At 41.9% G+C, this 72,089-nt stretch overlaps 1 protein-coding gene across 1 annotated transcript; it reads right to left on the bottom strand.

Annotated features, from left to right (window-relative positions):
• Positions 1-41,606: 41,606 nt before the first annotated feature.
• LOC120023444 (RAS guanyl-releasing protein 1-like) lies at positions 41,607-65,492 on the bottom strand. Its single transcript, XM_038967465.1, has 17 exons — positions 65,333-65,492; positions 64,417-64,583; positions 55,471-55,576; positions 53,795-53,857; positions 52,613-52,744; positions 52,292-52,445; positions 51,945-52,118; positions 46,928-47,044; positions 46,551-46,826; positions 46,378-46,458; positions 45,956-46,060; positions 45,590-45,699; positions 45,009-45,153; positions 44,718-44,754; positions 44,050-44,184; positions 42,681-43,060; positions 41,607-42,538 (listed from the first exon to the last, which is right to left on the bottom strand). Exons 1-17 carry the CDS (start codon positions 65,473-65,475, stop codon positions 42,398-42,400), a joined length of 2,466 nt encoding a protein of 821 aa, XP_038823393.1. The 5' UTR covers positions 65,476-65,492; the 3' UTR covers positions 41,607-42,397.
• Positions 65,493-72,089: the final 6,597 nt, after the last annotated feature.

The raw sequence follows: 72,089 nt of genomic DNA, 5'->3' as shown, positions 1-72,089 counted from the left end.
GTGTATGAAGTGTATGTAGACTCTTACGTATCATGCCCATGTATAGGCAGGAAGTTGAACAGAGCATCGATTTCTGACATTCCACTTCCTGGTCAGGAAGTGTGCTGCAGAATGACTTCTGTTTCACTCAGAGAAATAATTCAAACGGTTTTAGAAACTAGAGAGTGTTTTCTATCCAATAGTAATAATAATATGCATATTGTATGAGCAAGAATTGAGTACGAGGCCATTTGAAATGGGCACGATTTAACTGGCTACTCAATACTGCCCCTTGCAGCCATAACAGGTTTAAGATAGGAGACGGTGCCAGACACATACAGGAACCAACCTTATTTAACTTGTCCGTGTAATCAATATATAAGAGATCTAACGGGACTGCCCCGAGAGAGCTCACTTCAGACCGGTACTTTATGCATCTAAGTTTGACAGTGACCTCTCAAGCTTACTGACAATAAAGAGTGATTAATTTAATATTGACTTAGAGTGTCCCTGTGTTGAATTTCCACTACCATTTGACGTCAACGAACAGGATGATTGATTCTACCTGCGGAGCTTTCCAGTGTTGGTCTGCGAGGAAAACCGGTGGCACATTTTATGAAGTGTGAGTGAGGGAAATTCCCATCTGACCAAAAGATGACAAGGACCTGCCCAGACCCTTAATGTGAGCTGCCCAGGAGGAGACACAACATCCGTAAATAATTGAGGTACACGACAAACTGAATTTCAGTAAGTCAATTTAAATGCATCTGTATAAAAATAAATAATAAAACCAATAAAACTGAACAATAAAAAGGTACCCATAGTCTTATGAGAAGGCTATTCACTAGTCTTATGTGAGAAGACTAGAGCGAGGGCGAGTAACGGTACCATGGAAAGCCCCGCTGACAGCTGTTTGTAGGCATTTATTGAAGAAGGGTCTACGTGGTCTGCAGTCACTACTAATAGCATGTGGTGTTATTATATATGTATAGGAAGTAACGACAACAAAATTGTTGAAGATGCACAGCGAGAGTAATAAGGGAAGTTACTGAGAGTTTTTGGGAATAGTACTAAGTGAATGTGGATGTGAGAGTTGTGTGAGTGTAAAAGAGGTGCGTGTCTGAATGCATAACCAAACCAGTTCTGTGAGCTGAGTTTTTCGATCTTTACCGTTATCTAGGGGTTCCGTCCACCACCGCCCATCATAGTCGGGGACTACTAGCACGAGGTGTTATTGAGCACGGGGTGTTTTATTTGTATAGGAAGTAGCGCCAAGAACCGTTGAAGATACATATGGTGCATAGGATGTAATGATAGAAAAGTTTACATGGTCTGAGAACCACTGATAATAGCATGAGGTGTTATTGTAGGCATTTAGGAATCGTTGAAGATACACACAAAAAATATATATATACAACTTACACACCAACACGTAGACGCACGTAAGTGGTGTAAAAACTATTAAGATAAATTAATAGTAGAATGGGTTACTAGATTTGATAAAGTAACAATGTATAATTGGTAACTTTTTAAAATGTTATTTATTTATTTATTTGATATATATATTTTACCTTTAACGAGTCCGACGAGCCCGACGTGAATGATATACTGCTTCTCCGGAAACAGGCCCAGATCCCCGTCATTTGCGTGAAGAGAAGGCGGAGAAAAAGGGGCCAGAGGGCGGGCTGCCTTCTGAGAATTTGTAGGCGATCGAATAAACCCCCACTCCTCCCAGTCTGCTAGAATACATGCAAACTTTGGAAAATATAATTGATGACCTACGCGGAAGATTAAACTACCAACGGGACATTCAAAACTGTAATATCTTATGCTTCACGGAGTCGTGGCTGAACGACAACATGATCAACATACAGTTGGCTGGTTATACGCTGTATCGGCAAGACAGAACAGCGGCTTCTGGTAAGACAAGGGGCGGACTACGTATTTTTGTAAATAACAGCTGGTGCACGATATCTAAGGAAGTCTCAAGGTTTTGCTCGCCTGAGGTAGAGTATCTCATGATAAGCTGTAGACAACACTATCTACCTAGAGAGTTTTCATCTGTATTTTTTCGTAGCTGTCTACATACCAGTACAGACTTATGCTGGCACTAAGACTGCACTGAATGACCTGTATTCCGCCATAAGCAAACAGGAAAACGCTCACCCAGAGGCGGCACTCCTAGTAGACAGGGACTAATGCAGGGAAACTTAAATCCGTCTTAGCAAATTTCTATCAGCAGGTTAAATGTGCAACCAGAGGGAAAAACTCTGGACCACATTTACTCCACACACAGAGATGCATACAAAGCTCTCCCTCTCCCATTTGGCAAATTTGACCATAATTCTATCCACCTGATTCCTGCTTGCAAACAAAAATTAAAGCAGGAAGCACCAGTGACTCGATCAATAAAAAAGTGGTCAGATGAAGCAGATGCTAAGCTACAGGACTGTTTTGCTAGCACAGATTGGAATATGTTCCGGGATTCCTCCGATGGCATTGAGGAGTACACCACATCAGTCATTGGCCTCATCAATAAGTGCATCGATGACATTGTCATGATGTTGCCTGCTTGGGTACTTCAAACCCCATCCCCCTCTCTGCCTCTCCCTTTCCTACCACAACCCATGCGGTGATCACAGAGAGATGTCGTAAATTCCTGAGAATCTCCTCATGGAGATCTCCTCATATTATAGACAGAGGGTAAACTTTCAGGACAAAGGAATTCTCTTCCACCTCACAGAACTTGGGGTACGAACATATTTCATATTCCTGCAAAAGTATGAAATATCGGTGGACAGTCCAGCTATGAACCGGTCCATTTGTCACCACGTGGGAAACTCATGTGAGACTGTGGGACCACATTACCATACCGCTGTTTATATAATAACCTCAGATATGAGGTTTACATCTGTGTGTTGTATAAAATGAACGAGTGAGTATGATACTGTTTGTATAATTGTGTAATATGATTTTGAACTGTTTAATTAAGAAAAATACAACTCCCTGTTGTATTTGAACTAAATCCAAGGACCGCCCCTGAGCCAGTTGGGTCAGAGACCATGGAACCACCCCTCTCTGCTATCTGAATAAAAGCCAACTTTAAGAAATTACCATTTAGACCATGTTTATCCTCAATGGGGAGAACGAAGGTTGAATGTAACATTGCTGAAGTTTTAACCATACCACGTGGTTAAAACTCTTATACTAATAAGGACAAGTTTTGATATTGACTACTAGTCTGCAGCTAGGAATTCGGTATCATTGAACGCGAAGAAAGACAACCGCCGAAACAAGAATTCTATAACGAATGTCACTCTGAACAATCCACAATAACTACGACAGAAGGAGCTCCAACAAAACGAACTTCTCTCCGACGATCAAGACGACACAAACAATGAGCGTAAATATATATATATTGATTGCAATTGTTCCCGAATGAGTGAGCGTTCATGTGTAAGGATTAGCATGTCAATTGTTATAAAGAGTATACTCTGTAGTGACTTCTGAATCGACCCCCCATCCATCCCTTTTGTCTAACAAGCCGCCATGCCGGTTCAGCCCACTAGGGCATATTGCTCCCATCATTTCATGTAACTATTTTAAGTTTGTTTGTTTGTTTATGCATTTCTGTGAATTAATTAGTTAGTAATAAATAAAGGATCTAAGACAATTGATGTATGGATGACTCATAGTGAAGACTGGGTTCGTGCAGATAATCAACGATTTACGACGTTTGGAATGAGACTGACGAGGTAGAGTAAATAAATCATTAATTAGAAGACTATTGATCAGATATGAAAATATCTGAAAGGTTATATTGGGAAATTATAACTTTGTAATCTAATAACTTTCCCTGGTGCCCTCGAATTCATAGTTAATTAGTTACGTTATTACTCAAGTGATAGCGTAATCCCTAATTACAGGAATCTATGATAAAAACTATAAATCTTCAATTTAACGATAGCAAAGACACGACATATATGACGCCCCCTGGGAGGAATCTAAGATAGAATTAGACTCTGCTGTGTAATTCCAAATATCAATTGTGCAAACAGAAATTGTACAAACAGACTGCTTTCTATAAAAATTGGTTGCGTGTGTGTATTCCTATTTGAAGAGGCTACATTGCGCCTCCGGTAGCGGTCTTTTAGCGTCAGAGCAGTGAGTGGTAAATTCCAGACTTAGTCCTTAGGCCAAACGGTACTATGTCTGTCGGTCAATATTAACTTCTAGAGCCAATAAGGTTAGAAATTAGAAGATATTCGTTCGGTGACCGAGCCGAAGTATTTGTCTGCCTACCACACTAAACCAGTGTGGACTGACTACAGGCATAGCTATATTTATGTACCGTGTCGCTCCGGTCAACATAACGCTAGCAAAATAGGCCGAAGGGTTTAAGGTGAGACGTCACTAGTAAACCTACCCTCTCCATGGCGAGAGGGACCCTATTTTTGCTTAGAACGTGATATTTCTGAACAATGTAAGCTAGCACGAGGTGGGAAATCCACGAGATGCATGCTAGCATAGAGGGAATTATTTTTTCACGTTCTGTGTGCTGTTTAAATTCCTCAGCCTCGCGCGACGGAAGTCCCGCCCTTTGTACTTCCGTTTGATTTCAGCATTTCGCATCCTGGTGGTAAAGAACCGCAAGTACATCCCTTAAAAGAGGTGGCGAAACCCAAACGTGGATCACGTTTAAATAATCCAGCAATCAATTGTTTGGGTCTCATTCAATTTATTTATTTAAATTGTCGGACATACCTTTCTAGGTTCTTCCAATTAAATGAGACATCTTAAACTTCTCATATTAACCTAGATTAAGCACTTCTCAGGTTAATTAAAGTTTAATTCACAAATTGCCTATACAGGTTTGATTTATCATTAAATTGATCAATCAGTAAAATTTGGGTTTTTCAAAACCCATTCAGTAATCCAGTACTGACAGAAGCCAGCGGGAATCCCATGTGGTTTCGGCCTTAGGGAGAAGTGCCACAGTGTTGAATGTGCCCAACATTTGGTCTACTGTTTTAATTTATGATATCCAATCAACAGAGATTTTATGGATTATCGTCTCATTCAATTTAATAAGTTAAATTGTTGAACATAATTTAATGTTCTTCCAATCAAATGAGACACTTTTAAACTTCTCATATTAACCTAGATGAAGCCACATCTCATGTTAATTAAAGTTTAATACCCAGATAGCCTACACAGGTAGGATTAATCATTGGCATTGATTAATTAATTCAATTTGCTTTTGCAAATTCATTCACGTCCAACTTCCACAGTACTGTCCAGTACTGATAGCTCGTTAACGTCTATAAATAGATTAAAACTTGTCTTTGCAGCTTCCAATATATTCCAAAACCAAATTTAGGAAAATTAGGAAAAACATTTTTCCTTTCAAAATGTTCTAATAATGTGCAAGCAATCAGAAGGGGTAGTCCCCACCCGCCCGCTAATTAGTGAACCTCCACCCGCAAATGTATTGATCTCTGACCTCAGCAGCGATACCAACACTAATTATGCCCTTAGTGGAAAAGCAGACAACAGCGCTTTCCAAAATCAACCATCAGGCGCAGGCCTCGTAAATGTTCTCTCCAGTCTAGCCCTGATGTCTTGCCACCCGAGATTGGCATCTGTCCAATACCGCAGTGCACAGCTGAAGCACGAGCAGGTGATGGTAGACATGGAGGGACAGGTGGAGAGAACCGGGAAACTAATGACAAATGCAGAAAATGGAAAAATTCTGCTAGCTATGGAACTGCGCTTGAAAACTGAACAATTAAATAAAATTGCAAAAACGTATGACGATGAACAAGCACAAGCTCTTCAACAAAATCGTTTTCTACAGGAACAAAATCAAATGTTACTGGAACAACTCGATTTATACAAAACTAAATACGATGATGTCCACGCCAAACTAGATAAATCTGAAGAGTTATCTACAAACAGGAGCGCTCAACTTGATAACATGCATGCAGTTATGTTGAACGTTACTCAAAATAACACGGTTCTACTCAAAACGCTGCAGACCAAAGACGATCAGTTAATGAACATAATGACAAAGTTGGATGACAAGTCAGCAGAACTCATTGAAGTCGCTGACCAAATGAATGATGAGAGAACTCAGGTGATGAAGATGGAAATATTGATTTCTAAGCAAGCAGCGGAAATCTCATCACTGAATATCTCGCTCCGTACTCAAGACCTCTATCTGGAAACCATGACAGATAAGTTTGAGACCGAAAGGAGCAAGTGTGACACTCACGTGTCCAAAATCAGTACTCTAAGCGCTCAAGTGGACTCTGCAATGCAGCAGAATACTACCCTTAGGTACCATCTGGATGAAGTCCAGAATGGTCACGCTCTACAGCGCGACTACCAATCCAAGCAACCGGAGCCCTGTACTCACAGGAGTAAAGACGATAGGTTTCAGACCTTGCCTCCCTCATGTGTCCCTCAGTCTTCTCCTCTGGGCCATTCGGCACTGAGTAATATTGCACCTCTTGGCCAACAACAACAAGGCTTGGCTTCTTCTCTTGGCCTTTCGGCCCCAATCTCTCCACAGGATGAAGCCAACCCTCTCCGCCCGCTTGGCGCGGAATACCTTGACAAACTCGTCAAGTATTTCCCCACCTTTGACCCCGTTCCAGGTCAGCCAAACGATACTGAGACGTTCCTAACTGACATAGAGGACGCGTTGGATGGCTACCCGAACGCTACGGGTTCTGACAGGGTTTACCTGTTGAAGCGAACGTCAAATAGACACGTGACAAGGTTCATTCGTCTACAACAGCAACACGTGCTAAATGACTACGCTAAACTTGCCACAGCTTTGAAAGTATAATTCAGTGGTTCTGCGACTCGCAAACACGATAGCTCACTGGCTAACACCGTTAAACAAGCTCGGAACGAACACCCACAAGCTTACTATCATAGGCTTCGTTCAGCTTACTTTGGCCTACTCACTGAAACAGGCATGGAAGACCTGTTACCTTTTAAACAAATGTTCCTGTCGAACATGTATCCTACCTTCATTACCTACTTGGGCCCTGCCGCCCACGTTGGCTTGCCTATCTTACAACTCAGAGAGCTTGCAAGCACAGCTTTTGAGGCATCAAAAGTTCACAACGCTAAGAGCCCTGACCACTCGGTTTTGAAGTTTGACCAGGAGCACTCACTCCAGCTAGAGGGTGCATTATCAGGTATTGGAGCGTTGAGAGATGACGCACAACAACAGTTTCTACCACGAAACCATGATTCCAATAACCTCCGCGGTCGAAATAACTGTAAAGTACGTCGCAATCAACATGACTACCGCTACAATCGACCTGTTCGCTACGTTCCTGCACCCAACCCACACAAAGTGTCAGAGCACAAGGGTAACAAAGGGTTGAAGGACAATCAAAACGTAGACCAATGTTCTCCAGCAGTTCCACTACGGGAAGAACTAAAGCGAGAACAATTTGAGAAAAGGGTAAAAGATAAGTCACAAGGACTAGACGGGGAATTACCGGACACCAGGTACGCAGGAATTAACACCCATAGCAAGGACGTTAAAGTTCAAATTTCTCCCGCTCTCATTCAAGACCCTATCCAGGGCCCGCTTGATCAAGAAATTAGACCCCGGGCTTTGTCTATAGACTCTGATACAAAGGTTGCGAAGAAAAAGGTCAAACGCTTCGTTAAAAATAAGCCCACTCAAAATCTGAAAAGTCGATTTGCTTCCACCTTGAACAGAATTGACACTTCACGTGGTTGCGAACAACCACTCCACTTTGTGGGGAATATGTCCACTAACCACGAATCTAAACGCCCGTACATGGAAACAGTCCTGGAGGACTGCTTAACTTGTCATGCGCTAATTGATTCGGGTGCGACAATATCACTCATCTCTCAAACATTGTTTGATGATCTCAAAAAGGCTTTGAAGCCAACTAAACGTTGGTTAAAAGTGGAACGATGCGACACCACACTTCGAGGGGTCACTCAGACTACCTCGCCTCTCACATTGAGAGTCATGCTAAAACTACACTTCAAGGACGTATCGCTCATTCACCCTGTGTACGTTACCAGCCTCGAAACTGTACCCCTGCTACTTGGAGCAGACTTGATGGATCGGTTACTCCCATTGATGGATTGGAAAACCAACCAGGTATGGTCACAGGCCACCCTGCCTTCTCCACTGACCACACTGTCTCCCCCTAACGCTAGCTGCAACGCAGTCAGTCACGAGGGATATCTGTCAAAAGCACCCCTTGGGAAAAAGACGTTTAAAAACCTCTTGAGGCAGAATCCGATCCAAGGAGATATTACAATATCTCGACACATTCCATCAGCCAACCTGATTGACCATTCTTTTCATGATTTCGAGCCAGCTGTCTCTGTTAATAAGCAACTTCCCTCCTCCGTGCAGTCATGCAATACGGTAGTTGAGATGAACTCCTCTTGCCCTTCAGACATTTCCGCAAGCACTGCGGCCGTCTCAGCAAGAAAAACATCGATGCGCAGAGTATACTCTGCTTCCGATGATACACCTTCCGCTTTGTTGGGGACTGTCAACCCTTACAATGACACTAATGGCGTCAGTCCAGCAACTGACCCGATGATTCCCACTGGTGAAACACTTTGCGATATCACAGACCGATATCCTCGTCTCAGTTCGCAGGTAGTGAAGAGGTTGCCACACGCGGTGGAGACTGACATGCCTCGACAGCCACTGAGCGTTTTGAAGCACAAACACCAGGAGATTTGGTTGAAAGGTTACAGCCATTCTCATAACAACGCGGCCGCTGACAACTCGTACATCGGGTCCGATCTTTTCATTTGCGCCTCGGACACCAACACCACCCGCTGGTGGGGGGGTCCCGAGACACAAAGGGGGGGGATAGTAGCCCAGACCCATGATGAGCCTCATCGAGGCCGGTGGGGGGGGTCAAGACTACGGACAACACCGTACGAGGCCGCCAGAGCATAAATCAAATCTAGTTGTAAACTCCCCTATGAGAACATTGAGGAGCAGACAGGCCCCTAGACGGGGATTATCTTAGAGCACATCTAAAATAGTACTGAGGTGTACCACACTGGTCGTAAAGGAAGTCCAGTGGACTTGTCCACCTCCAAAACAAATGGCAACAATAATCATTCCTTGCATGTGTAGGTTCAACTACAATACAACTAGTAAAATGCTCCAATCATGTGTTCCGGTAGTATAATATTTCAAAATAAATCGGTAGGATAACTGGTCCCTTTGAGCACCAGTACCAATACCAGCAACAGTCAGTCTAGCTACAATCAGTAAGGAGGTTAGAGACCTAACCAATCAAATTACCCTTGACAATAGCGACATAGGAGTCACTCAGAGTGCAACACAGGGAATGGAATCTCCAGTGCACTCTTCCATACCTTAAGGGAAGTGTGAGACGGGAGCCATATGATCGGTGAAGATTCTCCCATTGCGAATGTACGGTCCCTTACTAGACGTCCGACTTCGTCTCGGAAAATCGCGGACGGCGTCGGGCCGAGGGCGGGGGGGAGCTCTTTCAGGAAGTCATCGAAGAAATCGTCTCGGACGTTCGGTCACCGTTTTATAAAAATAACAAATTTTTGACTTGGACTCTGCATTCTCGAAAATTCCCACAAGGGGGCAAATAAATCACACGAACACGGGGCAAACGAGCGCGGCCTTTTCTCCTAAACGGAAAATATTTCGAAGCCGAAACTCGGCGAGCATAGGTTTGGAGTAAAGGGAAGTTGGCCCCGAACAAGATGGCGTCGAGGCCTCTGCGCTTTTTGAGTTATGGCCATTTTTCTGGGATTAAAGGTCAAAAACGCAAAGTAGGGTGCAATTTGACCGCTTCACGTCAAAGTACATAAGCATACGGTGTCAGGAAAAAAAGAACCAGCCGTTTATCTATCGTAATTTAAGAGAAATCGTACATTGTCCATTTGGTGATGTTCACGAAGAGGAATTTTTTTTTCAAAAAATTCACAGATCCAGTTGCAGTTTGTTCACACAAACATTTTTAAAGTGGGTCTCGAAGCTCTGCGAGAATTCTGTGATTTTATGTGATTTTATGAAGTAACACACACTCATTTAACCCTCTGTTAATAAGTCAGTTCTTAACATAAAGACTTAAAACTCAATATTAAATAAGAGCCTACCCCAAGGAGGGTATGTGTTCACGTTCAGCTTCCTATGTCAACTGGAAGTACCTTAAAATGGTGCATAGGGTCAGGTTTGAAGGGTAATAAAGGTCAGATCTTTTCAAAACTTCACTTGTGTGATTAGACAACCCTCATGAAGTGTAATCAGTCATTTTTCCCAACAGATGTCAAAGAAAAGCTCTCTCACACAAACACACACACACACAAAAAGGAAGGATGGAGTGAAAAAGTACGGTGCTTAAAGACACACAAAGCCTGCAATGGCATGACTATTATCTCCAGGCCGTGCCGAGTTCAACGAGATGCCCCGCTTGACCGTAGCTCGCTCGGTCTGAGCGCAGCGACCGTTACAAGAAAATGGACCCAAATGACCTTTTGACCTCATGTCAATTTTATTTGCTTTTGGGAGACAGAGAGAGAACCGTTAAGGTTAGAAGCACAATTTCACCTCAGGAATGTTCTTAAGGTCCTCCCGATCTGTGCAAGCCTAACCTTGACCTTGTGGCATTAACCCTTAACAGTTAAAAGCTGGTGTTTACATCAAACAATTTACAATGACATGTCGCCCCATAGGAATACATTGACTGCACCTCTCAATTCAACCTGAAGCCTATGTGGGTTATGAATGTCTTATGAACCTGTCTTTGATGTCAGTCCATCAGGCCACCATGAGGTCTACCTGTGTCGATTCTAAGCTTCCTGGAGCAACCGGAAGTGGTTAAATCACCCTAAAAGTGTTTGCCATAGCCAACCTGCAGTTTGAGAGAAATAGTGCATTCAGCCCTATGTAAATCAGTCAATTTTTAACATACAGACTTAAAACTCAGGATTCTGTAACAGCCTACTCCAGTGATGATATGTGTTTATTTATAGCTTCCTGTGACAACCGGAAGTGCCATAACTGGTGTCAAATGGGCTGTTTCGAAGGGTTAAAAATGTCAAATCTTTCCAAAACTTCATATATGTGAATAGACAACCCTCATGAACTGTAAATCAGTCCTTCATCCCATCAGATTTCAAAAATAAAAAATACACACCGACACAGAAATGATGGAGGGACACACTGAGGGGCTAAGAGGCAGACAGTGCCTGCAGTAGTTACTTTTGTTCCAACTTTTAAAGAACCGTCAGACCTAGAGTTCTGAAAATTTACAAACCTGTTCTAGACCTCAGGTCGATTGTGCACGGTGAATTATATGGCTCTAGAAGGTTCTCGGATCGATAAAAAGCATCGTGTATTTGCCATGTTTTCAATTCATTTTGACCTCAACGAAACGGACGACATTTAGAAAAGTCCCAGAGTCTCAAGACTAGGTGCGTTGAAACCGGCTCGGCCCATAGAGACAGACCCCAACGAGCCTGTTTGATTGCTCATTCAAGGACCCCGTAGCAAGGCAATGAAAAAAGTGGCATTTCAGCACCAATTAGGGTTTTGCTCGGGCACCGAATGACCTATCGAGCCGAAACTTGGGATTCGAGGTCGCTTCACATAGGGCTAAACATAATGTGTGAACTGGACCCGCAGCTAGAACATAACTACGTATTATTTGTTTTATTATGGTTTAAATAGAAGGCGCTGTGAATTTTGGGCCTGCTCTGAAATATGTTATAGTTGGCTTCTAAAGGAGTTGGAAAAAGTGAGTTTGGAGTCAGATGGTATCAGTTTGGTGTCTGAAAATATCTATTTGACTGATGGACACTGACTTGCTCGTTGACTTTTGTACATTTGCAATATGTTTCAACGGGGAGGTACCATGAGGAAAAAGCGACATGATGAAATTTCACGAAACGAGCGATGGAGAGGAACCACTATCACTGCCCGGCCATCCTGAGGTCATCAGACCGTTGACTTTTGCATTTCTAAAGTATTTAAGAGAATGTACGTTACATTTGCAATATGATTCAACATCACATCATATTGCAAATGCACGTTACATTTGCAATATGATGTGATGTTGAATCATATTGCAAATGTAACGTGCATTCTTTAAATACTTTAGAAATACAAAAGTCAACGTCCTGATGACCTCAGGATGGCCGGGCAGTGATAGTGGTTCCTCTCCAACGCTCGTTGCGTGAAATTTCATCATGTCGCTTTTTCCTCATGGTACCTCCCCGTTGAAACATATTGCAAATGTACAAAAGTCGACTAGCAAGTCAACTAGCAAGTGTCAACAAAAGTCAACTAGCAAGTGTCCATCAGTCAATTGGATATTTTCAGACACCAAACTGATACCATCTGACTCCAAACTCACTTTTTACAACTCCTTTAGAAGCCAACTATCACATAAATCAGAGCAGGCCCAAAATTCACAGCGCCTTCCATGAATGCACCAAAATAGCATTCTGAAATCACCACTAAAATGACATCGCCATATTCTCCAGGCCGTGCCGAGTTCAACGGGATGCCCCGCTTGACCGTAGCTCGCTCGGTCTGAGCGCAGCGACCGTTACAAGAGAACGGACACAAATGACCTTTTGACCTCAATGTCAATTTCATTTGCTTTTGGGACACAGAGAGAGAACCGTTAAGGTTAGAAGCACAATTTCACCTCAGGAACAATCCTAAGGTCCTCCCGATCTGTGCAAGCCTAACCTTGACCTTGTGGCATTAACCCTTCACAGTTAAAAGAAGGCGTTTACATCAAACATTTTACAATGACATTTCGCCCCATAGGAATACATTGACTGCTCCTCTAAATTCAACCTGAAGCCTATGTGGGTTATGAATGTCTTATGAACCTGTCTTTGATAACAATCCATCAGGCTACTATGAGGTCTACCTGTGTTGATTTTAAGCTACCCGGAGCAACCGGAAGTGGTTAAAATCACCCTAAAAAGTGTCCAGATATACATGACTTGCAATTTTGAAAATCACTGCATTCAACCCTATGTAGATCAGTCAATTCTTAACGTATAGACTTAAAACTCAGGATTCTGTAACAGCATACCCCAGTCAAGATATGTGTTTACCTATAGCTTCCTGTGCCAACCGGAAGTGCCTTAAAATGTTGTCATGGTGCTGTTTCGAAGGGTTAAAAAGGTCAGAACTTTTCAAAACTTCATTTGTGTGATTAGACAAGCCTCATGAACTGTAAATCAGTCATTTCTCTAAGCAGATGTCAAAGGAAAGCTCTCTCTCACACAAAAACACACACACAAAGCAATGATGGAGTGAAAAAGTACGGTGCTTAAAGACACACAAAGCCGGCAATGGCATTCCCATTATCCCTAGGCCATGCCGAGTTCAACGAGATGCCCCGCTTGACCGTAGCTCACTCGGTCTGAGAGCAGCGACCGTTACAAGAGAACGGACACGAATGACCTTTTGACCTCAATGTCAATTTTATTTGCTTTTGGGAGACAGAGAGAGAACCGTTAAGGTTAGAAACACAATTTCACCTCAGGAATGTTCTTAAGGTCCTCCCGATCTGTGCAAGCCTAACTTTGACCTTGTGGCATTAACCCTTCACAGTTAAAAGAAGGTGTTTACATCAAACAGTTTACAATGACATTTCGCCCCATAGGAATACATTGACTGCTCCCCTAAATTCAACCTGAAGCCTATGTGGGTTATGAATGTCTTATGAACCTGTCTTTGATGACAGTCCATCAGGCCACCATGAGGTCTACCTGTGTCGATTCTAAGCTTCCTGGAGCAACCGGAAGTGGTTAAAATCACCCTAAAAGTGTTTGCAATAAGCACCCTGCAATTTGAGAGAAATAGTGCATTCAGCCCTATGTAAATCTGTCAATTTTTAACATATAGACTTAAAACTCAGGATTCTGTAACAGCATACTCCAGTGAGTATATGTCTTTACTTTCAGCTTCCTGTGCCAACCGGAAGTGCCATAATTGGTGTCAAATGGGCTGTTTTGAATGGTTAAAAATGTCAAATCTTTCCAAAACTTCATATTTGTGATTAGGCAACCCTCCTGAACTGTAAATCAGTCATTAGTCCCATCAGATTTCAAAGAAAAATTTACACACCCAAACAGAAATGATGGAGGGACACACTGAGGGGCTAAGAGGCAGACAGTGCCTGTGGTAGTTACTTTTGTTCCAACTTTTAAAGAACCGTCAGACCTAGAGTTCTGAAAATTTACAAACCTGTTCTAGACCTCAGGTTGATTGTGCACGGTGAGTTATGTGGCTCTAGAAGGTTCTCAGACCGATAAACAGCCTCGTGTATTTGCTATGTTTTCAATTCATTTTCAGCTCAACGAAACGGACGACATTTAGAAAAGTCCCAGAGTCTCAAGACTAGGTGCATTGAAACCGGCTCGGTCCATAGAGACAGACCCCAACGAGCCTGTTTGATTGCTCATTCAAGCACCCCGTAGCAAGGCATGGAAAAAAGTGGATTTTCAGCACCAATTAGGGTTTTGCTCGGGCACCGAATGACCTATCGAGCCGAAACTTGGGATTCCAGGTCGCCTCACATAGGGCTAAACATAATGTGAATATTGGACCCGCAGCTAGAACATAACTACGTATTATTTGTTTTATTATGGTTTAAATGGAAGGCGCTGTGAATTTTGGGCCTGCTCTGAAATATGTGATAGTTGGCTTCTAAAGGAGTTGGTAAAAGTGAGTTTGGTGTCAGATGGTATCAGTTTGGTGTCTGAATATATCTAATTGACTGATGGACACCGACTTGCTACTTGACTTTTGTACATTTGCAATATGTTTCAACGGGGGGGTACCATCACAAAAAGCGACATGATGAAATTTAACACAACGAGCGATGGAGAGGAACCACTATCACTGCCCGGCCATCCTGAGGTCATCAGGACGTTGACTTTTGCATTTCTAAAGTATTTAAGAGAATGTACGTTACATTTGCAATATGATTCAACATCACATCATATTGCAAATGCACGTTAGATTTGCAATATGATTCAACACATCATATTGCAAATGTAACAGTGTGTGTTATGTTTGCAATATGATCCAACACATCATATTGCAAACGTAACAGTGTGTGTTATGTTTGCAATATGATTCAACACATCATATTGCAAATATAACAGTGTGTGTTTGCAATATGATTCAACAGTGTGTTATGTTTGCAATATGATGTGGTGTTTTTCACTGTTGAATCATATGCAAATGTAACGTGCATTCTTTAAATAAACCCTATGTGGGTTATGAATGTCTTATGAACCTGTCTTCAATGACAATCCATCAAGCCACTATGAGGTCTACCTGTGTTGATTCTAAGCTTCCTGGAGCAACCGGAAGTGATAAAATCACCCTAAAAGGGTTTTGCCATACCCAACCAGCAGTTTGTGATATATAGTGCATTCAACCCTGTGTAAATCAGTCAGTTCTTAACGTATAGACTTAAAACTCAGGATTCTGTAAAAGCATACCCCGATCAGGATAGGTATTTACTTATAGCTTCCTGTGCCAACCGGAAGTGCCTTAAAATGGGGTCATAGGTGCTGTTTCAAAGGGTTAAAAAAGTCAGATCTTTCCAAAACTTTAAGTGTGTGATTAGGCAACCCTCATGAAGTGTAAATCAGTCATTTCTCTAAACAGATGTCAAAGAAAAGCTCACACACACACACACAAGTCCAAACTGTTCGTGCACCTGGTATTTTTTTGGGGTTACCAGGTGCCATGTTTCAAGATGGTTGAAATTGCGTTTAGGGGCATCCAGACCTCCATACCCGCTCTGGGAGCACTATTCTACGGCCAAAAATCAATGGGTGCTGGCCTGAGTGATTTATGGAGGTTTGGGGGGTGATACGTTTTTTCTAATTTATTCACATTTTTGACTTCGTATTAAATCAGATTGCAAATGCACAAAACATATTCCTTAAGTACAAGTAAACATTTATAAAAAATTATGATAGTAAAATGTGACTAAAGTATTTTCATACAGTTCTTATATATGTGTAATTGACGTAAAAATCGAAAGAATTTCAAAAAACGGTCCAGAAAGCACTTTTTTAAATGGAATATACGTTTTTTCCACATTTTTAACATTTTTGACTTGTAACTTTTGACTTTTGACTTTTGACTTCCTATGAAATCACATTCCAAATGCATAAAACATATTCCTTAAGTACAAGTAAACATTTATAAAAAATGATGACAGTAAAATGTGACTAAAGTATTTTCATACAGTTCTTATACATGTGTAATTGACATAAAAATCGAAAGAATTTCAAAAAACGGTCCAGAAAGCACTTTTTTAAAGGGGGTGATACATTTTTTCCAAATATTTGAAATTTTTGACTTTTGACTTTTGACTTCCTATGAAATCACATTCCAAATGCACAAAACATATTCCTTAAGTCCAAATAAAAATGTCCAAAAAATTATGTTAATAAAATTTGACAAAAGTATTTTCATACAGTTCTTACACATGTGTAATTGACATAAAAATCGAAAGAATTTCGAAAAACGGTCCAGAAAGCACTTTTTTAAAGGGGGTGATACATTTTTTCCAAATATTTGACATTTTTGACTTTTGACTTTTGACTTTTGACTTCCTATGAAATCACATTCCAAATGCACAAAACATATTCCTTAAGTCCAAATAAAAATGTCCAAAAAATTATGTTAATAAAATTTGACAAAAGTATTTTCATACAGTTCTTACACATGTGTAATTGACATAAAAATCGAAAGAATTTCGAAAAACGGTCCAGAAAGCACTTTTTTAAAGGGGGTGATACGTTTTTTCCAAATTTTTGACATTTTTGACTTTTGACTTTTGACTTTTGAATTCCTAAGAAATCACATTCCAAATGCACAAAACATATTCCTTAAGTCCAAATAAAAATGTAAAAAAAATTATGTTAATAAAATTTGACAAAAGTATTTTCATACAGTTCTTACACATGTGTAATTGACATAAAAATCGAAAGAATTTCGAAAAACGGTCCAGAAAGCACTTTTTTAAGGGGGTGATAAGTTTTTGCCAAAACTTTCAAAATTTCAAAATATGACTCTTGGGTCTTGACTTGCGTTACAGTAAGCCTATGAAAAATTAAGATGGAACACACTCGCCCACTATAGGATTTTTGGGGTGTTACACAGCTCATTTACAATATGGCATTTGCCATCAACTTTGGACGAAACAGCGCCGGATGTAATGTGAAATCCCACACAATCCCATCGTGTATATGGTCCGCTCGGTGCCAATAAGTTGCCATGTTATTTTGTACAATTGAGGGGGGACTTCCCTTACAATGGTTAACACACATGCCACTAATAAATAGAATCCTTCATTCAGGAGGAAAATTATTAGAATCATTAACCATGATCACACCACGTACGACGGGTCCAATACTTATAGTACTTCCGTCGTGCGGTTAGCTCCTCCGTGGATAACATAGCTATGAAATAGACTTCATACCTATCACCACTACAATAGTGGAAGACACAGTGACTTAGTAAAAACTACTACAGACTCCCTCGACACCAATTCTGACTGACCTCCAGGCATCGACCTGAAAATTACCTGACTACGTCAGACTCATTCTGAACAAGTTGTAATCTGCCAGGATACTTGGTTTTCTTCCCTTGACATGCGCGCTTGTTTAAGCATAAACGCACATGCACAACGGAACATCCAATTAGGATTTATGCTAGGATCACTTAAGGGTCCAAGCAAAATACCAGCCTTAGTAAAGTTGAACATTTACTTCTAGGTCTTTGTCTCTACAGCACTCACCAGTTTTCTTCCCAGAAGTCCATAGGTCATCCCTGTAGACTGCCCAAAACTAGTGCCTTACAGCTGTAAAGTTATCATATAGTTATCAACTTAGGATAGTGCCTAAGCAACACACCAAGTAGGAAAACCCTAGATATGGCGTTAGAGACAATGCCATGATAGTCATTTTGCCAGAACATTGGACGTTTATAGAGTACATTCCAATTAGATTATTTTTGTGTAAGAACTATATTTTGTATCTTTTTTGTTTGTTTATGCTTTCATTCCTTTTCGGTTCAGTTCCTTTGACATTTAGGAAGTGATAGAGCCATAAACAACTTCCCCATACAACATTCACTTAGTGCCACAACGCCGCTCATTGGGGAATGAATGTAATTATATATATATTTCATGAGGGTGTGTGCGTTGTTAACATCTGCCTAAGTTACTGCTCAGATCTTCCAGTCTGGACGACAACCAGACGACGGGTCCGGAACGGCGACCCCAAATCCTGACACCCACGGCCCATCCTTGTGGCGGCATGCCCGCTGTCAGAGAGCCTACCAAGGTAAACCACCAAGGGGGGGACCACAACGGCGATCACCAACCAGGACATCCCCTGGCCCTCCCTGGGGTACTTTGCAGCTTCCAGGGAACCTACCAAGGTACATCACTAGAAGGGAGCGCAACGGCGATCACCAACCGGACATCAACTGCCATCCTTGTGGTGGACTGCTCCGCTTTCAGAGAAGCCTACCAAGTTCAACCACCAGAGGGGACTGCAACGATGATCTACAAGCAGGACACCACGTGTTAATGATTTTATGTTGATTTGTAACTTGCAGGACAAACAAGATCCAAACTACCAGGGGGGGTATGTCATGATGTTGCCTGCTTGGGTACTTCAAACCCCATCCCCCTCTCTCTGCCTCTCCCTTTCCTACCACAACCCATGCGGTGATCACAGAGAGATGTCGTAAATTCCTGAGAATCTCCTCATGGAGATCTCCTCATATTATAGACAGAGGGTAAACTTTCAGGACAAAGGAATTCTCTTCCACCTCACAGAACTTGGGGTACGAACATATTTCATATTCCTGCAAAAGTATGAAATATCGGTGGACAGTCCAGCTATGAACCGGTCCATTTGTCACCACGTGGGAAACTCATGTGAGACTGTGGGACCACATTACCATACCGCTGTTTATATAATAACCTCAGATATGAGGTTTACATCTGTGTGTTGTATAAAATGAATGAGTGAGTATGATACTGTTTGTATAATTGTGTAATATGATTTTGAACTGTTTAATGAAGAAAAATACAACTCCCTGTTGTATTTGAACTAAATCCAAGGACCGCCCCTGAGCCAGTTGGGTCAGAGACAAGAATTCTATAACGAATGTCACTCTGAACAATCCACAATAACTACGACAGAAGGAGCTCCAACAAAACGAACTTCTCTCCGACGATCAAGACGACACAAACAATGAGCGTAAATATATATATATTGATTGCAATTGTTCCCGAATGAGTGAGCGTTCATGTGTAAGGATTAGCATGTCAATTGTTATAAAGAGTATACTCTGTAGTGACTTCTGAATCGACCCCCCATCCATCCCTTTTGTCTAACAAGCCGCCATGCCGGTTCAGCCCACTAGGGCATATTGCTCCCATCATTTCATGTAACTATTTTAAGTTTGTTTGTTTGTTTATGCATTTCTGTGAATTAATTAGTTAGTAATAAATAAAGGATCTAAGACAATTGATGTATGGATGACTCATAGTGAAGACTGGGTTCGTGCAGATAATCAACGATTTACGACGTTTGGAATGAGACTGACGAGGTAGAGTAAATAAATCATTAATTAGAAGACTATTGATCAGATATGAAAATATCTGAAAGGTTATATTGGGAAATTATAACTTTGTAATCTAATAACTTTCCCTGGTGCCCTCGAATTCATAGTTAATTAGTTAACTTATTACTCAAGTGATAGCGTAATCCCTAATTACAGGAATCTATGATAAAAACTATATATCTTCAATTTAACGATAGCAAAGACACGACAACATCGTCCCCACAGTGACCGTACGTACATACCCCAACCAGAAGCCATGGATTACAGGCAACATTCGCACTAAGCTACAGGCTAGAGCTGCTGCTTTCAAGAGGCGGGACTCTAACCCGGAAGCATATAAGAAATCCCGCTATGGCCTCCGACGAACCATCAAACAGGCAAAGCATCAATACATGACTAAGATCAAATCGTACTACCCCGGCTCTGACTCTTGTCGGATGTGGCAGGGCTTGCAAACCATTACAGGCTACAAAGGGAAGCACAGTCGATAGCTGCCCAGTGACACTAGCCTACCAGACAAGCTAAACTACTTCTATGCTCACTTCAAGGCAAATAACACTGAGACATGAATGAGAGCACCAGCTGTTCCAGAAGACTGTGTGATCATGCTCTCCGCAGCCGATGTGAGTAAGACCTTTAAACAGGTCAACATTCACAAGGGTGCCGTGCCAGACGGATTACCAGGACATGTACTGCGAGCATGCACCGACCAACTGGCAAGTGTCTCCACAGACATTTTCAACCTCTCACTGTCCGAGTCTGTAATACCAACATGTTTTAAGCAGACCACCATAGTCCCTGTGCCCAAGAACACTAAGGTAACCTGCCTAAATTACTACCGACACGTCTGTAGCCATGAAGTGCTTTGGAAGGCTGGTCGCGGCTCATATCAACACCATTATCCTAGAAACCCTAGACCCACTCCAATTTGCATACCGCCCTAACAGATCCACACTGCCCTTTCCCACCTGGACAAAAGGAACACCTATGTGAGAATGCTATTCATTGACTACAGCTCAGCATTCAACACCATAGTGCCCTCAAAGCTCATCAATAAGCTAAAGACCCTGGGACTAAACACCTCCCTCTGCAACTGGATCCTGGACTTCCTGATGGGCCACCCCCAGGTGGTAAGGGTAGGTAACAACACATCCGCCACGCTTATCCTCAACACAGGGGCCCCTCAGGGGTGCATGCTCAGTCCCCTGCTGTACTCCCTGATCACTCATGACTGCACGGCCAGGCATGACTCCAACACCATCATCAAGTTTGCCAATGACACAACAGGGATAGGCCTAATCACGAGACATCCTATAGGGAGGAGGTCAGAGACCTAGCCATGTGGTGCCAGGACAACAACCTCTCCCTCAACTTGATCAAGACAAAGGAGATGATTGTGGACTACGGGAAAAATATTAAATTAGAGGCTGTTATCTGTTGTTTGGGTTAGAGATAAACTTCCTGTGGAAAAGAAGTAATACTCACTGAACTCAAACAGGCTATAAGGGACACAGTGGGAAATTTGGGACAGAGGTATGAATAATTGAATAAGAGATGTTTTTGACAATTTACAATTATTATTATTACTCAATTCTATAGTTTGGGTAGTGCCAGTGATTTAAGTAAGAAGATAATGTAATCTAAAACTATCCTTTGTTTCCATTACGTGGAACTGTGTCCAAAGTAGATTCAAGTGAATGTTTTTAGTACCAAATATAGAGCTGATAAGCCAGCACCAACTTTTTGAAGGTCTTAGCAGATTTGTTAAACAACAGGTTTCATATTTTTACTAGTTGATGTCACAGGAACATACGCCAATGCAACAGGTCAAAATTATAAGATTGTAAGAGAGGGGCTCTGGGATTGTTTACTTTAGAAGGTGCCTATTCTGCTTAACGGGACACTGTATCATCTGATGTGTCTGAAGTATAATTCTGTGTATGCATGTTTTTATCAAGACTTCCTGCCCAAGATACAGTAAACTTGATTAAGATGAATAATTTTTAGGACTGATTAAGCTGTTTTTTTCCTTTCTTCCAGGACTCATGGAATATCCACTACCAAGTTTTCTGATAAGTTTACCAATGATTCTGTATCTCTCCCTTTGAAAGGTTTCCTGAGACAGGTGCCTTATGAGAACAGTTATTGAGACTGTGTACTATACGGTACCCAGATAAGGTACCCAGATCTGGGTGTTAAGGGATCTCCAAAATTAAGAAAGGCCATTTTGTTTGTTTTTACGCTACGTTTTACCACACACACGCTAGCTCCCACACACAACCCACCAGTTATGAATATTTGTTAGTGGTGTTGATACTGTGTTTGATTTATTGTGTGGGGTCTTTTCATTTTGGTGTTAGTGGGTTTATCACGAGTTAGAAGGATGCACCTTAAAGAGTACACAAATGACATTTTCTGAAGTATCTATTGTCCGAGTTTTGGTTGCACACATGTAAATTCTCTTGATAAGAAATGTACTGAAAAACCTCATGTAAACCTGGTACACAAAATGTTTTAAATATCTTTAAATAATGGTTCTGAGGTACAGGAAAAGAAAAGGTAAAGAAACACTCACTTAATGGGGTGGAATGACCTCTGAACTCTGTTCTGACTTTCTGGTGAGGCCTGATCTCCCTCACTAGAAAAACTAGAGACATTGGGTGAGATTTAAATATAATATGTAAACATTGATAATTAGGTAGAAGTTTATAACTCGTTTCTCGAGTCTATTTTACTATTCCTTGAATTTTGTTATTTTGATTTAACCGGCAATGTTTTGTTTTTTTGGACGCATGAACGCCCAGAATATGTTCTATAAATTAAGATTGGAGATGGTGCCAGACACATTCAGGAACCAACCCTATGTAACTTGACTGCGTAATCAGTATATAAAAGATCTAACGGGACTGGCCCAAGAGAGCTCACTTCAGACCGATACTTTATGCATCTAAGTTTCACTGTGACCTCTCCAGCTTGCTGACAATAAAGAGTGATTCATTTAATATTGACTTTGAGTGTCCCTGTGTTGAATTTCCACAACAATCTAGACTAGATACTACCATAAATGTCAAAGTGAAAAGAAACTTCTACACATTTTTACTAATTAATACAAATTAATTAACTCAAATATTGTCGTTGCATAAGTATCACCCCCTTTGTTTAGCAAGCGCAAATGATCTCAGAAGTAAAATTTGGCTTACAAAAACACAAAATAAGTTATATGGACTCGTGAAATAATAGGGGTTGACATGATTTTTGAATGACTAGCCCTTCCTTTGTATAACAAATCAGACATTGCATATATCTTTAAGCACGGTCAATTTAATAATTGTGCTGTGGATGATGTATTAAACCACATAGACACATCAAAGATGCAGTCGTCCTTCTGAACTGAGCTGCAGGACAGGAAGGAAACTGCTTAGGGATGTCACCATGAGGTTATTGGTGATTTTAAAACAGCTACAGAGTTCAATGGCTGTGATGGAAGAAAACTAAGGATGGATCAACAACATTGTAGTGACTCCAAGATAATGACATAAATGACAAAGTGAAAAGAATAATAAAAATATAGAGCATCAAAAAATATTCAAAAACATGCATATTCATGCATCAAGGCACTAAAGTAATACAGCAAAAAAACACAGCAAAATAATACACTTTTTGGCCTAAATGCAAAGCCTTATGTTTGGGGCAAATCCAACACAACACATCTCTGAGTAACTGCCTCCTTTTTTTCAAGCATGGTGGTGGCTGCATCATGGTATGGGTATGCTTGACATCAGCAAAGACAGGAGTTTTCCAGGATGAAAAGAAACAGGATGGAGCTAGGCACAGGCAAAATCCTAGAGTAAAACTTTCTTCAGTCTGCTTCACACCAGACACTGGGAGAAGAATTCTAGCATTTAAAAAATAATAATTGGCAAATATTGCACAATACAGGTGTGCAAAGCAATTATGACACTTACCCAAGAAGACTCACGCCTGAAACTTTGTGTGGGGAGTACATTCAAATAATGTATCCACATAAACACATAGTCAGGTATTCAATGAGTCTTTTGAGTTCTCCTTTTTATTCACTTCTAAAGGACCAGGAGGCAATACGAGTGTGAGGGGGCTCTCTTGCTATGGGAAACATGCTGATTGATTTGGCCAAATTACAGTCATACTGAGATACACCATATTAATATTTTAAATGTATGCTATATATGTAAATGTGGTTCAGCTACTCAAGCACAATTGGTCTTAAGCAGCAGAACAAACCATGTAAATGTGCTGATATGATATATCCATGCAGAATACCCATTTGAAGCCCACAGTCTCGGTTTTTATAAGAGAAAACTGATGTTTGGATACTTATACACAACAGCAAGCCCATTTTCAAGCATGGAATGTTATGGAGTTATTGGATGACACCTGGCGTACCTCTGTTTTGATAAACTGATCCAGATATGACACACAAGCCGCCAAGCCAAGACTAACACAGACCAATAACAATGCTCCTGGAGAGGTGATTGCTGGCTGAACCAGTCCATCGATTGCTGGGACCATAGTATATTCAGCCACTTACTGTACTTCTGACAGCTACACTGATTGTGTGGCTTTACAACCTCTGACACTCTGGGGCTAGAGCTCAGAGTGCAACAATCCAGTGATTTCACATGTGAACTGGGTGAGCTGAGTTTACAGACTCAAGCACAGGCCTGTGCTGTAGAGTTCTGCTGTCAGAACATCCAGCTCCTAGCAAAGCCCTCTGTGTATGGAGTCACTCTTAGGGACTGTCTGTATGCAAGGGAATGTGTGAAAGACAGGGGGAGAAATCCAGCACTGACACCCCACTCAAACATCTGATCTTTGGTTTCTATACAAGTAAAATATCTAGCTGTTACCGCAGTCACACAAAAATGTTGATATTCTATCTAACAGCAGCACGAACCCAACCATATAGACATGATTTACATCCCATTCCATTTGGGAGAATTCTAGTGTGTCTAGTGGAGAAATGAGAGTGTGAAATAGAACATTGACAGAAAGAATGTGTGTAGCAGTGAGGAAAATGTCAAACTGATGTTTATAGCATGGTCTGGGGCAGGGCTCTCCAACCCTGTTCCTGAAGAGCTACCGTCCTGTAGATTTTCACTCCAACCCTAATTTAGCACAGCTGATTCAAATAATTAGCTCATTGATAAGCTGAATCAGTGTGGTTACAACTGGGGTTTGATCGAAACCTACAGGACGGTAGCTCTCCAGGAACAAGGTTGGAGAGCCCTGGTCTGGGGGGATGCATCCAATCTCAATGGCTTAATGCAGGCAAATACAGTACCACAGAGCCACACTTTTAATCTAGTGAACCAGTTGGACTTTAAGTAGTGCTTATGTAACAGTATAACTTTAAACCGTCCCCTCGCCCCGACACGGGCGCGAACCAGGGACCCTCTGCACACATCAACAACGGTCGCCCACGAAGCATCGTTACCCATCGCTCCACAAAGGCCACGGCCCTTGCAGAGCAAGGTGCAACCCTACTTCTAGGTTTCAGAGCAAGTGACGTAACTGATTGAAACGCTACTAGCGCGTACCCGCTAACTAGCTAGCCATTTCACATCCGTTACACTCACCCCCCTTTCAACCTCCTCCTTTTCCGCAGCAACCAGTGATCCGGGTCAACAGCATCAATGTAACAGTATAACTTTAGTACGTCCCCTCGCCCCGACCCGGGCGCGAACCAGGGACCCTCTGCACACATCAACAACGGTCGCCCACGAAGCATCGTTACCCATCGCTCCACAAAGGCCGCGGCCCTTGCAGAGCAAGGTGCAACCCTACTTCTAGGTTTCAGAGCAAGTGACGTAACTGATTGAAACGCTACTAGCGCGTACCCGCTAACTAGCTAGCCATTTCACATCCATTACACTTATATGTTATCAACTTTCTTACACCTTGACTTTAGATCTGTGCATTATGGGCATTTGACAATTATTTTCTATTCAATTAAGATAAACTTACAGTGCATTACTGCCCTGGTTAACAACAACCGAGGGAAAAAATTGTCTATAAGGGCTCTATTCAATCCGTAGCGCTGAAGATCTGCTTTATAGCGGTATTGACAATTAAAGGCAATGTTCCCGCGGTCGCGGAGACTGCATTCACAGTAAACGCCGCATATGTCGGATCAAATCGGAAATTAACTTAACATTTTTAAGCAGATCTTCCTCGATACTTCGGCGATACGGATTGAATCCAGCCCTAAATTCAAGTAGATTGTATAAAATGGTTTGGTACTGACATTAGGAAATGAGAGGGAAAGGTCAGAAAGAACATGGGAGTGATGAGGTTTCTGCTCACTAACACCCACACATCCCAATCTTCCCTTAAACTTCTTCAAGGTTAATTAGAAAGACCTAGGAGGCTTCAGATTCCTTCTCAAACCACTCCAGAAAAAAGAAAAATGTATTTCCACATGCTTCAACTCTCTGCTACTACACAGGGTTCCTTTGGCCATCATTAGAACTTAATGAACTAATTTGAATAATTTAGAGAATGTACTTCCCTAAATCAGAGCAGTTTGAGTACGGTATATCCTAAGGACATTGTGGCAACCATCATGAAACACCATTGGTGACACCAAGGAACTCAAGAACTGTCAGAAAAGCAAAGAAACCTTTTTGCCTGTCAAGAACTGAACCCAGACAGCTGTCAGTACAGGGTCTGCTACAATCATTTCTTAAGTCAAGCTGTTATGCTAACCAGGTGTTAACAACAACATTTAGTTAGCCAAAATTAGCTAGCTAGCTAGATAGTTTGTAGTCTAGCTAATAGCATGTGTCGCATGAGTTAAGTTTTTTGCAAGCAATTTTTCACCTTTAAAGTTCGCATTTGCAGACTAATGTAAGCCTACTTTTCCTAATGTGATGAGTAGATTGGATAGTCATAATTTAGCATATTACTGAGCACGTAGTGGCATCGGCCTGTAGGAGAGATGTTTACTTCCATTGCACGGGAAAAATGTGGCATTTGATAAACATTGTATATACTTCTACTACACTTTATATGACTGGAGACATTATCAGAATATTTTTTAATACAATGATAGCCTAGGCCTACTCTGCTGACACTGACAACAGATCATTAAAAACGACATTGTCTTGAATGAAACCATGTAATCTAGGCCTATGAAAAGGGTCATGCCTAGATATAATCCAGTTTTTGTCAAATTAACTTCAAAAGTCACTTTTTTTGCATTTTAGCTAGCCCTAACCCTTTCCTTACCTTAACCTAATTCTCCTGACCTGCTATGTTAATTCTCATAGCCTGCATGTTAATTTACATAATCTGCTACGAAAATGTCAAATGACGTTAATCTGACAAAAGATGGATCCCTTCTAGCCATGACTATGAAAAGGGGAGAGATACATTGTACAATAGGTCCATGTAGCCTGGAGCATAACCTATTGTACAATTTATGTCTCCCTTTATTGTACAATTTGTGTCTCCCCTTTACAGTTGGCACTATGCATTGGGGCAGGTTGCGTTTTCCTGGCATCCTCCAACCCAGATTAGTCTGTCGGACTGGCAGATGGTGAAGCGTGATTCATCACTCCAGAGAACACATTTCCACTGCTCCAGAGTCCAATGGTGGTGAACTTTACACCGCTCCAGCCGACGCTTGGCATTGCACATGGTGATCTTAGGCTTGTGTGCGGCTGGTTGGCCATGGAAACCCATTTCATGAAGCTCCTGACATAGTTTTTGTTCTGATGTTGCTTCCAGAGGCAGTTTGGAACATTATAGTGAGTGATACAACCGAGGACAGATGATTTTTACATGCTAAGTGCTTCAGCACTCGGCGATCTGGTTCTGTGAGCTTTTGTAGCCTACCACTTTGCGGCTGAACCGTTGTTGTTCCTATGCGTTTCCACTTCACGATAACAGCGCTTACAGTTGACCAGGGCAGCTCCAGCACGGTGGAAATTTGACGAACTGACTTGTTGGAAAGGTGGCATCCTTTGATCCATCCTTTGCATCCACTTGGCAAAGTGGGTGGGGTTATATCCTGCCTGTTTGGCCCTGTCCTGGGGTATCATCGGACGGGGCCACAGTGTCTCCTGACCTCTCCTGTCTCAGCCTCCAGTATTTATGCTGCAGTAGTTTATGTGTCAGGGGGCTAGGGTCAGTCTTTTATATCTAGAGTATTTCTCCTGTCTTATCCGGTGTCCTGTGTGAATTTAAGTATGCTCTCTCTAATTCTTTCTTTCTCTCTCTCGGAGGACCTGAGCCCTAGGACCATGCCTCAGGACTACCTGGCATGATGACTCCTTCTTGTCCCCAGTCCACCTGGCCGTGCTGCTGCTCCAGTTTCAACTGTTCTGCCTGCGGCTATGGAACCCTGACCTGTTCACTGTGATTACTATTATTTGACCATGCTGGTCATTTATGAACATTTGAACATCTTGGCCATGTTGTTATAATCTCCACCCGGCACAGCCAGAAGAGGACTGGCCACCCCTCATAGCCTGGATCCTCTCTAGGTTTCTTCCTAGGTTTTGGCCTTTCTAGGGAGTTTTTCCTAGCCACCGTGCTTCTACACCTGCATTGCTTGCTGTTTGGGGTTTTAGGCTGGGTTTCTGTACAGCACTTTGATATATCAGCTGATGTAAGAAGGGCTATATAAATACATTTGATTTAATTTGATTTGAGGGTGCCACGTTGAAAGTCACTGAGCTCTTCAGTAAGGCCATTCTACTGCCATTGTTTGTCTATGGAGATTGCATGGCTGTGTGCTCAATTTTATACACCTGTCATTAACAAGTGTTGCGGAAATAGCCGAATCCTCTAATTTGAAGGGATGTCCACATACTTTTGTATACATAGTGTAGCTCAACGATATGTAAACAATGTGTGAGTTAAGCTATTCTCTGCTTCAGATGCACAATGTCAAGAGGTGCATTGCAAATGCCCATAAGGCTAATGTAATCATACTGTGGGTACTGTAGGCCTATGGCCGCATTGGCGTTGCGTGCCATTATCAGCTGCAAAATGGGTTCACATGACAATCAAATAAAACTAATTGGATAGCTTACAACTGAACAAAAAGGTAGGTAATGTAATATTAATTTGAGAATACAATACAGACAAATTACACATTCCCTTACCCTCTTTATTGCAGGATTGTGAGCTGTGATTAATCAACAATGACACTAGTTCATCTTGAATAATAGTTTTAAACACTTTACTTCAAAGAATCAACACTTTATTGTATATAATTTCAAAGTGTACAAGTAAGCTAACTCATATGTACAGGTTAGACATATTAGTAACAAGTAGGCTATTATCACTAAATCATAATTTCAACTGAAGAAAAAAAGTCAAAACCAGAGGTGACCAACCTCGTTCCACTGATCCCTGATCTACTGGGGGAGCAGACTTCTGTTCCAGCCCAGCAATAGTACACTTGATTATCAACTAATTAGGTTTGATGTGAATCAGGTATGTTAGTGCTGGGCTGGAACAGAAGACTGCACACCCAGCAGGGTTAGCCTGCTCCAGTTGTAATAGGTTTATACATTGTGTGTGACTTTAAACAATTATTTTTGTTTATAAAATTTGCTAACATAGGTACAGTACACATATAATCCATGGTATACAAGGATTTACCCTTATTCTCTTGGGACATTCATTGGGAACTCCTTATCTGCAGACAGGGTTTCACGGCTCTATGTATCCGAGGAAAGAAAACATCACAAAGAAACAGGCTGCATTATTAGACAGCCCTGAATAATATATTGCTATATATCTCTGTCCTCATAGTCATTTTTCTCGCTAGAGACTGTGGGAGGACATTTAAAAAATATATATTCTCCAGTTCCAAAGGCCCTATCCACAGTAGCCTATTCTCCCTTCTCTGACAGTTGGAACTTCTAGCTAACGTTAATCATTTCACCCTCTTCCATGGCTGTTAGCTAGCTAGCTACCTAGCAACAAATGCATTTCAATTTACAACAATAAAAACATTAAGATAGGTAGCTAACTAGCTAATATTAAGTTAGCTAGATGGTGATATTTAATTCACTTGGCTAGCTATAGAGTTTGTAAAGCTAGCTAGCGAAAATTACATTAGCAGCTCATTTGAATTAGCCTGCACACAAAGTTGCTGTAGCTATCATTTTCAAAATATATTTACTTAATTGAAAATAGGTTCTCCCACTGCCTCAGTTTTCTGGGACCTTAGAAAAACAAAATAATGGGCAATCTTTCCGAAGTTTCCCATGATAGCAAAATGCAGCCAGCCATGTGGATGATTGAATGACTTCCACCAGACTGACTGATCTTCCAACATGGCGCCTGGTGCGGTTGCTAGGTGATTTGTGATGCAACTGCAAGCCCTCTATAGGGACCATAATGGGATATTCCTACATCTTGTCCTAATTCATTTGAGCGTCTGTTCATTCAACTGAGCTGATCCAGTTAACTTGAGATCTCCCATGGATCAATCCTCTGTACTCCACTGATGCCAGGGCAATAAATGATCTCTGTCTCCTCACCTGTCTGCCATGCCTCAACATATAGTTCCAACTCTCATCCTTCTCTGCTTTTTGTCTATACCATCTCATGGATGGATGGATCTTAATGTGTATGAATTATGATTTATAGTTCATTTTCAGTCTGAAGGAGGTGGATGACACCAGAATAATCAACTACCCATTTTCTTTTTTTTGCAGATTCTGTTGTTATTTTTTTTAAACCTATATTTAACTAGGCAAGTCAGTTAAGAACAAATTATTATTTACAATGACGTCCTACCCCAGCCAAACCGACGCTGGGCCAATTGTGCGCCGCCATATGGGACTCCAAATCATAGCCGGATGTGATTCAGCCTGGATATGGCTGTCTTTGGGTTCCAACATTTCAATGTAATTATAGATTCCTTAGAAGGTTACTCAAGGGGAAAACTAAAGTAGGGTGGTTGGTTGGGGTGAATGGGTAGGCGTATAACGCAAATGTCTAGCAACCCAAAGGTTGCGTGTTTACCTAATTAGCAACTACTTGCTACTTTTTAGCTACTTTGCAAATACTTAGCATGTTATCTAACCCTTCCCCTAACTCTTTAGCCTAACTCCTAACCCTAACCCTAACCTTAACCTCTAACCTAGCTAACGTTAGCGTTAGCCACCTAGCTAACTTTAGCTACAACAAATGGATTTCCTAACATATCATGTCGGCACATTTGTAACATATTGTACGAATTGCAATTGGCAACATATCATATGAATTGGATGATGGACATTCACAAATTAATACATACCAGACGAAATGTAACATATCATACCAATCAGAGTGTTCCAGGTTTACGTTTACTATCTTAAGTCTACCCCGAAGTCCAGATTGCATTAATTAAAAACCTCCCATTTCCAGACACACTGTCCCCTGAGTTTAATGAGCTGTCTGTTCACTCTGTCCCTCTTTTTCTCACTCAGCCATGTTATTGGAAATAATCCTGTGAGGAGGCTGGCTGGGAGACTGGCTGTGACTTTCCCTGAGCTAGGTGTCACATCCAAATAGAAGTAAATAAACTGTCAGCAACATTAAGCCTGCAGGTGGCACAGTCTCAGAGTGCTCTGCTCAGAGCAGCTGTAGTCATGATTGGAACTCCTCTGCATGTGTTTGCATGGGCTATGTTAGGCTTCCACTGGGGCACAGTGACACTGAGACTGGGGGGATAGAACACATCCCCTTTAATATGGACTGAATGAAGATGTTCAAAGTCATCTCAGAGAAATATACCTCCTATTTGCTATGAACTGATTGGAGATATGTTCTTATTTTCCTGTTCAGTAACAGTATACAGTACATGGTACAGATGTCGGAACCTAACTTGCTCACTCTTTTGTCAGGGAGAATTTCCCTGCTGCATCAGGAAATTCAAATGAGCCTTGTGATTCCTTGAACATGTACAGTTCTCTTTCTCTCCATGTGGAGGCAGTCCTGCTATCAGGCCTGCTATCAAAATAATATTATCTCTCGCTCGCTCAAACATTAGGCCTAGGTCCTATTACCTCAACATTCAAACGTATCTGAAATGGAGCCATACGCATCAACAACCATCGTTTTATATAGCTTAATAACACAAAATAATGGTGTCCACTAGGCTACGACATAAAAGTGTGAAGTTTATCCTAAGGTTACGAATGAACTGTCAAAATTGAAGTCAGTTGTGGCCTGGGGTGGTCTAGAGGTTAGGGCCGCTACCTTCAGGTTGCACATGTAGACCTACTGTGTCGGTGTGGGTTCAATTCCAGCCCATGCCCTTCTGGCACAAATAACTTGATTTACTTGATATAGTTTAACATTTTAAATATGGAGAGTGCAGGGATATTTTACCCTTATCTTGATCAGAAATGACCATACCAGACACGTTTGGATAACAATAATAGGAAACAAATAAAATAATAACAGTAGGCTACACCAACATTAGTTTCTGTTCATACAAACTGTCAAGTAAATTGCCACAGTAGATTTGCCATGGTAAACGAGGAAATACTTTATTTATATTGTACAGAATGCTTGTCAAATAGATAAATCACCCTTAGTATGCTAAAAAAGGACAAAGTTGTTCCGATGACAATACCAACCAGAGGGCGAACATATCTTTAAAGACTTTGGTTACATGCAGGACTAAGGATGAGAGGAAGATGCAAAGTGAGAGGGCTCATTCTCTGCAAAATCTGTCCAGAATAAGCCCAATGCGTTTCTATGGGCTTAATATGCAGACCTAAACTTGACACCTGCCTTCCTGCCTTTGGGACAACAACTCCCATTGTTAGGCTGGAGACATGAGCATCTCTTTTTTATGCTTACTTGAGTAGTTTCTAAAGAGGGCTACTTTAACATTTACTTGAGTAAATTACAGTACTTTTACTTGAATACAGATTTTCAGTACTCTACCCACCTCTGCAAATTATACATAGCCTAATTATAAAATGTGGGCGAGGATACACACTGAGGGAAAGTTTATCGTTCTACATCTGTCAATCAACTGATGGCACAAATCAGCTGATATACCGGAAAACACAAACAGTAGCCTATTTTCGGTTTTCACACCTTTCACTATGTGACAATGGATAGGCTAACGGGTAGCCTACAACATGTAGCCTATTGAAATATAATCAAATAAGGGGCCTAGCGCTAAATTCACCCGCACAGCTGATCTTAATTGCAACCATTATTAGTCACATAATTAAACCAATCCCTAAAAGATGATGTGGGTGTTACATCCAGTACAGGCGTGTAATCATTACGCCGATTTTGTTGCAAATCGTCTGAAACCGTCTACTCCAAACGGAAAACGCAAACAAGAGTTTCTATTGGACAACTTCAGGTAGGTCCCTCCCTGTTTCGCTCCGTTTGCTCTGATTGCTTCTTATACAGTAAATGTTTTCCGTAATAAATACACTCCAATAAAGACTGACGTCAAACGAAGTCCGTAGGCTGGATAGTTTCAATTACGGTCTTATTCAAAGTTGACTTAATATCTATCAATGTGCTCAATTTCATAAACAGGTAAATGGTACTCGAGACATTGGAATAATTCCAAGAACATCACGTGATGGTGAATGCATACTTAAAAGATGGACACCAACTGTTATGTTTTATTTTACACAAGAGAATGAAATATCAAGGAGGATCAGGTAAGTGTGCATATCAGACACATTTCAGCATGGAATATAACATCAAGGTAGGTATTCAGGTAAGAATTATGTAAGTTATAAATCATCAAACAGTGCAGATATATGCTGCTACTCAATGTTTATTATCTAGGCATAGTCACTTTACCCCTACCTACAGTACATGTACATATTACCTCGACTGTACCCCCTCACATTGACTCGGTACCGGTACCCCGTATATAGCCTCATTATTTTATTGCGTAACTTTTTTTACTTTAGTTTATGTAGTAAATATTTTCGTAACTGCATTGTTGGTTAGGGGCTTGTAAGTAAGCATTTTACAGGAAGGTCTACACCTGTTGTATTTGGCACATGTGACATACATTTTCATTTGATATCAATTGCCATGGTCAACTAACCCAATCATCTTTTTCCTTCTAAGGTAGGATTTACCCTCCAACCTCTCCTTTCCATTTCGAAGGGTATTTTATTTTCTTGGCTGGCCCATTCTTCTCCCCCCTCGGTTGTGACGCTACAAGCTGTAAAAAGATACACACATCGGTTTTTATTTCTAGTACATGGCACAAAAAGCTTACTGAGATGATACACTGTATGACATGTGCTTATAGGCCTTGTCATAAAAACAGCAACATTTAGACACACACAGAGAGTGGGAGGATGCTGCGCTGGACTGACCAGTTGATCATCTGCAGCTAAAGCTAGCTAGCTTAACCAGCTTATCTAGTGGCAACCTAACGTGATAGCTAGTTAGCTATTGCCACACATATCTGATTCATCATCTGTTCACTCTTTATGCCAGTGACAAGGTGGCTAGTTAGCCAACAAGCAGAGATCATACACTACCGGTCAAAATATTTAGAACACCTACTCATTCAAGGGTTTCTATTTTCTTCATTGTAGAATACTTGTAAAGACCTCAACTATGAAATAACACACATGGAATCATGTAGTAACCAACACACATGGAATCATGTAGTAACCAAAAAAGGTGTAATCAAAATATTTGAGATTCTTCAATAGCCACCCTTTGCCTTGATGACAGCTTTGCACAATCTTGGCATTCTCAACCAGCTTCACCTGGAATGCCTTTCCAATAGTCTTGAAGGAGTTCCCACTTGCTGAGCACTTGTTGGCTGCTATTCCTTCACTCTGCAGTCCAACTCATCCCAAACCATCTCAATTTGGTTGATGTCGGGGGATTGTGGAGGCCAGGTCATCTGATGTAGCACTCCTTCACGGTCAAATAGCCCTATTTCAAAATATATTTAATTGGTCAAGGGGTTGTGAATTGTTCATACAGACATAAAATAACATTGTATCAAAGCATGTAAAAATAATTTAAATCACAATTTGGATTGTTTTCACCTGTCAGTGGGCGCTCCTCAGGGGAGGACCATCCTCATTGATTTCATTAAAAAAACATTTTTTAGAAAGTCATCCTTTTTAAACTATATTAAATATTCACTCAACCAAATAATTGATTAAAACATACTTTTTTGCAATGAAGTTCTACAGTAGCCTCAACAACTCTGTAGGGTAACACCATGGTGTAGCTGGAGGACAGCTAGCTTCCGTCCTCTGAGTACATTGACTTCAATACAAAACCTAGGAGGCACATGGTTCTCACCACCTTCCAGACATACAAAGTAATTGTGACAACTTCCAGAGGACGTCCTCCAACCTATCAGAGCTCTTGCAGCATGAACTGACATGTTGTCCACCCAATAAAATAATCAGAGAATTAATCTAGGACTGAAAGCATAAGATACAGCTGTTAGCACTGCAGTGCATAACGTGGTGAGTAGTTGACGCAGCAAAGAGCGAAAGACAATAGTTGAACAGTTATGAACAAATTCATTTCTTCCTAAAGAGCGAGACAGATGTGTTGTGCATTGAAGTGGAAAGGTGAGAGGAGGGCGCAAAGATGCAAGAATGAATACAATGTGGCTGATATGAAAGTGAACTGTGTTTACACATGATCAGGGGTGTATTCATTACGCCGATTCTGTTTACGTTTTTAAAACGGAAGCAAAAGGAACGAAAACGGGGATAAACATACAGTTGAAGTCGGAAGTTTACATACACTTAGGTTGGAGTCATTAAAACTCGTTTTTCAACCACTCCACAAATTTCTTGTTAACAAACTACAGTTTTGGCAAGTCGGTTAGGACATCTACTTTGTGGATGACAAGTAATTTTTCCAACAATTGTTTACAGACAGATTTATTTCACTATCAATTCCAGTGGGTCAGAAGTTGACATACAAAGTTGACTGTGCCTTTAAACAGCTTGGAAAATTCCAGAAGATGATGTCATGGCTTTAGAAGCTTCTGATAGGCTAATTGACATTTGAGTCAATTTGAGGTGTACCTGTGGATGTATTTCAAGGCCTACCTTCAAACTCAGTGCCTCTTTGCTTGACATCATGGGGAAAATCAAAATAAATCAGCCAAGACCTCAGAAAAAAAACCTGTAGACCTCCACAAGTCTGGTTCATCCTTGGGAGCAATTTCCAAATGCCTGAAGGTACCACGTTCATCTGTACAAACAATAGTATGCAAGTATAGACACCATGGGACCACGCAGCCGTCATACCGCTCAGGAAGGAGACGCGTTCTGTCTCCTAGAGATGAATGTACTGTTGTGCGAAAAGTGTAAATCAATCCCAGAACAGCAGCAAAGGACCTTGTGAAGATGCTGGAGGAAACAGGTACAACAGTATCTATATCCACAGTAAAACGAGTCCAATATCAACATAACCTGAAAGGCCGCTCAGCAAGGAAGAAGCCAGTGCTCAAAAACTGTCATAAAAAAAGCCAGACTACCGTTTGCAACTGCACATGGGGACAAAGATCATAATTTTTGGAGAAATGTCCTCAGGTCTGATGAAACAAAAATAGAACTGTTTGGCCGTATCGACCATTGTTATGTTTGGAGGAAAAAGGGGAATGCTTGCAAGCCGAAGAAAACCATCCCAACCGTGAAGCACGGGGTGGCAGCATCATGTTGTGGGGGTGCTTTGCTGCAGGAGGGACTGGTGCACTTCACAAAATAGATGGCATCATGAGGTAGGAAAATTGTGGATATATTGAAGCAACATCTCAAGACATCAGTCAGGAAGTTAAAGCTTGGTTGCAAATGGGTCTTCCAAATGGACAATGACCCCAAGCATACTTCCAAAGTTGTGGCAAAATGGCTTAAGGACAACAAAGTCAAGGTATTGGAGTGGCCATCACAAACCCTGACCTCAATCCAATAGAACATTTGTGGGCAGAACTGAAAAAGCGTGTGAGAGCAAGGTGCCTACAAAACTGACTCAGTTACACCAGCTCTATAAAGGAGGAATAGGCCAAAATTCACCCAACGTATTGTGGGAAGCTTGTGGAAGGCTACCCAAAACTTTTGACCCAAGTTAAACAATTTTAAGGCAATGCTACCAAAAACTGTGTATGTAAACTTCTGACCCACTGGGAATGTGATGAAAGAAACAAAATATGAAATAAATCACTACTATTATTCTGACATTTCACATTCTTAAAATAAAGTGGTGATCCTAACTGACCTAAAACAGGGAATTTTTACTAGGATTAAATGTCAGGAATTGTGAAACTAAGTTGAAATGTATTTGGCTATGGTGTATGTAAACTTCCCACTTCAACTGTACCTGAATTTGTCCAATAGAAACTCTCGTTTGCAACTGTTGGACTAATGATTATACCCTAGATCAGCTAGATGCTGGCAAGAGTGTGCAAGGCGGTATTGAATGTGTCACTATCTGTCCATGTGTCACTGTCTGTCGCCTCAGGATTGTAGCAATTAGGTTGTAGCATCCTCATGATGGGGATAAGGAACATTTGAGTATCCTGTAGTAGCCTAAACCTATCACTGTTACATTATACTGGGTGAATGGAATATGAATGACAGTCATCCAATATGCTGTAATATAAATAAGGCCATGCTCATGAAAAAAAAAAAAGTCCTCTATCTTAAACGGCACCGACCGCCACTGATATCTGCAGTACCAGTCAAAAGTTTGGACACGCCATCTCATTCAAGGGTTTCTCTTTATTTTTACTATTTTCTACTTTGTAGAATAATAATGAAGACTTAAACTATAAAACACATATGGAATCATGTAGTAACCAAAAAAATGTTGAAGAATCTAAAATATATATATATATATTTTTTAAGTAGTTACCCTTTGCCTTGATGACAGCTTTGCACACTCTTGGCATTCTCTCTGATGCAGCACTCCATCACTCTCCTTCTTGGTCAAATAGCCCTTACACAGCCTGGAGGTGTGTTGGGTCATTGTCCTGTTGAAAAACAAATTATAGTCTGGATTTCTAAATAAATCACTGAGTGTAACCAGCAAAGCACCCCCACGCTTCACGTTGGGAACCACACATCATCCGTTCATCTACTCTGCGTCTCACAAAGACACGGCAGTTGGAACCAAAAATCTCAAATTTGGACTCATCAGACCAAAGGACAGATTTCCACCAGTCTAATATCCATTGCTCGTGTTTCTTGGCCAAAGCAAGTCTCTTTTTTTTACCCCCTTTTCTCCCCAATTTCATGGTATCCAATTGTTAGTAGTTACTATCTTGTCTCATCGCTACAACTCCCGTACGGGCTCGGGAGAGACGAAGGTCGAAAGCCATGCGTCCTCCGAAACACAACCCAACCAAGCCGCACTGCTTCTTAACACAGCGCGCATCCAACCCGGAAGCCAGCCGCACCAATGTGTCGGAGGAAACACCGTGCATCTGGCGACCTGGTTAGCGTGCACTGCGCCCAGCCCGCCACAGGAGTCGCTAGTGCACGATGAGACAAGGATATCCCTACCAGCCAAACCCTCCCTAACCCGGACGACGCTAGGCCAATTGTGCGTCGCCCCACGGCCCTCCCGGTCACGGCCAGCTGCGACAGAGCCTGGGCGCGAACCCAGAGTCTCTGGTGGCACAGCTAGCACTGTGATGCAGTGCCCTAGACCACTGCGCCACCCGGAAGTCTCTTCTTATTGGTGTCTTTTAGTAGTGGTTTCTTTGCAGCAATTTGACCATGAAGGCCTGATTCACGTTTAGCTGTGATTGGGAGTCCCATAGGGCTGCGCACAATTGGCCCAGCGTTGTCCGAGTTTGGCCAGAGTAGGCAGTCATTGTAAATAAGAATTTGTTCTTTACTGACTTACCTAGTTAAATAAAATTCACGCAGTCTCCTCTGAACAGTTGATGTTGAGATATGTCTGTTACTTGAACTCTGAAGCATTTATTTGGGCTGCAATCTGAGGCACAGCTAACTCTAGTGAACTTATCCTCTGCAGCAGAGTTAACTCTGGGTCCTCCTTTCATGCGGCGATCCTCATGAGACCTAGCGCTTGATGGTTTTTGCGACTGCACTTTAAGAAACTTCCAAAGGTCTCGAAATGTTCCACATTGACTGACCTTCATGTCTTAAAGTATTGATAGACTGTTGTTTCTCTTTGCTTATTTGAGCTGTTCTTGCCATAATATGGACTTGGTGTTTTACCAAATAGGGCTACGTTCTGTATACCACCGCTACCTTGTCACAACATAACTGATAAGCTCAAACGCATTAAGTAGGAAATAAATTCCACAAATTAACAAGGCACACCTGTTAATTGAATTGCATTCCAGGTGACTACCTCATGAAGCTGGTTGAGAAAATGCTAAGAGTATGCAAAGCTGTCATCAAGGCAAAGGATGGCTACTTTGAAGAATCAAAAAATATATTTTAAAACACACAGTATACTTTTTTGGTTACTACATGATTCCATAGGTGTTATTTTATAGTTTTGATGTCTTCACTATTATTCTACAATGTAGAAAATAGCAAAAATAAATAAAATCCCTTGAATGAGTAGGTGTCCAAACTTTTGACTGGTACTGTATGTATCTAATATCTATGTAACTGTAAGGGATTTGGTGAAATGTAAAACAGAAAGTAAGTTCCTACCTTCAGAAATTACTTGAGAAAGAGTACAAATACAGCCCACAGAGAGTAACTACAAAGTACGAGTTCCTCCAAAAATTCAAAGGGCAGTGGAATGGATTCAAACCAATGACAACTCTGGCATGTGTGATGGGGTCAGCAGCTATAACTACTGGACTACACAAGCACAGAGGTAGCTGCTAATTCATTCAGCCTATTTGTTGCCTTGAAAATATAATAAAACAATTGATTTAAAAAATCCTACCGACAAATACATCTACCCCCTAGAAATATGTAAATGTACCTACAATTTATAAGAATTCACATGAGCTGCACCGTAGCCTGCACGTAGCCTACATAGAGACCCAAAGTGGAGGTGTCATAATACCCATAAAACCTAGCGGTCAAACAGAACTGGTTTCAATGGTTTTCCCACCATTTTTTCCCATAGGGGATTTTAGAAACACTTAAAATAAGGGCTGTGTTTCATGTAGGCTTACCCTGGCGTGATGTTAATATAACCACAATCTCTCTAAGACAAGGTGACTTATCAATATACACGTCTATATTTAGTCTCGGATTCGAAAATGCTAATATTAGCATCAAAGGCTACAAATCCCTGCACGTCATCTGTAGCTGACACCTTTGCTAACAGGTACTGTGTCAATTTAAAACTTTCCCAAGACAGGTCACAGAATTGTTCATTAAAGACATTTTGCCAATTCATTCAGGACTACATTTAGCTAACATTAATCCAGAGATTCTTACCTTTGCCTTGATTTGGCAGTCTTGTCCAGATCATCGCATTTGTAGTTCTTTATGATAGCCACATTAGCAGCTAATTAGCATTTCATTTTTGGGCTGGAAATACAGGCAAATATATTGATAAAAGTCACCTTGTCTTAGAGAGATTTACAGTTATCCAAACGTCACACCAGGGTAAGCCTACACAAAATACAGCCCTTATTTTAAGTGTTTCTAAAAAATAAAATAAAAAACACTATGGGAAATGAATGATGGAAAAACGATTGGAACCATTTCCTTGCTATCTAAACCACGGTGAAATATCTTTTCCACAACCAAAAATATTGTATTTTCAGCTGTTTGAAGCTGGTGTACAAAACCGAAAGTAAGACTCAAACTAAACTTAAGAACGGGAAGTACAGAAATGGCGCACATAGAAAAGATCTACCGCCTCTTAGACTTGCTTTCAATGAGAATTATCGATCTATAACTCATATTTCTATGTGAATTTCGGGGGTCGCCCAAAAAGTGACATATTGCAGCTTTAAGTCATTGTATAGCCTACAAACACCGCTTCCAGCTGCTCCCTGTAGGCGATTCTAAATATTCAGTCCTCCTGCGATGAAAGGAGTCAAATTAAGATCCGACATCTGTAGGACCTTTAATAAGAGACACAATACATGCTGTACTGCAGTATTGTCTGTCCTCAGTTAAGCCAGATGATTTGGTCTGAGATATGTGTGTCTCTACTCTTCACCACAGAAGACTGCACCTCTAATTACCTACAGAGACCTCAGGTCAAATATAAATGCGAACACAGCACTAATTATGAGCAGCAGGCTATTGACTTACAAGGGACACAAAAGATAGGCACCAAATGTACACTGCTCTATCCTCTTGCGAAAGTTCTTTCTTTCGCTTATTATTATTTACTTATTATTATTATTATTAATGCCATATAGGTGGTCACAATCTCACCTGTTGACTGTAAAGGTGGAGCCTTATATTTACATTTACATTTTTGTCATCTAGACACTTATCCAGAGCGACTTATAGTAGTGAGTGCATACATTTTCCGTACCAAACCTCTGAAGGCGAGGGAGTCTGTCCCTTTAAGAGCAGAAACCCCTGCCCAAGCTACCCTGCTCATGTTCCCTAACATTATGGAAGGACTTTCTTCTTTTCCTGTTAAACTTCCCATTAACCACCAACTGAGGAGGTAATGGCACTGGTTCACAGCTATTCTGATGAGGTTGAATAGAGATTGGCATTTATACAGCAAATAGTATAGTTACTATGAGTGGTACTTTCTATTTTAGCAAAGTTGACGAAAACAAAATAGAACTTAGCAAAAACCATCAAATCATTATGAAAGCAGCAAGAGTGGTAGGCTATGCTGATATTCTAGAGGGTTTAGTGACCCCTAGTGGAACTTATTTCACAGCTACTGTCAGTTCCATACTGTGAAGGTTCCATGCAAAGGAAGAAAAAATTGACACCCCCCGAGTTACAAATGTCAACGAACATGATTAATAGAGAAAATGTCTTTATTATAACATTCATTATGACAGCAATACTGAGAGAGGACATCTTGAGAGAAACTACTGGTACGATGGCACCACAATATATCATATGTTTAGGTTATTTACATGGTATGTCATTGGTGAAACATCTAAAATTATGTTAATTGCTACTATGGACCGCATAGCTGATGAAATATACATAAGAACACTGTGGTTGAATGTAGTCTTTTTATAAAATGTCTTCTTGCACCTACATACATAAAGACTAAAACAATGATTTATCTATATCTACCTGTATTGTAGTGTTTTAACATTAAATATTGACAGTGACATTGAAATCACATGGATTTACAATATGCAACCTTGTTATTACTTAAGATAGGATAATAACTACACAGTACAGTATCCTGGCCTTTGCCATACTGTGTGATATTCTAATTGTCAGAGTCCCAAACCCAATGTCACACTGATTGGCTATGTTCCATAATGGCTGGTACTGTGCTTTGACTGGCTGTGTCCTATTCAGGACAGTACTTTCATTGGCTATGCCTCATAACCCCATATTGGCTGCAACTGGTAATTAGAGTGGCTGTATGTACTGTACTGTGAGGTACCCATGGCATAAAACAATGTGAGTAACAGTGTCTCCTCACAGGGACTTTTAGGTCCCTCTGTGTATCTTCTTGATTGTGTGGTGCTGTGGTCCTTAAAGACAAACAGTACTGTCAGTGGCTCTGGAGAAAGAGGGCTGAGCATCACCTGTGATGTCATAGAGTGGGTGTGTTTGACCTGCTGAAGGGCGTTCCTGGCTAGGAGGAGGAGGAGGAGTCCTCCACCACAGGGTGCAGGGCGTGCCTCTTCAGAAGTGTCTGCAGGATCTCTACCTCGCGCTGCGTCTCCCTCAGCTTCTTACGCAGCGTCTCGTTGTTCTTCTGAAGCTTCTGGTTCTCCTGAGAATCATTCACCATCATTGTTTATTTCTTGGAATGTTTAACCTTGCGTTCAAAACTCTAGAAATTAGAATGTAGTACATTCAATGTACACAATTGAACACATATCAGTAACCCAGAGGTAGTGGTGTCTGAATCTCACCGTTTCCAGAGCATCATAGTTAGGTTTTATATCTTCATCCGGCTCCCTGGGCTTTAGCACTGTAGAGGTTCTGTTCTCCCACTTGGCATAGGCCCGTTGTTTGCGTTGGGGCACCGGACTGGGGCATGGGGTGAGAGAGGGGGGTATGGGGGCCAAGAGAGAGGAGGGAACAGGGGCCAGGAGAGAGGGCTGTACTGGCTGTAGCCGACTGGGCTCTGGAGGGGAGGCAGGGGCAGGAGGGCCCTCTGTCTGGGTGCTACAGTGGACCCCCACAGGCATGGACAGCTTAGGGGGGAGCCTCAGATGGGAGGGGGCCGCAGAGTCAGGGCTCCAGTCCCTACATTCCTCTGAGGAGTAGGGGAAAGGCCCCTCTTCTGAGCCTAGCACAAACAACACCATAAATATAGTCAGTCAACTCTGATCTGTTCAACCCATTTCAATCAGTTCTCTGGTTTTGAAGTGATATGTTTGCAAACAGTCAATCTCATAAGGTTAAGGAAAAGTCAACTGAGTGTTTGTCTGACCACAGAAAGCACATCCAGTGTTACAGTAAGTGACGCAGGTCCTTGACTTTAGAGAGCAGTATGACAGTCCACCTACATAGGGAAACTACCCAGATGCTGTGCTACTTTTCCATAAACTAGATTAAACCTGCTCTCTCACCTGCAAAGACATACCTTTCAAATAATGATTTGGGACTTTATATTTCCTGTGTATTTGCAATATATGTGACTCCTGTCAATAATGGTTACCACATGGAATGGTATAGTTTAGGACTATCCAAGACAGGTTTTACTTTGCATATCGGTAGTAAGCACAAGTAGAGGGATATATGGAACAGCAGGATAGCCTAGAGGTTAGAGTGTTGGACTAGTAACCGAAAGGTTGCAAGATTGAATCCCCGAGCTGACAAGGTAAAAATCTGTCGTTCTGCTCCTGAACAAGGCAGTTAACCCACTGTTCCTAGGCCGTCATTGAAAATAAGATTTTTTCCTTAACTGACTTGCCTAGTTAAATAAATGTAAAATAAAAAAAATATTACTTCTAGACCTAGAGTGATATATTACTTCTAGACCAGCAGATGGCGACCTTCTGCTGCCTTAGATTTCTAGCATAACTAGCAATCACACCTCTGGTTGGTTACTGCTACACTACATGTGGTTATCACTATTTTGGTAAAGAATTTAGTATGTGTGATTAAAAAATATATATTTTGCTTATATTTGTGCTATTTCACACATGAATACAGTGTCAATTGGAAATGTGTTGTTTGCATATCCCAACTCCACCTGAGACACCCTCAGAGAGTGGGATCACGGCCCAGGCATATTTACTATGAGTGTATGTATGTGTGTATGTCCCTCCTCACCTTCCGGCCCACCTGTAGTGCCGGGTGTGGAGCCTGGTGTTAGTGGACCTTCAGAGGTGCTGCTGCCTTTGGCATTCTTCTTACACTCAAACGCCACCTGGTCCTTACACAGCCTATGGCAGTTCATCCCACAGTCTGTGAACAGGCCAAGAGAATGCAGACAACGTGTTAGAGCAGGCAGAGGTGGAAAGGAGTTTTTTTAAAATTAATTCTTGTATGGTCATGTTGGGTTGCACAGAGAATGCATATTTTTGTTTTGTTGTCAATAGCACCCTACTAGATAATGTAACTTCCGTTCCCCTCGGTTGCCTAATGGTGCCTGTGGAACAGAACAGTTTTCAGACCTTTGCATGCATGTTGCCATGCAAACAGCTTGTTTCTGACTGTTTCAAGGGGAAGAGAGTAAAAAGTTGTTTTGTGGTTGCGACTTTCATGTGCTGCAGGGTTCAGCTAGCAGTCTGCATGATAGAAACCACACAATGCACCTTCTTCTCAAGATAGCTACACATTACCTGCTCCTCGCAGTCTCCCCATTATCAGCAACCTCTGATAACATTGTATCCTATCAACAAAGTACTGAACTGTAAGCTACGTGCAGAATAACATTTATGCAAACATTATGGAATATTCCAGTCTAGACGCAGCAACAATAAAAAATAAATAATCACCTCTGCATCTGTAGCCTTGTTTTATGACGCCCCACAACTGTTATGGAAAAGAGGAATTTGAAAAGGTTGTTTGGAGATAACACAAGTAATGCATATTTAAGAATGAGGAATGTGCATGTTTAAATAGTCATTTAAAGCCGTAACAGCATTGTTATTGTTGATGAGTATGCTATAACTAAGCCCCAGAGTGACTGACAACTTCAGGAAAAACTCCTGCCCATACTAATGAGACCTACAGCTAAGCTAAAGACCGATCAGGACATAGTGCTGTAATGTACTGTCTTGACTTACGAATCCGGAGCAATTGTCACAGAAGGTGGGCTTCATGTAGGTGGTCTCCTGAAAGTTGTGGACAAAGCCAAGACCCAGTTTGGAACAGATGACACTAGCGCGCATGAAATAGGCTGTGATCTCCTCTCTACTGATGAGGCCTTCCCTGGCGCAGGACAACACAAAGCATATCTCATGTAAACAAACTGTCTCATAAGAAATGTTATGTTTGCAATGTACTGTATGTACTATATTTGGCCTCATTTCATACTTCTATATTTCACATTGAAATAAGAGGAACCAAAACTAGCAGGTTATGGTTTCCTTATTTCACTTCAACAGTTTCACTCCACCAGCTAACTGGTTAAGAAGTTTGTGATTTAACCTCAGTTGACCACAGTGAGAGTTGACTATGAGGAGACATGGCTGAGACGTATGGCTAGCTGATAGTTATGTTGATATTTCTGTTTCCTGTAGCTACAGGCCCAGATTCCACTTTAGTTTCCTTTCTCTGCAGTTAAAAATGAGCCCATGCTGTTAGTGTGAACTGTCAAATGTGCCTAAGGAGAGCCCATGCAGCCACAACGGAACCATATACATACTTCTCTTTGTCCATGACACAGAAGGAGAATGGAAAGCTAGCAGCGATTTTCTCAAAGTCTCCTTGAGAGATGTAGCCATTCTCATCATGGTCATAGTTTTTAAACACGGACTGTTGAGGACAAGAGACACAAGACATAGTAATGAGATACACGAAGCACAATAGATCAACTGGAAAGAGCTCTGTTCAGTTTGATCTGGTAGAATATTAAAACTACAACTTCCAGAGAAATAATGTATGTAGTATACATTAATGGAAATAACATAACAGTCATGGCATAACAATATTTAAAACATGATTTACTGCTTTTATGAAACAGAATACAATGCTTATGTCCATATTCCTTCCCTTGGTATTGTCAACTCACATCCACCATTCTTTGCACATGTTTGCTGATGGTTTTGGGGTCAGGTTTTGGGGCCACTCCTGATGCCCACTCCACAACCACTGGAGGTCTAGATGGGGTGGCTGGCTGATGTAAAACAAAACAGATGATCAGAACATTGTCAGCAGATGTAGAATAGACTGTGCGGATGTTAAATGGGCCAATTAAAAAAGAGCTCCAGTGCTCATTCTCTTTCAATAGGTTTGTTAATGGGATATGCAACATCAAACATGATTCACTGGAGCTAACTGGGTTTTTGTCAGTATTATTAAATATGTTTGAAATTGAAAACACCCCTAGCCATAACACAGTGAACTTGCTATGGCTAGGAGTATTTTCTATTTCAATCATTATGCAAACAGTTTTATTTCCCACAGTGTTTTTCATGTCCCCTTTTTACTCACGGGTGCTTTGCTGTTCTTGGGCTCCCTGGTGTAAGAGAGCTCATATATCTCATCATCTGTGTAGTAGAGGTCTAGGGACAGCTGAGCAGTAGAGGAGAACAGGGTCAGAGACCAGGGTCATTTACCAACGGACACAGTAATGTGAATTACTGTGTACTTAGGTGTGTACTAACCGTGAGAAGATGGACCAGGTCTTTGTTGGCGTCGAGCTGTGGGGTGATCTGCTGTAGCTGGATTAGCTCGTTGATGTGGTTATACAGAGCCTGGAGCTTCTGAACATTCACCTTGTTGTCCTCCAAGTAGTCTGACATGGCCTCGTTGACTGAGATCAGGTCCTTGAGGTGGACCCCCAGGATGGGGATCTTAAAGCCTGCACACCTGCTGTACACCTGACGGTAGTTGTCATAGTTCCTACAGGAGGACAGGAGGTCTGTCATCTCATTCAGCACCTGTGGAGAGAAGAGATAGTGGAAAATATATTGTAGATTATTACCTTGTATTCTATTTTAGACATACTGATCAATATAGATCATGTTATAGATAAATGTACCTTGGTGACCTCGTGGGACACATGCAAACTGGTCTCTTTAAGTCTGGAGATGGAGCTGTGGCACAGGCCCCCCACCACTGCCATTAGTGTGTTGAAGTTGTGCATAAAATGGAGGCTCTGGGAAACACAAACATTCTAATTGAACCTTAATCAGTGTCAACCCACAGCACTCTCCACAAGCAGCACTCTCCACAAGCAGCACTCCAATGTTGGTTGCATTAGGCACTCATAATACTGTTGCTTACAATCTTAGATAATATAGTTGTACAAATCTAGTTTTCTTTTAACCTTTATTTAACTAGGCAAGTCAGTTAAGAACAAATTCTTATTTACAATGACAGCCTAGGAACAGTGGGTTAACTGCCTTGTTCAGGGGCAGAACAGATTTTTTTTACATTGTCAGCTCAGGGATTCGATCTTGCAACCTTTCAGTTATTGGCCCAATGCTCTAATCACTAGGCTACCTGCCACCCCAGTAAATGTTTCACCAACTTTTCTCAGTTCCCTAATTGATCCTATGGCCTTGCTGTGGGACACTGGAACCCATTGGCGTGGAGTTCATTGCGAGGAGTTAGAGGAGCGGCAGCTGACTAGTGCATTAATTTAACCCAGAGAGATTCTCCAGACTTCTGCCTCTCCATCCAACTCTCTCAGCTCCTCATTACTCTTCAGAACACAGCTTTGCATGTGAATGAAGTGATGAAGAGGCATTTGATCAAGTAGAGCCACTAGTTATTTTTCCCATGGAATACTTATATATATATATCAGTTGAAGTCGGAAGTTTACATACACTTAGGTTGGAGTCATTAAAAAGCATTTAACCACTCCACAAATTTCTTGCCTCGGTTAGGACATCTACTTTGCATGACATAAGTAATTTTTCCAACAATTGTTTACAGACAGATTATTTCACTATCACAATTCCAGTGGGTCAGAAGTTTACATATACTAAGTTGACTGTACCTTTAAACAGCTTGGAAAATTCCAGAAAATTATGTCATGTCTTTAGAAGCTTCTGATAGGCTAATTGACATAATTTGAGTCAATTGGAGGTGTACCTGTGGATGTATGTCAAGGCCTACCTTCAAACTCAGTGCCTCTTTGCTTGCAGGAGGAACTAGCGCACTTCACAAAATAGATGGCATAATGAGGTAAGAAAATTATGTGGATATTGTCACAACTTCCGCCGAAGTCGGTCCCTCTCCTTGTTCGGGTGGCGTTCGACGTCACCGGCCTTCTAGCCATCGCCGATCCACTTTTCATTTTCCATTTGTTTTGTCTTTGTCTTACACACCTGATTTCAATCCCCCAATTACTTGTTCATTATTTAACCCTCTGTTCCCCCATGTTTGTTTGTTTGAGTGATTGTTTCTTGTATTGCGGTCCGTTATGTGTGGCCTAAGATTTATTGACGTGTATTGTATATTTGTTGAGTAAATTGCGTACATTACTCTTATCTGCTGTCCTGCGCCTGACTCCTCTACACCAGCTACACACAGACGCATTACAGATATATTGAAGCAACATCTCAAGACATCAGTCAGGAAGTTAAAGCTTGGTCGCAAATGGGTCTTCCAAATGGACAATGACCCCAAGCATACTTCCAAAGTTGTGGCAAAATGGCTTAAAGACAACAAAGTCAAGGTATTGGAGTGGCCATCACAAAGCCTTGTCCTCAATCCTAAACAAAATGTGTGGGCAGAACTGATAAAGCATGTGCGAGCAAGGAGGCCTACAAATCTGACTCAGTTACACCAGCTCTGTCAGGAGGAATGGGCCAAAATTCACCCAACTTACTGTGGGAAGCTTATGGAAGGCTACCCAAAACGTTTGACCCAAGTTAAACAATTTAAAGGCAATGCTACCAAATACTAATTCAGTGTATGTAAACTTCTGACCCACTGGTAATGTGATGAAAGAAATAAAATCTGAAAAGTAATTCTCTCTACTATTATTCTGACATTTCACATTCTTAAAATAAAGTGGTGATCCTAACTGACCTAAAACAGGGAATTTTTACTAGGATTAAATGTCAGGAATTGTGAAACTAAGTTTAAATGTATTTGGCTAAGGTGTATGTAAACTTCCGACTTCAACTGTGTGTGTGTGTATATATATATATATATATATATATATGTGTGTGTGTGTGTGTGTGTGTGTGTATTTTAGCATGTGTAAATACAATTTCAACACAACACATAATACAATTAATTAAATACACACGTGTACTTGCATATACAGTACCAAAAGGTACAGCAATGCATACAATCAGACAAAAAACCATCAAACAATAAACATGTCACTCATTATTTATTTGCTCTTATTGCCATGAATTGGATGTGGGAATGCCAGATGTTTTGTAAATGATGTGGTCTGCCTTTGATATTATAGAAGATATTGTTCAAAGGGATGTAGCCAGATATTTCATTTAGTCCCCCTACTTTAACACACTGGCTATCTGATTTCCAGCATAATGTTATAAAAACATTGGCGCAAGCACAGAAGGATCCATATATTTTTTTATGATTATTGTTCCATGGATCAAGTTCACTAGTTCCAAACAGACACAAGCCAGGCGTGAGAGAGATAGACATCTGTAAAAACTTTCTGAAATTATGTTTACTGATTCCCAAAACATTGAAATAAGATTGCATGTCCAAAACATGTGATTAAAAATTACCCTTTTGCCTCTTACAGTGCCAACAAAGAAAATACATTTCAGCATTCATTTCGTGAAGTTTTTCTGGTGTATAGTTAATTCTGTGAAACAGAGAGTTTGTGTCTAAGGTTGTAGGAAAATGTGTGTGCTTTCAAACATATAGAACATATCTCTCTGCTTATTTCAAACTGTCAATCTTGTTCCCATTTCAAATCAAATCGTATTTGTCACATGCGCCGAATACAAGTAGTGTAGACCTTACAGTGAAATGCTTACTTACAAGCCCTTAACCAACAACGCTTTAAGAAGTTAAGGAAAAAATTGATAAGTGAAAAATAGAAAATAAAAGTTACAAATAATTAAAGAGCAGCAGTAAAATAACAAGCAAGGCTATATACAGGAGGTACCAATACAGAGTCAATGTGCGGGGGGACCGGTTAGTCGAGGTAATTGAGGTAATATGTACATGTAGGTAGAGTTAATGTCACTATGCATAGATTATAAACAGAGTAGCAGCATCGTAAAAGAGGGGTCTCGGTAGCCCTTTGATTAGCTGTTCAGGAGTCTTATGGCTTGGGGGAAGAAGCTGTTAAGAAGCCTTTTGAACCTCGACTTGGCGCTCCGGTATTGTCTGCCATGCGGTACCAGAGAGAACAGTCTATGACTAGGGTGGCTGGAGTCTTAGGCAATTTGTAGGGCCTTCCTCTGACGGTAGTTGTCATAGTTCCTAATCTAGTAACATCTGTGTCTACTAGCATATGATCTAACAATACAAACTTTAGAAATACAGTTGACAATTTGTTTTACTATTATTCAGTAAGACATCACGTTTAGATGATTTGGATTCCACAAGAGAACCTTGTCTCAATTGAACCATATGTCAGACTTGAAAACATTGAAACAAATGGTCAGATGGAATACAGAATGTCTCTCATAGTAGTACCATCCTGGAAGAGGTGGTACATTTCCCTTAAACCCTTGTTGTGCCAGGTTCTAAATGTCTCATAATTAAAAGCAGGGATGTCTCCATATGGGAGCAAAAGGGGAGAGGGATGCATTGTAACCCAGTAATTTATGAGGTGCTTTCCATACGTGTATTATTGTATACTATTAAAAATGACTGGGTTATTTGTAACCTTATTTTGCAGGCCAAAATAGTTAAGGTATTTCAGCTCATATGGTAAAATGTCATAGGATTCTACCCTTGCCCAAGAACTTAATGTGGGAGAAAACCATTGCTTAACTTGGGTGAGTTGGGCTGCCCAATAGTACATTTTTAGGTTTGGTAAATTCAGACCACCCGCCTTATATGGAATATACAGGACCTGCAGACAAATTCTGGGTGATTCGTTATTCCAAATAAATGAGGAAAATAGGCTTTGCATGTTTTTGAAAAAATACAGAGGGGGTGAAATTGGAAGATTCTGAAACAAAGACATTTTGGTAATATTGACATTTGGATGACATTAACGCTGGCCGTAAGATAAATAGGAAGGAAGTCCATTCTTTTCAAGTTATTAGTAACCTTTTTCAATAACTGGAATGTAGTTACAAAATATAGACAAGACAGACGACCCTACACAAGACAGACGACCCTTATCACAAGACAGACGACCCTACACAAAACCAGTTTGGTCTGTGTGGATGGGATTGGGCACCGACTCTAGGCACAGAGTTAATATTTTAGCAATCAATTGATAATTAACATTTAAAAGTGACTAGTCTATGGGAGGAGCACAACGTGTGAACTTTATCTTTCTTTTTCAGTAAAGTAATAGCTGCAAGACGTAAAGTATGAGGAAGCGTTTTCGCCAGACAGGACTTGATCATAGGGAGAAAAAGAGGCATCAACCGCTCAGATAATAGCCAGTATAATTCTATAGGAAACGCATCTAATCCCAGTACCTTTCCATTTTTGGAGGGAACCCATAGCATCTGATAGATCCTCAGTATTAGCACTTAGCACTGATAAATCCATTAGTGCTGAAGGCCTGTACTTTGTTAATATTCAGAGCACACGTTCACTGTTAGCCAGCATCTTTGATGCACTAAAAGCCCATCATGGAGCTCTTGAGAATCATTAGTAGCCCTCTTTTAACATGCATTATGTAACAACAAATGATGGTGCTTCTGCAGTACAGTAGTAGGTACTGAAGGTCTCACTGTACAATATGGTAGACATGCATTAGTTTAATACAAGAAAAAGGTACCAGATACAGACATTGAACAAACACAATTCATGAGGGTACAAAACATGGGGGCTAAACACCTTGTATGTGGACATTTTGTTATTGTCTAGACATATACTGTGGAGTTAGTCTACAATGGTTCTGGAGGAGGAATAGTTAGGGCCATACCTGAGCCACATGGATGAATTTGGTGAAGACCTCTGCTCTCAGCTGAGCTGTAGGCCGACTCAGAACCATGAGCTGCACCCACTGGGAGATACCATTGCACAATGTAATGGAACGTTCCATCATGGGGTTGTCCTTCATGCAGCAGCTGCGGATATAGTTCTGGTAGTCTGCAAACTGGAAAAAAGAATAAAGCATATGCTGACTCATTTTGCTAAAAGAACAGAGGTTTTGCAGAACACATTTGAATGCATTGAAATACCTACTGTAGAGCGCATGTGCTATGACAATCTCCAGAATGTCATAGTGTTTATAGCGATCACATATAGGCGGATTGGGACTCTACTCACTGATATTCTACAGAAGGACTTGAACTCCAGGTAGGTGAGGTGCTCAGCCAGCTCAATGGGCTCCAGGTGATCAAACAGCAGAGACACTTTCCTCTTCTTACTGCTGTTAGCCTTGATCCTCTGACTGGGCTTCTGAGACCAGTGTCTATCATTTCTGGGACACAACATGGTGAACAACACAGACCGGAAACACACAGGTGTTACACAGGCATCATTTGAAACCATTACCATGAAACCATGTAAAGCCATTTTCAGGTAATTCTAGATGCTTTCCTCAAGAAAGACATGAATTCTGTTCAGTAATACACCGGGAATACTTACATCCATTTAGTCTGCAAGAGAGGGCACAGCCTTTCCTGGCCCTGATCCCTGACCAGATCTTGGAACTGCTCCATGGAGTCTGACAGGCTGCTGTGTAACCGGAACATTGTCCAGAACTCCTGGATCCAATACCTGAAATATATGGACAATAAGACAATGAAATACTATACCCCGAGTCAATATTCACATCATAACAAGGAATTCCCCTCGACCCCGCCCACAAATTGTGGAAAACAAACATTATTTCTCATTGACCACCATTGTAAAAGAGCCACCTTTGTTGTAGATTTTGTGTCATACATAAATAACAAAATATGCCGAAAAGCTGCTGTGTTGTACAATGTACATGTAACCAGGTCAAAAATCTTGACCTACGGTTTAGAATGCTCCCACATAGGGAAATAGAGCCCATGAGAAGAGCCATGTGGCTTCAGGCTATGCGGTGTGGGAGTGAGAAATTGTGGGGACCTGGTGTCCAAGTAGGGTACATGTAGCTATGTGTGTGAAAAACATTTGATCACAGGTAAGACATTTAACTTGTTCAGTATAGTCCGTTTGTAACTCCACTCACTACTTGTAGCTATATAGTGTGTTTGTTTGTGTTGTTGGTCTTGGCTAGCTTAACGTTCTGGTCGGTAGCAACTCACTCACTCACATGGTTGCCAGCGCCGCATAAAAAGGGGCATGAGGAAAGCCCTACAACATTGCGTTTTTCTAAGTAGTGAGAATGCACGGAAGCAGGAAATGTTGAAAAGTACTTTTCTCAAATGCAGTTTTATAATTGACTAAAACAAGCAGACAACAAGGAAATTGCATTTGAAAAAAGTCCAGTTTTTGCAGGGAACCAATGGGGTAACCTAGGTAACTACAGGTTGTTTTCCCCCAAGGCGGGTGGGGCCGCGACATTCTATCTAATACCGACTGGGAGTATACATCAAACACTAAACCCTAGTTGTTTATTGTCTAACATGAAATCAACACTATAGGCTCTTGCAAATGCACTAATAGCATGACCTAAACCATCAACCCAGTTATAGAATATTGTATTATTAGGTGTTATGTGTATAAGCCCTTTAATGTCCTTTCATAAGAATGATTGAACAGTGAGTTATTGTGTGGAGGCCTTAGTGGACCCCAGTGGTAGTGGCATGATTAGGACGACTGCAGGGGGAACACACTTACCTAATGAAGTAACAGATCCTCTTACACTCTGTGGACTGCTTATTCTCCAGGGCGCTTTTAAATGTAACACCTCAAGTTAAGGATACATTATGATTCACTGGTATAGTAAAATGTGCACATTGTTTAGAGTCCAGGAAGAGACCAGGAACTGTATGTGGGATTTATCAGGGAATAAATGATCTGGATCACTGTGCAGGACAAAGTGTCTATTCAAATGTCTATTCATCTAAGTAAACAATTACTAACTGGTGTTTAATGTATTTAGCGCAGGAAACTCATCAATAGGAAAACTAAAAGGCGAACAGATGTGACATTTGGTGGTGTGGGAGGAGGCGACCACAAAAAAGAGAACTGGTTAGGAGCATCAGCAAGTGAATCATTCTGGTGTTGTGTGGTTCCAATGGCTCAGTTGGTTGAAGCATGTTGTTTACAGGGCTATGGGTTGGATTCCTTGGTTGCTTTGGATAAAAGTGTCTGTTAAAACATGCACAACAGACAATCACTATTCCTGTAGAAGATGTGCTGGCAGATGACCCTTTTAGTGAGTAAAAACATGTTCTCTCAACCAGGTAAAAACACAGCCGACATAATGTTACTTTTTACATCTCAATGGCTGTGAGTGTGAGAACAGTTTATTACCTAAGCTGCTGTGCCATATGCTTGGTAGGTACAGAGTACCTAACTCAGAACATCTCCATTCTTCTTATTATATAAAACAGGGGTAAAAAAAATAGCCTGACACTGTGAGCCTCGCTGCACTCTGTTGGCAGAAATCAGCTTGAAGTGATGCACATAAAAAGGCTAATTGCGTCATGGGAGATGAAGAGCCACCCACACTATCGCAAAGCCAGATTGTTTTTACGATAAATGGCATTAATGCTCCAGTGCTTTCACTTGTTCCTAAGCCACTCTTAACCATATTTGATGCTTCTGGGTCTTCAGCTCAGAACGAGCTTAGGGGTTGAAAACAGAGGGCAGGACGCATAGTGCATCTTGAGGTGTGACGTGGGTTTTGGTGAGCGAGCCTCCTTGGGCAGCTGAGAGGCTGTGTTTAAATAGAACTGAAGAGGGCTTCAGTCTGGGAAGAGGTAATTAACACCTGAAGCCCCTAGCCTTAGTACCCTCCTCACTGTGCCAGTACTGCCGCTCCTCTGGGCTTTGTGACGTCAGAGCTCTTTGTTGAATGGAGCCCTAGATTACAGACTGCTCATTCAGAACAGAAAATAGGCAACTACAGTGGCCTTTTTACACCAGACCTGAAGAGGGGGAATTAAATTGGGATGAATCGTGCATTTTGTGTAGCTAAGATGGTAATAGAAAAAGGACTGTAAGGTACCTGGAAGACACTGGATTGGAAACAGAACATGGTGATGTGTACTGGAGCTAACAAAGACATTTAGAGGCTCTATAGTACAGCAATACAGAATTGAGGTGCACACATATTGATAGTCACATTGCTGGTAGGAGAGAGGAGTCGATGGCATGGCACCTTGTCAGCCAAGTTGGATCTTAATTGGCCGTTGCTACTGACAACCAGATCACAAAACAGCGCTACACAGGCGGTAAAGATCCCATGTTTGACACAACAGATTGGTCAGGTCCTGGTGCCAACTCGATAATAGTTTTTGCTGTAGTGGAACAGCCGTAGAGCATTGGGTCTGCTTGGTAAAGGATATAGGGAGATGAGTTTCTCCAGGAGGTCACTGGAGGACATGAGGAGTCGGTGCATGGTCAGGGTGATGTTCATCAGGTGGCTGCTCCCACATACACAGCCCTCCGCGTCTGAAAGAGAGCACGACACATGGAGCACGTCAACAGACATGCTGTTGCCTATCACAATGCCAATAATGTACTATAGATGGTTGAGATTTCATATGGACAATAAAATCATTTCTGCATATCAATGTCCAATGCTACCGTAGCTCTCTGATAACCAAATCTAGCAGTCATGTTACAGAATGTCAACAAAATAATGGGATTTAACCATTAAAACTTCCTGATTACATTCAGCCACAAGTCTGCAGTCAAATGATGATACAAATCAACTTCAAAAGAGCATACCTTATTTGTTTTCATTTTAATGTGTGCTACGCAACCATGAACACAATAACATGCCAGTTGTGTCAACTGCAAATCTAAGTGTATACACCATCTCTGAATGTCTTTTCCTGTGGTGGTATTGTGAATTTTCTGTGGTCTACTTTTCTCTGTCGTATCTCACTTCCTGTCTTTGTGACCGCCTCCCTATATCTCTGACAAAACTTATGACATCACAGCAACCTTCAGCCACCATCTCTGTCATCTACTCAAACAGCTTTGTCCCTCGAGGCACTGGAGATAAAAGGATATGACATTGTGGAAAACATCTCAAGGAATAGATTGTTAGCTGTATCCACACAGTAGCAATTGCAGATTCCATTTCTAACTACATTAGCCTTTCTCTTACAAATCATCTGACTTGAGAAAAGTGGATATTTTGTTGGTCCTCTGTAACATGTTGTTTATAAGCAAGTGGTTCACTATCATGTTTTGTCTATTGGATAGCAAATGACAACCTCTTTGCTATGCTTCTGATCTCTTCCATTGCAGGTAAACAATCTGCCAGTGATTTTCTGGAAATCGTAGCTAAGACAGCACCTTGACGAATCCATTAAAATGGTGTTTAACTTTTGAACCTAAGCAGCTGGCATTGTCTTAATGCCACACAAGGATGCCAGTTTCCATGGGTCCCCACATATCCCATATCGACTTGAAATACCTCAGACACGATGGCAACATAGATAACACAGATTAGAAACGACTATCTCACTGGGCCAACTTCAGCAGGCAGCTAATCCTTCTCTCATATCCTGCATCACTGGTACGGCAGTGTTCTATTTACCGGTCACAACAAGGGCTACAACGCCCCAATGATCAATGTCAATGAAAAGTTGCCTTCCCAGCAATGACACACAGACATAATCTTACTGTATGAAAAACTGTCATGAGTGAAAATAAATATCTAGAAAATCATATACATGATTAGGCTGTTCTGAGGAGAAACTGTTGTAATAGGTTTGACGCTTTATACTGTCACTATATGTTGAAGGACTGTGATGCAAAACAACTCAACTCTATCCTTCCTCTACTTATACAAACGTAATGTTTTTTTTATTGCTGCAATCATATAAGCAAGTTATGCTCTAAAATCATCTAAAATAACAAGGAAGAGCTTTTGATTCACTACCAGGTAAACAATTACTTCATCATTTTACAACACCTCCCTACTAACCCAGACGGGGCTAATTGCTGAGGAAATCCCCTCTGTCTTACTCACTGTGGAAAGTTAGGAAAGCAGCAGCAGGCTGCACTGGGATAGGACAAGGGATGTGATGACAAACAAGGCAAAATTCAGGGAGCGTTGCCTTACTTTGAGGGTTTTTATTATCATAGGCATTCATCAGCAAAGCCATGGTGAAAGGAGTCTTTCCTTGTTTTGACAGAGATAAAGTAACTGGGCTAATGGGATGGATGATCATTTTGTTTTGCCTCAGTCAGCCCAATGCTTATCTCTACTGTACACATGAAAGAATCGGTAAGGAACAGTCTAAGAGGCCCCAGAGATTTCCATGTCATTATTAGTTGCACATTCTCTACTGCATGTGCCTTATAATGTTGGCTCAACATGCTGTAGGCCTACAGTACATGTAGAACAATGGAGTACAGGAAATGTATTTAATATCCACAAACAGCCATGATGCTCCTTAAGTGTTTAAACATATGTTGACCACCATAGGCACAAAGGTTTTTCACATTAGCGTCTACAGTACATCCGAGCCTGCAGTGGATACTCTGACTCTGCAGTGGATATCTCTTTGTGAGATTCACAGGTTGTGTCTCTGCATCATACATGATTTACATGGAAAATGTATTTAATTCAAAATGGGTTCCACGATTGAGGCTTTCAAATCTCTGCAATGCTTATTGCTGTCCATTAACATTATGCTAGTGTAGAGACTTCGGGCACTGTGGGTGAGTGGAACTGTGGGGCGTGGACTTGGGGGTGAATGATGATGTCAAACATTATTGATCCCCACCCCTTGGTGCTCTGCATTTCAAAGAGTGGTCAGCATCAGAGAAGGGCCTTTTGGGTAGCTGACCTTTGCCTGGCTGCTGCTAGCCCAATCTTTCAAATGACTCTTACGTGTGCTCTCACATTTGAAAAGGTGCCGGAGCCCCAGGGGGGGTCAGCCTCTGATGTGAGACAGCAGCCGCTGGGGAACGCTCTGCCCTGTTTGACCTCTCTGTACTACAGTAGGTACCTCCATTTTGTACCCTCGTATTAACTTGGATTCAAAACACTTGCATGTTTATCTCCTTACTGTAGACTAGATTTCCTTGAAAGGATCAGAATTTCTCTCAATGACCTGTGAAGTCTGATTTGAAAATTCAATGACAATTTCAGTCATTCAACACATATTGTTAGTAAACCATATGGATGAATTCTCCTAAAAAGACATTGTAAAGGGAGCTTTAGAAGAGCACCCACTTGATTAACATGGCTGATATATTTTTTATATATCCTAAATGAACAGCCAGCTATTATTCTGCCATTCTTTTCCTTGACAGATAACTGTAAGTAAGGGATGTCACTCTCTGTATTCAGTCCACTGTACCACCTCCTCATCACTCACTCTTCACTCCATTTGTGTCTCCAAGCAACAGCAATCAGAATGCTTGCCTCTTCCAATAGATAATCACGATAACTTTGAGAGCACTCCAGACAACTTAGTAGGGCACATTATTCTCATTTAACAGGATATCTTGATAGGGTTTTGACAGCTTCCATATTGCAGCTAATATACAGAATATATAAATACATGTAAATGGACAAAGTCAATGTATTACTAATGTGATATCCTTAAATCACATTCCACGTCTACAGAATCAATACTTCACAGTTTGTGAATGATTTTGTTATACTGTATCATATTCAGAGCAGGCATATTTGCAGTAGATCCACATACAATGTTATACAACGGGTGGGTCTAATCCTGAATGCTGATTGAGTAAAAACCGCAATCCAGCCGGTGTCTATTCCATAAGTTACCAACGGCTAAATCTATGACGTTAAAATGCCTATTTACTCTGTTCCATCTGACTGCGCAATCCACTGTCTCATCAGCCCAACAAGGCAACTTATAAACTTGATCTCCACTATAAAATGCATCTAGACATTATCTCACTTTTCTTTTAGACTAACATTTTGTTTTCAACAGCGGAGATTTGTAAAAACCTTCCTGTCTGTCTCTTCGACATTTGCAACATTGTTTCAAAATTGAAATTCAATATCCTGCTGTACAGAGCACAGAGAGATCCTTGATGAAAACATGCTCCAGAGCACTCAGGACCTCAGACTGGGGTAAATGTTCACCTTCCAACAGGACAACGACACTAAGCACACAGCCAAGACAACTCAGGAGTGGTTTCTGAATGTCCTTCAGTGGCCCAGCCAGAGCCCGGACTTGAACCCAATCTAACATCTCTGGAGAGACCTGAAAATAGCTGTACAGCAACGCTCCCCATCGAATCTGACATAGCTTGAGAGGATCTGCAGAGAAGAATGCGAGAAACTTCCCAAATACAGGTGTGCCAAGCTTGTATATTCATACCCAAGAAGACTTGATGCTGTAATCACTGGCAAAGATGCTTCACCAAAGTACTGAGTAAAGGGTCTGAACACTTATGTAAATGTCATATTTCAGTTTTTTATTTTTTATTTATACATTTGCAAAAAATTCTAAAAACCTGTTTTTGCTTTGTCATTATGTGGTATTGTGTGTGTAGATTGATGAAGGAAAAAAACGAATTAATCAATTTTAGAATAAGGCTGTAACGTAACAAACTGTGGAAAAGGTCAAGGCTCTGTATACAAAAAAAGGTCAATTGAAAAAAGGTCAAACAAAACACAGCTAATTTTCAGTCTTTCCAGCTTCAGTTTGAAGTGATTGTGTTAGCTGTGTTGTTGGCTAGCTCCTCTGAACAAGTGTCCTGACAAGTGAGCACATTTTCTATGCCAGGTGAAATTGCATCATTAGCTCATTGTTATGAATGTATACAAATAAATGTCACTAGAAAACAGCTTAAACAAATGCAAAGGCAGCTACTCATTCTGGCTGCACTTTTTGACGTGACTGTAAGTTAGCCGTAGTTGGCTAGCTAGCAAGCAAGGGATAAGAACGTTGCCAGCCAGTATGGCAATGGAACATTTAGAACAAACGACTGGATCGCGTCCATAGATACAGAACAAAAAGACTGAACGACTGGGTCGTGTCTAATGAAAATATGTCAATCATTATTTGAATATGTTGGTAACCCGTTGTATAAAAGTGATAATGCCCTTCGAAGCCGGTGTTTTGAGGATATATCGACTTCGTCTTGGGCCTAACAACACCAGTGCCAATATATCCTCCAAACACTGGTTTATCGCGCATTATCACTTAAATATAGTCTTAGAGAAATGGAATAGTCCATTGCCCTGGGCAAGTGACATGAGCAGTCGCGCAAGTTGAGCCTGCTCTGAGGTTACCCCATTGGGCAGGTGATTTGTTTTTACTGATAACCAAAATGCAAAGAATTCTAGTAGTCTGGTCTTTCTGATTCCTCCCCTGTGTGTAGGTGAAAATATATACTTAACATTTTTGTGAAAGTGATCGTAATATTCTAATAAAACTAAATCTGGTGCGACGCATCATATCTCAGTGCTCTGAGACGTATGTTTTGTTGTGCATTGTCCCTGCCAAATAAACTTAAATAAATCAAAATAAATCCGTGTCTCATCTCAAATGCAAAGACTGACAACCATATTGTTAGACAACAAATAGAGGCTAGTTCATAGAAGGGAAAAGTCTTTAAATGCGGTCTGTTTGTGTCAACCTAGCCCTTTGGCTAATTAGAGATACCTTGTAAATGGTAACAGTATCATGGAGACAGGGTCTCTTAACATCAAACAGCTAGAGTCCGAGAGAAACATTCACCCTACTGATTAAAAAAAAACTGAGGTTCAGCGTTCAACGTCACTTAAAAAGGGAAATGAAGCGGGTGCTATAAACTGACAACATAACTAATGACAATGATCTTGACCTGCACAACCATTTAATACAGCTGTCACGTTCCTGACCTGTTTTCTGTTGTTTGGTATGTGTTTATTGGTCAGGGCGTGAGTTTTGGGTGGGCAGTCTATGTTTTCTGTTTCTATGTTGGTTTTGGGGTTGCCTGGTATGGCTCTCAATTAGAGGCAGGTGTTTGACGTTTCCTCTGATTGAGAGTCATATTAAGGTAGGTTGTTCTCACTGTTTGTTTGTGGGTGATTGTCTCCTGTGTCTGTGTTTGTCGCGCCACACGGGACTGTCTCGGTTTGTTTGTACGTTCGTTCTTTTGTGTAGTAATTTTCCTGTTCGTGAGTTCTTCGTTTTATGTAAGTTCGCATGTCCAGGTCTGTCTACTCCGTTTTGTTATTTTGTTAGTTATTCAAGTTAGTTCGTTTTTTGTCTTGTCTAATAAATCATTATGAATTCACACCCCGCTGCACTTTGGTCGAATCACTACTCCTCCTCTTCGTATGAAGAGGAGGAGGAATTCCGTTACAGAATCACCCACCAAACCCGGATCAAGCAGCGGGTTAACGGACAGCGCACGAAGCAGGATTTCTGGTCTTGGGAGGAAATCATGGAAGGAAAAGGACCATGGGCTAAAGTTGGAGTTAATCGCCGCCCATGGGAACAGCTGGAGGCAGCTCGGAGAGCGGAGGAAACCGGAGAGAGGAACCGGCGTTATGAGGGGACGCGTCTAGCACGGAAGCCCGAAAAGCCCGCAAGTACAACCCAAAAATTTCTTGGGGGGGGGGGGGCTAAGAGGTAGTGGGTCTAGGGCAGGTAGGAGACCTGCGCCCACTTCCCAGGCTAACCGTGGAGAGCGGGAGTACGGGCAGACACCGTGTTACGCAGTAGAGCGCACGGTGTCTCCTGTACGTGTGCATAGCCCGGTGCGGGTTATTCCACCTCCCCGCACTGGTAGGGCTAGATTGAGCATTGAGCCAAGTGCCATGAAGCCGGCTCTACATATCTGGCCACCAGTACGTCTCCTTGGGCCGGCTTACATGGCACCAGCCTTACGCATGGTGTCCCCGGTTCGCCTACATAGCCCGGTGCGGGTTATTCCACCTCCCCGCACTGGTCAGGCGACGGGGAGCATACAACCAGGTAAGGTTGGGCAGGTTCAGTGCTCAAGGGAGCCAGTACGCCTACACGGTCCGGTATATCCGGCGCCACCTTCCCGCCCCAGCTCAGTACCACCAGTGCCTGCACCACGCACCAAGCCTCATGTGCGTCCTCAGAGCCCTGTACGCACTGTTCCTCCTCCCCGCACTCTCCCTGTGGTGCGTGTCTCCAGCCCAGTGCCTCCAGTTTCGGCACCACGCATCAAGCCTCCTGTGCGTCTCCAGAGCCCTGTACGCACTGTTCCTTCTCCCCGCACTCGCCCTGAGGTGCGTGCCGTCAGCCCGGTACCTCCAGTTCCGGTACCACGCACCAGGCCTATAGTGCGTATCGAGAGTCCAGTGTGCCCTGTTCCTGCTCCCCGCACTAGCCTTGAGGTGCGTGTCTCCAGTCCGGTACCACCAGTTCCGGTACCACGCACCAGGCCTACTGTGCGCCTCAGCAGGTCTGAGCCATCTGTCTGCCCAGCGCCGTCGGAGCCATCTGTCTGCCCAGCGCCGTCGGAGCCATCTGTCTGCTCAGCGCCGTCGGAGCCATCTGTCTGCCCAGCGCCGTCTGAGCCATCTGTCTGCCCAGCGCCGTCTGAGCCATCTGTCTGCCCAGCGCCGTCTGAGCCATCTGTCTGCCCAGCGCCGTCTGAGCCATCTGTCTGCCCAGCGCCGTCTGAGCCATCTGTCTGCCCAGCGCCGTCTGAGCCATCTGTCTGCCCAACGCCTTCTGAGCCATCTGTCTGCCCAACGCCTTCTGAGCCATCCGTCTGCCCAGCGCCTTCTGAGCCATCCGTCTGCCACGAGCCATTAGAGCCGCCCGTCTGTCCCGAGCCATTAGAGCCGTCCGTCAGTCAGGAGCCGCTAGAGCCGTCCGTCAGTCAGGAGCTGCCAGAGCCGCCAGCCAGTCAGGAGCTGCCAGAGCCGCCAGCCAGTCAGGAGCTGCCAGAGCCGCCAGCCAGTCAGGAGCTGCCAGAGCCGCCAGCCAGTCAGGAGCTGCCAGAGCCGCCAGCCAGTCAGGAGCTGCCAGAGCCGCCAGCCAGTCAGGAGCTGCCAGAGCCGCCAGCCAGTCAGAGGCTGCCAGAGCTGCCCTACAGTCATGAGCTGCCCTACAGTCATGAGCTGCCCTACAGTCATGAGCTGCCCTACAGTCATGAGCTGCCCTCCAGTCATGAGCTGCCCTCCAGTCATGAGCTGCCCTCCAGTCATGAGCTGCCCTCCAGTCATGAGCTGCCCTCCAGTCCGGAGCTGCCACTCAGTCCGGAGCTGCCACTCAGTCCGGAGCTGCCACCCAGTCCGGAGCTGCCACCCAGTCCGGAGCTGCCACTCAGTCCGGAGCTGCCATTAGTACAGAGTTGTCCCTCTGTCCTAAGCTACCTCTCTGTCCGGAGCTACCTCTCTGTCCGGAGCTACCTCTCTGTCCGGAGCTACCTCTCTGTCCGGAGCTACCTCTCTGTCCTGAGCTACCTCTCTGTCCTGAGCTGTCTCCTCTATGTAGGAGGGGCCTTAGTGAAGGTTCCTGGACCATGGTCGGGGGCGAGGGTCGCCACTCAAAGGACGCTAAGGAGGGGGACAAAGACAGTGGTGGAGTGGTGTCCTCGTCCACCGCCGGAGCCGCCACCGCGGACAGATGCCCACCCAGACCCTCCCCTTGAGTTGTAGGGGTGCGCCCGGAGTTCGCACCTTGAGGGGGGGGTTCTGTCACGTTCCTGACCTGTTTTCTGTTGTTTGGTATGTGTTTATTGGTCAGGGCGTGAGTTTTGGGTGGGCAGTCTATGTTTTCTGTTTCTATGTTGGTTTTGGGGTTGCCTGGTATGGCTCTCAATTAGAGGCAGGTGTTTGACGTTTCCTCTGATTGAGAGTCATATTAAGGTAGGTTGTTCTCACTGTTTGTTTGTGGGTGATTGTCTCCTGTGTCTGTGTTTGTCGCGCCACACGGGACTGTCTCGGTTTGTTTGTACGTTTGTTCTTTTGTGTAGTCATTTTCCTGTTCGTGAGTTCTTCGTTTTATGTAAGTTCGCATGTCCAGGTCTGTCTACTCCGTTTTGTTATTTTGTTAGTTATTCAAGTTAGTTCGTTTTTTGTCTTGTCTAATAAATCATTATGAATTCACACCCCGCTGCACTTTGGTCGAATCACTACTCCTCCTCTTCGTATGAAGAGGAGGAGGAATTCCGTTACAACAGCTCGAACAACGAACTCAAATACGACATGCTTCTCATTTGCATGCAACAAAAAAACAATACTTTTTTCATACAAAAAAAGAAAATATGCAGCGCATATTCAGTATTGTGAAATCATATAAAGTCAGTATTATCATTCAGTTACCAATAGTATTACTGGCAGAAACACAAGAGCAGCCCAGAACACAGTGACTCACCGAAGGACTGGATACAGGCCTGGATCAGCTCTTCCCAGCTGGCCCCCTTGGTATAGTGTCCCAGAGACATCATGACCTTGCCCTGGGTCATCTGGGCCAGATTGGGCCTGTTGAACCGCTGAGGCCGAGCAGGCACATGCGGACAGACCTTAGAGAGAGAGGGCCGTCTGGAGGGGCAGTGGAGGAGAGAGGGCATGAGGTGGAGGGAGGTGTAGAGAGCACAGCTGTGTGTGTGTGTGTGTGTGTGTGTGTGGTCATTTATAGCATGCAGTGCATACAATATTGAAGTAGACAACACAATGAAAATGCTACATGTTAATCCTAAAGAAATCACACAGCCAAATATAACACAACACTTTTCAGGTCATTATACTATTCTCCAAAGTGTTTCATACCTGGTGTCTAAGAGTTAAGGTAGCTTTGCTATTTTTCATTGTTCTCATTTCCTTCCTTTTGGGGAAATCATTGTTGATTGCCGACTTCTATTATAGGAACCACTAAATAAACAGTTGGCTGATAAACAGAGAGGATGCCATGCATGCCACTTGTTCTATACACTTTCCAATCTATAGGCTAACTATGGAATGAAATTCGAAAGAGAGAAGACAGGCTATAGAGAATATGTTTTGAGAGTGCAACAGTTGTGCGTCCTGGTCGATACTTTTATAAATCGCAGGGTACGGAATTGTTGCACTCAAAGTTATTGTATGACTAAGAACCACCAAAAGTTTGATTTACATTCTAAATCAACAAGATCATAATGTTTATTCGGTGTCAATGAAGGTTTTATAATTGCGTATGTTTCAAATTGACAAAACGATATTTGCTGTAGGCTATTTCAAATGTCTGCGTAACGCGCTTCATAAACATATTCAGTTCATTCACAAATACGGGAGTTCGTTATAAAATAACTTACGGATGTTCTTTTTCCTTTCCATTTGATCCCACATTTTCATTTTGCCCATTTTCTTTGGATTGGCATCCCATAGCGAGATACTGGGCAACAAGTGGTTGAACGAGACTATCCATCTGTGTCCGTTTCGATGAGAGCATTTTCATTGCGTGCTTCGTTCAGTGTGCGGCCGCGCGCCGGTGGGGAGCTCACCATTGTTTTGACTTGTCAATGAGGATGGCACAAATTAAGATGCATCGTGCTGTGTCTGTGTGGGCGTAAACGCACTTGAACAAAAGTTGTTTTGGTGATGCGACTCACTCCTCAGTAATTTATGCGCAAGAGCTCAAATTAGTAGAATGAGTAGGCCGCCTAACCCATTTCTTTATGAACCTATTGCCATTGTTTAGTGATTTGTCTTCATTAAAGCATGAGTCATGATTAAATTGTTTTTACATTAAGCCTATGTCCAATTAGATATGAGATATCTGTTTTTACATTGATTATTTAAAATCTTATATCACTTTCATCACAATTAAGTTAAGTGTGCCATAGGCTGTGTGCAATATCTGTTCTTACATTGATTATTTAGAATTTTTTAAAATTAAACCACTTTTATCACAATTAAGTTAAGTGTGCAATAACTACATGGATTCCAGCAATAGGTTTATGTCAGTTTGTTAATCAGAGTTGGCAGGTTTATTCACAGTATCCCTAACTTTTATGTCCATCATCCCATGACTAGTAGTTTCAGGCTCCCTGGAATTAGCCACCACAACTTCATATATTGCTGCATTGCCGTGCCTGCAGCACAGGAAAGGTGGGGCCTTCCTTTTAGTCATAGCTCTCTACTAGACATTGGCCCCCTATGAGGATGTTTCTGTAAGCCTGCTGTGTTGGGACTAATCACACATGTCCAGACAGGGAGATAGATAAACTGTATGTTAGAAATGTTCCCATGGAGTAGACAACATGTCCCTCACTCTCTGACTTAAAGGGATAGTTAACCCAAATTACACATTGGTTTCCTTACACTGTAAGCAGTCTATGGACAAGGTATCCCACTGGGCACAGACACAATTTCAATGTTTTGATTTACATTTGGTTGAGTTATCAACTAATGGGAATTCAACATGAAATCAACAGAAAATGTCACCATGTCATTTGGTTTTGGTTAAAAGTCGGGTTAAAAAAATACGAAATTCCCTTATGTTGACGACTTTTTGCAAATCCAAATCAGGTTTCCACATTGATTCAACATCACTTTTTTTGTTTTGTTGAAATGACATTGGAAAACAATGTTGATTTAACCCGTTTTTACCCAGTGGGATGACAGCAATCCATGGTTTGGTTTTATTTCCCGGGTACTGTTTCCAAATGCTAACGTTTTAGAATGATTTTGACAATATCGGTACCAGGACTTGGATGGGATTTGTACCTACATTTTATAACGTTAGCATTTGAAAACAGTACCAGGTAAACTAAACCAAAGCATGGATTGCTGTCAAATATTGCCAATAGACTGCTTACAGGGTAAGGAAACCAATGTGTAATTTTGTAATTTGGGTGAACTATACATTTAAATACATACAGTCAGGTCCATTCATAATTATTGGCATCCCTGATAAAGATAAGCAAAAAAAATAACTAACTGCTAAGAGGTTAGTTAGGATCAATACTTGTTTTAATATATAGTTATCCAATAAGTTTATTTTTATCTTCATGGAAACATTGATTGAGTAGTTTGTTGAGAAGCTGTCAAACATGACACCATCAGGTCCTGATGTTGACACAAGCACTAGTCATAGTATTGTGTCATTATAGACTGATAAAAAAAACTCCTGAAACTCCTGTTATCTGTCTGCACTCTCCTGTCCTACTCCCCTCACTCAGATACTTCTTTACCCCTTCTACCCTTAACTGAGTGATAAGGGTTCTACCTGATATGGATGGAAATACTGTACTTCCCTTTCTGCCTGAGGCAAGATGGACTAAGGGTTGATATCTAGTATAATTGCTAACACTGCTGCTTGCACTTCATTGAAATCACTTATTTGTTAATGACAGAACATCATTCAACCATATGCTCTCTGACTTTTAACAATAGATTACTTTTCTCACAGGGCTACAGTATCTAATTGAGTGATTGAACTAAGGCCCAAAATGCCTTAAGACTGCCCCCATGTGGTTGAAGTCAACATTCACTTAAATATTTACCAGGACAGAAACATTTACATAGCAGAAACTTCCTAGGAAAATGTATGAAAGTTCAATAACCCACTAATATTTTTACTTTGAGGTAGCATGTTTGTCATAGATTCTAAATAGTACTGAGTATATTCCATCTATAAAATTAATATTTAACATATCAGCACTCAGCAGATAGCTTAATCAGACCTAAGTGCATGTTCTCAACATCTGATGTCGTCTCTAGATCAAGATTCAATAAACACACAAAACACCCATGAGAATGTGATACTTTCCTATCTTCTGAGTCTATTTTATGTGAGGTGAAGTCATCACACTGAACGGTTATGAAAGTGAATAACTCTTTACAGCTACAATAGTTCCCTCTGTGCAGTCTAACCCCACACCCCATAATGCTTTGTGATGTTTGAAGTAGATTCGATTTGACTGTTTTAAAGCGATTCTCTGGTACTTTCGTTTACTTTTTAACCAGTAGTTCTGAAAGTAGCGCTCATGAGCCAAAAGTGGTGTCCATGTGGTACCCTACGTCACATATGTCCTACGCATCATAGCTCTCTCTCTCTTTTGTTTTACTTTGTGTGTGCATCGTGCTAGCTGTCACTCAAACAGCGAGGGGCTGAAGCTCGAATTGCTAGGGGGCTGGCCCACGTGGGAAAAAAAATCGGGAAAATGGCGCCGCTCACCTTCCAGAAAACAGTCGCTTTCAAACTAGAGATTTCGTGGCTAATTGAGATTGAGCATTATTACTGTTCTTAGATTATGTGTGTATGAACTACACATCGTCACATCCAGCCCAAAGCGGGAGTTTAAAAAAAATACTTACTAGTCGCCAAAGTTCCGGAGCATGTTTTTTAGTTTGTGATACATTGTTAGGGAATCTGTACTACTGTTGCAACACAGTAACTTCATTCTGTGGACATGGCTTTATGAAATTGAAAAAACATTATGAAAATAACCCAAAGCAACTCTATGCAAACCACAATGCCACAGTGCACTTTTTTCAGCTATCCACTGTCTAAAACTTACAAAACCATTACTCTGAAAACAAATATAAAATGGAACAACCACAATATACTATTCAAGACTCAATCCATTTAGGAAAATAGGAGGAGTATCATTTCATTTTATAAGGCTGTGAAAGCTTACCAGATAACTCTTACTAGATTAAAAATATATATATATTTAACTAGGCAAGTCAGTTAAGAACAAATTCTTATTTATAATGACGGCCTACCGGGGAACAGTGGGTTAACTGCCTTGTTCAGGGGCAGAACGACAGATTTTTATCTCGTCAGCTCAGAGATTCGATCCAGCAAACTTTTGGTTACTGGCCCAACACTCTAAACACTAGGCTACCTGCCACCCCAAGAATAACTGAAGTTCCTCAAATTTTGAGGAACTTCTATGTCTGTCTGCAGCAATTTTGCATACACTGTACTGTGAAATCTCACTTCTAAATGTACAGTCTTCTAGTTGTGCATGCCATGTTGTGACACCAGAGGTGACACCAGACATTCAAATGTGGTGTGGCAAAATGTGGTGTCTTTTCTGGCACCTGGAGTTTTCCTGATCTCATGAGCTGGTCAGGTAAAACTATGGGTCCTATTTGTAGGCTGACAGGGTAAAAAAAATCTCACTGGCCCGACCAGGCTCCGAGATAATTTCTGAAGAGGCCTGTGTGGCTGAGGGAGATGGCTCCTCATCCTGGCCAGGGCCAGAGGGTGCTCCAAAATATTTCAGAAGTGCCCCTGAATTTGCATTAAAATACAGTATATGAGTCTGACACCCTAAATACATTTATTGCACAATTAAATGTCATTATGCACAATTTATCAAACTTTCAGAATAGGAACCAAATGAACCATACAACCGCCTTGGCTAATTCTAGGCATAATACACCCCAAAAGACTCAATATATCACAAAAGATACAAAATCTCAGCATAATATAGAAGTCTTCTAAGTTAGCCTACAGCATTGGAAATTCCCCTTACGGAGTTCAGGACCTAGACAATACAATCACAGAAACCCTTATGATGTCACCTCAATGAAAGTTAACCAAATCAATAATGTGCTAGTTAGGTTGTAATCGTTTTGCTGCAGGCTACACACATTATCATGATTAAACTGTGTGAAATTATATCCAATGTTATGTAAGCTAGTTGGACAGAAAATGGTATATTGTCACTCTGTGTAATTATTATTTATTTATTTTTTATTTCACCAGGTAGGCTAGTTGAGAACAAGTTCTCATTTACAACTGCGACCTGGCCAAGATAAAGCAAAGCAGTGCGACACAAACAACAACACAGAGTTACACATGGAATAAACAATACAGTCAATAACTCAATGGTAAAAAAGTCTATATACAGTGTGTGCAAATGAGGTAAGATAAGGGAGGTAAGGCAATAAATAGGCCATAGTGGCGAAATAATTACAACTCAGCAATGAAACACTGGAGTGATAGATGTGCAGAAGATTAACGTGCAAGTAGAGATACTGGGCTGCAAAGGAGAAGAAAAAAAATAACAGTATGGGGATGAGGTAGTTGGATGGGCTATGTACAGGTGCAGTGATCTGTGAGCTGCTCTGACAGCTGGTGCTTAAAGTTAGAGAGGGAGATATGAGTCTCCAGCTTCAGTGATTTTTGCAATTCGTTCCAGTCATTGGCAGCAGAGAACTGGAAGGAATGGCGGCCAAAGGAGGTGTTGGCTTTGGGGGTGACCAGTGAAATATACCTGCTGGAGCGCGTGTTACGGGTGGGTGCTGCTATGGTGAGCTAAGATAAGGCGGGGCTTTACCTAGCAAAGACTTATAGATGACCTGGAGCCAGTGGGTTTGGCGACAAATATGAAACGAGGGCCAGCCAACGAGAGCATACAGGTCGCAGTGGTGGGTAGTACAGTATATGGGCTTTGGTGACAAAACGGATGGCACTGTGATAGACTGCATCCAATTTGCTGAGTAGAGTGTTGGAGGCTATTTTGTAAATGACATCGCCGAAGTCAAGATATTGGTAGGATAGTCAGTTTTACAAGGGTATGTATATAAGAGCAACGTCAACTCACCATTATTACAACCAGGAATATGACCTGGTGACTCTCCCGAAGCGGATCCTGTGTTTTGCCTTCCACCCAGTACAATGGATCTGATCCCAGCCGGCGACCCTAAACAATGACGCCGTAAAAGGGGCAAACGAAGCGGTCTTCTGGTCAGGCTTCGGAGACGGGCACATCGTGCCTAGCATACTACTCGCATACTACTCGCCAATGTCCAGTCTCTTGACAACAAGGTTGATGAAATCCGAGCAAGGGTAACATTCCAGAGAGACATCAGAGACTGTAACGTTCTTTGCTTCACGGAAACATGGCTCACTCAAGAGACACTAACGGAGTCGGTGCAGCCAGCTGGTTTCTTCACGCATCGCGCCGACAGAAACAAACATCTTTCTGGTAAGAAGAGGGGCGGGGGTGTATGCCATATGATTAACGAGACGTGGTGTGATCATAACAACATACAGGAACTCAAGTCATTCTGTTCACCTGATTTAGAATTCCTCACAATCAAATGTCGACCGCATTATCTACCAAGGGAATTCTCTTCGATTATAATCACAGCCGTATATATTCCCCCCCAAGCAGACACATCGATGGCCCTGAACGAACTTTATCTGACTCTATGTAAACTGGAAACCACACACCCTGAGGCTGCATTCATCGTAGCTGGGGATTTTAACAAGGCTAATCTGAAAACAAAACTCCCTAAATTCTATCAGCATATCGATTGTGCTACCAGGGCTGGTAAAACCTTGGATCAATGTTATACTAACTTCCGCAACGCATATAAGGCCCTCCCCCGCCCTCCTTTCGGAAAAGCTCACCACGACTCCATTTTGTTGCTTCCAGCCTACAAACAGAAACTAAAACAGCAAGCTCCCGCGCTCAGGTCTGTTCAACGCTGGTCCGACCAATCTGATTCCACGCTTCAAGACTGCTTCGATCACGTGGATTGGGATATGTTCCGCATTGCGTCCAACAACAACATTGACGAATACGCTGATTCGGTGAGCGAGTTCATTAGAAAGTGCATTGACGATGTCGTACCCACAGCAACGATTAAAACATTCCCAAACCAGAAACCGTGGATTGATGGCAGCATTCGCGTGAAACTGAAAGTGCGAACCACTGCTTTTAACCAGGGCAAGGTGACCGGAAACATGACCGAATACAAACAGTGTAGCTATTCCCTCCGCAAGGCAATCAAACAAGCTAAGTGCCAGTATAGAGACAAAGTAGAGTCGCAATTCAACAGCTCAGACACAAGAGGTATGTGGCAGGGTCTACAGTCAATCACGGATTGCAAAAAGAAAACCAGCCCCGTCGCGGACCAGGATGTCTTGCTCCCAGACAGACTAAATAACTTTTTTGCTCGCTTTGAGGACAATACAGTGCCACTGACACAGCCCGCTACCAAAACCTGCGGGCTCTCCTTCACTGCAGCCGAGGTGAGTAAAACATTTAAACGTGTTAACTCTCGCAAGGCTGCAGGCCCAGACGGCATTCCCAGCCGCGTCCT

Source organism: Salvelinus namaycush, chromosome 28 (genome assembly GCF_016432855.1).
Source record: "Salvelinus namaycush isolate Seneca chromosome 28, SaNama_1.0, whole genome shotgun sequence".
In the NCBI taxonomy this organism is placed as follows: Eukaryota; Metazoa; Chordata; class Actinopteri; order Salmoniformes; family Salmonidae; genus Salvelinus; species Salvelinus namaycush.
The sequence above is the reverse complement of the archived record's forward strand: the minus strand, read 5'-3'. Positions and strand labels throughout refer to the sequence as shown.

What these genes read in the sequence shown, in the direction of transcription:
- LOC120023444 (XM_038967465.1), bottom strand. Translation starts at nt 65,475, where the DNA reads ATGAAAATGCTCTCATCGAAACGGACACAGATGGATAGTCTCGTTCAA. An exon ending in GGAAAGGAAAAAGAACATCC is followed by an intron (nt 64,584 to 65,332) that starts GTAAGTTATTTT and finishes CTGCCCCTCCAG; the next exon opens with ACGGCCCTCTCTCTCTAAGG. An exon ending in AGGATCTGTTACTTCATTAG is followed by an intron (nt 52,745 to 53,794) that starts GTAAGTGTGTTC and finishes CATATATTTCAG; the next exon opens with GTATTGGATCCAGGAGTTCT.